The 67,811-nt window shown below is 38.5% G+C and overlaps 1 protein-coding gene across 1 annotated transcript; it reads right to left on the bottom strand.

The window, feature by feature from the left end:
* Positions 1 to 13,331: 13,331 nt before the first annotated feature.
* On the bottom strand, positions 13,332 to 66,268 carry GLCCI1 (glucocorticoid induced transcript 1). Its single transcript, XM_009577386.1, has 8 exons — positions 66,175 to 66,268; positions 48,834 to 48,985; positions 39,879 to 39,965; positions 31,534 to 31,650; positions 28,286 to 28,438; positions 21,144 to 21,354; positions 15,216 to 15,336; positions 13,332 to 14,145 (listed from the first exon to the last, which is right to left on the bottom strand). Exons 1-8 carry the CDS (start codon positions 66,266 to 66,268, stop codon positions 13,797 to 13,799), a joined length of 1,284 nt encoding a protein of 427 aa, XP_009575681.1. The 3' UTR covers positions 13,332 to 13,796.
* Positions 66,269 to 67,811: the final 1,543 nt, after the last annotated feature.

The raw sequence follows: 67,811 nt of genomic DNA, 5'->3' as shown, positions 1-67,811 counted from the left end.
CCCCCCCCCCCCCCCCCCCCCCCCCCCCGGCAATAACAATTAGTTCATATTAGGCATTAATTTCTTGTAATATGTCATTTTTGAAATTAATATTAGCTTTGAATTCTTAGTCTTAAGCCTATGCAACTTTTTCACATTTTCAAATGAAAAAAGGAGCCAGAGGTATTTAAAATATAATTAATTTTGCTTAAAGAAAAGCAATAGAAATCCCTATGTACAATGCATTATTATCACGAACATTTATTGAAGTTGAAAACTAGAGCAAGAAAGCTAACATCCTGCAAATAGGCATTTTTCAGGCAAAAATCTTAATTACAGAGTTACAAACAATACTTCCCTACTACTAATGAAGTGTATGGCATGCACTTCTCGGCAGCCTGGGCTGCAGAGTAACTCCAAGCCCCAGTGCCATTGTGAGAGGATTTTCTGTGATGTGCGTACAGGCTCAGCAGTAGTTGGGATAACAGGGTAGTTCATCATCCTGGTAAAATTACAGACTGATTGTTCTACACACATAACGTTCATCTTGATTTAATATGCTTCATTCCAGTTGCATATTCTGGTTTAGTAGTGGATTGTTTTAAAATAAAAACAGCTGCAGAACCCCTATGGCAGATGAAAACAGTGGTAATTGATTAACTGTCTCTATCGGGAAGTTTATTAAAGTTGATGTAATTGATTTTGGTGAGTCGAGGTTTCTACAAATCTAAGAACAGCTGCTTCAGGGGAATTGGAGTGTGCACCTTGGGAATTGAACAGCTCATGGAGAAAACTAACAAGTAACTTTTTAAAGTAACTTTTCTGGCCTTCAGTGATCAGAATTTACTTCCAAGATAGTAGAATATGACTTACCTTGTTCCCTTCTGCTGTTCCCATGTCCAACATTGCATGGGCGTGACATTGATGTACTTCGAAGCAGGACCATTTGGCCACAAGCAGCCACCTGCCTTCCCCCAACACCCTTTTTTAAATGAGTGCCCTTCAAACGTTAGGGGCTGCACATGTTAGAAAAAATGGGTGACTGTAAGTGGAGAAGCAGCACCAGCAGCAGCTTTGCTCCAGGTGGGAATGGCAGCAGGCCTACAAGCCCTGACCACTCCAGAATCTGATCCTAGAAAGGCTCAGGAGAGAGGAGGTTGACAGGAGGAAACAGCACCCAGGTTTTGTGCGTCATGCTGAGTTTTCCTGGAGTCTCTGCCACTACCATTTACCATCTACCATCACGTCCCACTGCAGGTGGCAGGGGATACTGGATGAGCACCACTGAGGAATGAATGGTGATTGTACTGTCCATGCTTGCTTCTAAGAACATGTGGGGTGAAATAGCCCCAGGGCAAAGGAAGAAGACCTGGAAGGTCCTGTCTTCTCCCAGTGCAGTTCCCAAAGACGATTAACTCAGAGTAGCAGCAAGACATTGGCATGGTAAAGGTGCAGCTGCCAGTGTTGGGTCCCTCCTCGCTTTTTCGAGCTCCCTTCTTCTGCCCACCATGCAGTTGCTGCTTCCTCCCACTCGGTCCAGTACCTGTCTGCTTTCTCCTCCCCAGTAGAGAGGCACTGGGGCAGGCAGCGTAGGGAGGCCCTGCCGTGCTGCGAGCTGGGCAGCCTGCGGCCGCTCTCGCTCACCTCATCAGTGAGGAATAGTTGCAGGAGTTGGACTTCTGCCACAGTAAGCCATGGCCAGCCGGGGACCCAGCATACTTCTAGGTTTTTACCGCTATGGGTGTGTAAGTAACCTGAAGTTGAGCCCTCACTGCAACCTAGGCACACTACCTCATCTAGCATTTACTGTAAATCCCCCTCTGGATAGCCTACTTTTACAATTTCTGCTCTTTGTAAATGTCTTATTTTTAAACAAGCCACCATATGGGAAGGGAGGAAGCAGAGCAACAGCTAGCCTTGCCAACAGCCAAGCAGCAGAGGGTTTGCCTCAGCTGAGAAGCAGAAACGCTGAGACAGTCTAGCACCGCGTTGGCAAACTAGGTACAAACGAGCTGCTTCCCACTGTTGGGGCTGCCGTTCTTGCTCGGCATGTGCTCAGCGTGCAGCCCGGCTGTGATGCCGCATAGCGAGCGGGCCCGATACCGCCCACGCACACACAGAGACTCTCCCGTGACAGTAAACAAGGGTACCACAGCCACACAGGCCCTGCCGGATGGTTTTGCCTTGGGTAACCATCCGGCCTCCAGCTCCAAGGCAGACTGGCTTTGCAGTCAATCAGACCATTACCCAGATGTTCATTAACAGTGCTCTCCTAAGCATAAAATTGACTTTTCCCCTCATTGACTAATTAGAAACCAGTATAATCTTCCCTTTAAGTAACACAAGGCATTTGCCTGCACAGGAGCCCACCATGTCAGACCTGCTGGAGCAGGTCCAGAGGAGGGCCATGAAAATGGTCAGAGGGCTGGAACACCTCTGCTATGAAGAAAGGCTGAAGGCGTTGGGGTTGTTCAGCCTGGAAGAGAGAAGGCTCTGGGGAGACCTTCTTGCAGCCTTTCACTATACAAAGGGGGTGTATAAGAAAGACTGAGAGAGACTTTTTACCAGAGCCTGAGGGTAAGCGGCAACAGTTTTGAACTGAAAGAGGGTAGAGGTTAGATTGGATATAAGGAAGAAATTCTTTACGATGAGGGTGGTGAGACCCTGGAACAGGTTGCCCAGGGAAGTTGCGGATGCCCCATCATTGGAAGTGTTCAAGGTCAGGTTAGATGGGGCTTTGAGCAACCTGATCTAGTGAAAGATGTCCATGGCAGGGAGGTTGGACTAGATGAGACTAATGAGAAACCAGTATAATCTTCCCTTTAAGTAACACAAGGTATTTGCCTGCACAGGAGCCCACCATGTCAGACCTGCTGGAGCAGGTCCAGAGGAGGGCCATGAAAATGGTCAGAGGGCTGGAACACCTCTGCTATGAAGAAAGGCTGAAGGCGTTGGGGTTGTTCAGCCTGGAAGAGAGAAGGCTCTGGGGAGACCTTCTTGCAGCCTTTCACTATACAAAGGGGGTGTATAAGAAAGACTGAGAGAGACTTTTTACCAGAGCCTGAGGGTAAGCGGCAACAGTTTTGAACTGAAAGAGGGTAGAGGTTAGATTGGATATAAGGAAGAAATTCTTTACGATGCGGGTGGTGAGACCCTGGAACAGGGTGCCGAAATTCTTTACGATGAGGGTGGTGAGACCCTGGAACAGGTTGCCCAGGGAAGTTGCGGATGCCCCATCATTGGAAGTGTTCAAGGTCAGGTTAGATGGGGCTTTGAGCAACCTGATCTAGTGAAAGATGTCCATGGCAGGGAGGTTGGACTAGATGATCTTTAAAGGTCCCTTGCGACCCAAACTAGTCTGTGAGTCTATGTTGAAGTGAGGAGGCTGCCGTTCGCCAGGGAGCAGTGTACAACTCCTATCGACTGCATCAATGTTTATTCTACCACAGCAAAAGCTCGATGTGCCCAACCTTGTAATTAATCCATAGTGGAAGGGTGTGAAGTTTGGCTGCTTTCAAAAAAAAAAAAAAAAAAAAAATTAAATTAAAAAGAGAGAAGCATGCTGTAGCTTGGAGGTAAAGGTCTGGCTCATTCTACCTGCCAGTTATTTACACTGATTGCTGTTAGAATCTTTATGGGGTAATGAATACCAAAAAAAAGGAGGAAAAAAAAGGAGATAAGGTATTTTAGAAGTGACTGCAGACCTACCTAAGCTGCTAAAGAAGTTACCACCAGCCTTCTCTTTAAACAAAAGTCTTTCATCTAGCCCACCTACTCTAGGGTGTTTCTTTTATTTTGGACTTCCATAGCTATTATGGCAGTAGGAAAGGCCCCGGGACAGGTGCTGGGAGCCATATACTTCATCAACAGGCTGGAGAGAGGAAAAAAAAATTAAAAGTGCTACACAATGAAATCATCCACCCTGTCTCCACCTAGGTGGGTGGGTAACAGCTGGCTGCAGGAAAGGAGCATGCTGAATGTAACAGGAGCAGGATGTGACAAGGAAAAAAACCAAACCCCTACTATTATTCCAAATGCAATCCTCACAATAAACCCTTGATACATAAAATACAGAAATTAAAATTATGGGCTACTGAAGTAACTGCTTTGCTGTTACAGCTGCATATTTTCCTGGACTGTTCAGGCAGTCCGTGTGGTCTTCCATGATCATCTCTGCCTTGAACTTGAGTACCAGAGCTTCAGAACACCAAAGTCTGACAACAGAGAGCAACCCTCACCGTGGCAGGGCAATAGTTTGATTTGATTTTAGAAGACAACAGAAATTCTAAGAATGAGACACGCCCTGGAGGGATTTTTCAGATCTACCGTTCCGCTGGGTCTTGGGCCGATCTAACCTTTCTGTGAGGTTGTCCCTGAATTTGGTGACAACAGCCAGGGCTGCAAAGGTGCCAGAGGCCCACGAGCGATTCAAGGCTTTTCTCCCAAAATGCCAGCCTATGCTGTTGAGTCACAGAAGCCTGCTCAGGGCTTGGGTCCACGAGCATCCCAAACCCGTCTAAATGTGGGCTACCACCCCATGGTGTCCTAGCAGGCCCTTTCCAGCTGAAAGAAGAGCCTGTAATGGTGCTGATCTGGCTGAAAACTTGGCCAAAAAAAACGAAAGGGAAAAAAAAAGAATGTTTGAGGCAGCGGAGGCCACACAGGCACAAGAGCCTGTGCAGCGGGGAGATGCCGGCAGCGGCAGCGGTGCTACCAGCGCCCTTGGGCAGGGCCTGTGGTCACCTCTACTTCTCACCAAACCGCAGCCAAGCTTACCTGCAAGATCTACGCAGCTGTTACTGTGGAAATAATAATTACAAAAAGCCTTAATCAAACAGAATCTTCCTTTTGTTCACCCTTAACCCTCTCTCCCCCTCCCACACTGAGCACTTTGCAGCTTTTGCTTTCATTTTTAAGGGAAGTGATCCGGGTCTCCTTGGAGGTAGGAGAGCTCTGGGCTTCGCCGGCCTTTGCCACATACATCAGTTATTACTGCTGTGCTTTGAAGGCTGGATGGACCTCAGAGAGCACAGGTCCATCTCACAGCTCGCAGTTTAAGCTGTGGAAACGTTGCCAAATAAAAGTATAATGGGAAACAACATTAAAAAGCAAACGGGCATTCAGGAAGAACGCCTGCACTGACAGTGCTTCAAGCCCCTCCGCTTGCCCCCACCCATTTTAACAGCCCATCCTGTTAGCAAACATTAAATGCAATCGGAAAACACTAAAAATCCATAATGGGTCATTCTCCTACTTGAGATTTGCAGTAGATTGAACTGTCTGTCCTGGGGTGGTTTTTAATGAACAGTACAGCTTGCCTGTAAGTGGTTTGGGTTCCCTCTCCGTTCCCCATAAACACGTGAAGTATCTAATGGAGGGGCTTAATTGAGGTTGAGGTACGTAATGTTGTTTTCTTTGATGGTTGTTATCCAAGTGAAAAAAGGAAAGTGTTTTAACATACAGGAAAATGCTTTTATGGCCCCAAAATAAGTCTTCCTGTTGTGTAGCATCGCCAAATCAAAACATGTTCCTTTCGGCAGGGAGGACGGCCAAAATGAAGCAAGTGCCTCTCTGCAGGGAAGGCTTAATCCAATGTATACACCTTCAGCATTGACAAAATCTCTATCAAGGTGCTTAAGCTTCTGCACCAGGGCATAGGAAAAAAAAAAACGCCTGACCCACGACAGCGTCAAGTAGCTTGGGGCCAGTCTTACCGTGACTCATGGGCTGCTCATGATGGTTCCTGTCCCCAGCTTGCTGCTGGAGCCCGAAACAACACGGTGATGCCTGCTTTAAGTCCCAAAGGCTGCAGGAGACCAGGTCACATCCTCCTGGTTTGCAAGGAAAAGGAGGAAACCTCTCCTGGCCATCAGAGACAGCGGAAAGGAGACTGCCACGCAGGAGGGGCAGGCAGAGCCGGTGCTTATCAGCTTGGGAAATAGAGACTCCCACGATGGCAAAGGCTGGGAGCTGGTGACTTCTGGCAGCAGGAGGACAGCTCCTGCTCCACCTGCAGATCTGCATCTACAGAACAGGGCCAGTGCCCCGGTAGCAGGCAGGGGGCTGGGAGCTGTGTCCCACGAAGCCCCTGCACCTGCCAAGCCTGAGCCGTGCAGCCGTACTAGGAGGCAGCAGCTACTGACAGCAGTGGGCAACTGCCTGCTGCCAACCCGACCTGTCGTCTAGGGAGGTTTGCAGCTTGCTGGGAACTTGGATCTGGACTGCCAAGGCCTCTCCAGCCCACAGACCCATCATCAAGTGACAAAGGTTTGGCAAACAAAGGGTACAGGGTGACGTTGTTAAGATAGACCTCGGAGATCAACAACATAGGGAAAGTGCTGAGACAACAGCACTGTGGGGAGCTCTCCTAGCGCTTCTGGGAGATCAGGGTGGCTCCCTGAAGGGGCTGTAACCTTTTTTACTGTGAGCGTGATCAAACACTGGAACAGGTTGCCCAGGGAGGTCATGGAGTCTCTGTTCCTGGAGATACGCCAAACCTGACTGGACACTGCCTGAGCAACCTGCTCCCCCTGACATTTATGACAACTACAACGTTTTTGATCAAAAGGGTTATATCCACAAATTGACTTTCCACATCCAGAATATTCTTACATCTCTATTCAACAGTCCCTAATCCTGAAGGCACACAAATCTTTAGACATTTAGTTTCCCCCAGTGCATTTCCACAGGCACCACAGGGCACCTACGCAAGGACCAAAGACCCCAGGCTGCTGGGACACCCCACACTGAAGTACCCACAGGATTCCCAAACAATTTTTTTCCCTGAGTGCCTAGTTTGTTGTCCAGTCTAGCAGGTACATTTTCTCACTGGATACAAAACCAAATCATGTTACAGTGCTGCATTCAACAGCCTTTCAGTTAGGATGCCACCAAAGCGACAGATTGCAATCTATCGACGGCCTGATTTGGAGAACGAATGACACTTATCCAGGCTAATGCTCCTCTGGAGTATTAAGGCATCCACTGTCTTCCTAACCCTGAACATCCTGTACATACAAATACGCACGTACAAGGTTACCCTCCAAATCAGATACAGGTGGGGCCCAGGCTGCCTTTGCTTTCCCATGCTTAGAAAGTGAAAGACCTACTACCATCATCTTCATCTCCCCGCCGCCCCCAAGGGTTTAGTATTCCCCTCCAGAAGAGGGTCAGAGCAGAAGGTCCTCCCTAGAGGGAAGCAGGTTTCTTAGGTACTGAATTCAGAAAGCATCTAAACTGTCTCCTTGGCATTCTTCACTAGAACAGAAAACACGTCCACCATTGTACCCAACTTCATGTCATGAGGAAGAGCCCCTGAATGAGGTGGCAATCCTTAAAATACACACACATGCCCCATCCAAAATAAAACCATGCAGTGAAAGCCTGTAGTATGGTACCATCTCTGTACTGTCATAAGATGTAAGGCTACACCTGAAACTTCTTATTTTTTCACCAACTGACACCAAAAGCTGAACATTTTTCAGCATTTCTAGGAGGTACAATGAATTAGAATCCAAAGAAATCACAAAAGCAGTCAAGCATTTTTTTTTCCTATTTCCTAAAAACAATGTTTATTTTCCGTAGGCAACACCCTTACTTTTTTAATTTTTCACAACAACGAGTTCTTCCTTCCCTGTGTAACAAGCCCAAAGATACCACCAATCTCATGGAAAGGGAGGCTGTTACTCCCCGAGAAACTTCTGTATCATAGAGATAGGGCAGGACTAGAAATTCTTATCTGAATAGAAATCAGAAAGGAGTAATTGCATCACCCAGCCTTTTGGCACCAAACCTTAGCAGGGAGTCTAGTTTCTTTTAGCTTTCTCCTCCTTGGAGAAAGAACCTCCTTCCACAAAAATCACAAGAGCTCTTGGATCTCATCTCCTCCTGCAGTAAGCACCCAGAGTTTTTTTCCTGCTATGCCTAGCAGTCTGGATTTAGATAAAGCTATTTACTTACAGTTTGTTTGCAGAAGTAAAAGTAAAAACAAGGGTATAAGAAATAGATTACCATGGGTATTACTAAACATACATTGCCCTGAGCAAATCCTGTTTCTCAACCAACAGCTGTACAAATCACTGAAAAGTTTAACCACACACTTCACCATGCACAATACACAACAAACAAACAAACAAACAAACAAAAAAAAAAAAGGAAAAAGCCCCAGAACTTATTTTTCTACAGGCACAGTTATTAGCCTAATTGTGCTTCGTTAACAAGCTCAGTCTCTAATTCAAGGAGGGAAAAAAAAAGATTACACAACTTCCTCTTCTCCCAGGCTTCCAGCTCTTCTGCATCTGAGCTTCCAGGCTACAGCTCAAGGCAGCCAATTTAACATCTGAACTCGTTACAACCCGAGATAAAGTTTCAAGTCCTTCTTAAAAAAGGGGTTCTCTCTCTATCCAGCTTCATCTGATTGCTATTCTTTCTTGTTGTCAATTGAATGAGCAGTTTAACTTGCATGTTCACTCACTTCCAATGGAGTCCTTACTGAGGAAACGCTCTACCTTCTCAATCAGCGTTTTCCTATCAGCCCCACTTGAGTGACACATTATTTCTGTGACCTCTTGCACTCCAAAAAGACACCGCCTACTCTCCAGTTTCTTTCCATCTCTCCAAAATTACAGTGCTATTGAGGAGGTGACAGAAATCAAAACAACTATAAAGCTAGTCAACCACTTCTGCTTTACTGGAGACTTCACTCATGTGTGACACAAACCAAAAGTTTTCAGAAGCCAAAAGTTATCTTCAAAGAGCTATTCCAGACAGTTTAATCCCCTAGTTAAAAATATTGCAGCATGCTACTTTTTTAGCGAGGCAAGAATGCTTAAGGTAGTTAAAAATACCTCCCTCTTTAAAGTCAACTGAAATGTAAAAAGCCCCAAATAATAATGAATTAGTAAGGCTTATAAAAACATCTTCTTTGAGCACATCCTTTGTAAAATCATCTCATTTCAAACATATCAGTACTTGAAAAAAATCCACCTTTGCAAGTTGGCCCAGTATCTAATTACTCTTAGTGCTAAAATAAATCCACATTTCTAGTGTGAATTCATCTAGCTTCATTTTCTTACTGCTCGAGTTTAGTATTCTATGTCTGTTAAACTGAAGTAGCTCATTACTAAGTATTTCCTATGTAGGTATTTACTAAATGGAATTAAGTCACTCCTGAACTGTTAAGTTAAACATGTTGAGCTCCTACAAAACCTTGCTGTGTGTTTTTTCCAGTACCTCAGTTATTCCTATAGCTCTTCCCTGAGCCTTCTCCAGCCTTTCACAGTTTCTCCTGAACTAGACAGTTTTCCAGGACCGGTTACACTAATGCAAACAGAGACAAGATATACATATTCTAACTGCATGACAATCTTTGATCAAACAACTTCCTTTAGCCAAGCACCAGCTATGAGTGGCTGTACGTGTACATCCCAGTAACGGATGTACTTTCGCAGCCTTCAGTCACTTTTTCCTTGCATTTAGGTTCTGGAAACATTGCAGGAACTACGGTTATTTCCTCCCAGTTGTGTAGCTTCACATTTGTGTTTGCATGGCTATATTTTGCAAAGCAAGCCAGGCTGTTTACAACAGTAATTGATTTATATTTCTACTAGTCATCTGTCATCTTCAAGCTGCTTGGATTTTACCTCAAGTAACAGATGAAGGTATCAATCCACTACCACAGAGTAAGGCCAGGAGCTAGTTTGCTAAGCCTCAGTGGTCTTCGTTTGCAACTGCGATGTCAGCCAACATCTCCAATCCATTCAATTTCTTGTGTTTATTTTGTATTACTCCAGGCTTATGTTTAAATACTGTGAAGATACCAAGGCTCTACCCTTGGGCCAGTATCTGGCCCTTCCCAAGAGCTGTTTTTTCAGGAAGCCATAAATCATTTCCCTGACAGCTTCCTAAAACAAGCAGGTCACTATCTGTTGCCCCGTACCCCCAGCATATGCGGCCAAGGGCTCCCCTTACACAGTCCTTCAGTCTCTGAAGAGTCCATTTCTGGAGCCATGAATTGCTAGGAAATATAACATTCAAGTTGAGGAAGATCTTTTAGTCACAAAGCAGGGACACAAGGCAAAATTATTTCATTAGCTCTCTACTCTCAGCGCTTTTCGGACTGCTTGTCTTGACTTTGAATAGGCAGTGAATTACACAAAGCGCCCAACTTAGAAGTGCGGCTTATGCGGAAGCGGCATGTTACCACAGGCGAGGCGTAGGTTCACAGGGATGGTGAAAAAGTTACCCGTGGTACAAGTTGCATCACATCTTTTGAGGGCAAGCTACATGCTTTTGTCAAAGTAACTCTTGAGAAGAGAATGCCCTCCCACACAAGGACAGCCCGAAACTGCTGAGGACAAGGCAGTCACAAAGCTTTTCCTAGCAAGCCCTACAAGCTGATGACGAAATGGCTGAAACCAAGCCGTTTCTGGCTGAAGGACATCAAGCATTTTCATAGCGGTGTGGTATACTACATCCTTTGAGGGTCCAGATTTTCAGCACTTTCAGTTAACTTTCAGTTAATGTTTTTAACATAGTCACATCAAAACCTTGTAATCTTTAGGATGCTGAAAACTTATATTTCCACTTACTGATAATAAGCATTAAACCATTCTTGCTGGTTATTGCCATAGTGCTCTTCAGTAAACACTAACTTTGGAGGATTTACATGTATTTAAATATTCTTCGTTCTTCCTCCCTCCCCCTCACCCCCCCCCATCTGGAAAGAATTATTCTGCAAGTCAAATGACAATCATTTGACTCATACAAAACAACATGAAACCAAGATTGTCAGTAGATTTATGCCACATCCTTTAGGGGTTTAGTTTAGTTTCACATAGTGAAACATCTAATGGCTTTCATAATTTTCAACAGCTAACTTGAAATGAGCCATACCGCAAACACAGCAGCGGATACACAGTTTCCAATAATGCTTAACTGATTTTTTTCTGTGCTCTGAAGAGAGAAAATCCTCATCATATGCAGAAATAAAATACGCTATTTTTAAAGCATATTTAAGCATTCAGCTATTTTTAGATTTTTTTCCTCCCTAGAAGTGTTATGCAAAAATCAGTAGATAAGAGATTATCTTATTCTTGAAGACATAGCACACTAGTCATAAAGATACATGGTTGCATTATTCTAGATGTAAATTTGGAACAATATTAAATTTTAATCTCATTCTACGGTGTTTCATACACAGTTTCCAAAACAAATAAATGAACCACTGCTTTTGCGTGTCCCCCCCACCACTTTTTTTTTTTAACTATAATTTTTATTTAAATAAGACACAGGAACTTCTATACCAAAAAAATACAAAACAAAAGCCACACATTTCCTTGTGTAAAGCAATATTATGGGATAACTTGAATACTGTTCAGCACAGTGGCTAGAAATAACAGTACAACTATGTACAAAACTTTAAACAATATTTGACAAATTTCTACAGCTGGATGTAGAGTACAATTGAGATAAACAACTGCTGGGAAATTTACATGGCAAAGCATTAGCTTTAACACATTTGGTTCAAAACCTTCAAATCTGCTAAGAACAAATGTGCAATTTAATTAATATTTAGTTTCTCGTGGAAAAAATAAAAAGAACACGTAATGGCATTGCAAATATTGTACAGAGTTCATCACTGATCTAAAAACCACTCATCATATCCCCTGGTAACCTAACACCAATAACTGACACTACGATTTCTTATCTGGACATAACCAGAGCATAAAAAGGTCATCATACTGCAATGTTAATCTAGAAAGAAAAATATTAAAAGGAATCGATACTTACATCACGAGTATTTTCTCCCCTTTATCTTCAGTCTATAAAATATATAGTGTTTTCACCTAGGCCTGAGATTAGTAGGGTTAAAGATGGCTGTTGTGTTTCAAGAAGGTTTTTCACGTGAGAATGGTTAGAGACAGACCTCTCTCTCCTTCTATATTTTCTGCAAGGGGAGCCAAAAAACAGTGACTGTTTTATAGGCTGCAAATTCCATCTTGTAACATAGTATTACCAAAACCTCAGTAATAAAAAGGAAATGATGCTTTATCTCCAAAGAAAGCACATATTTAGTGAGTAGTTATTGGTGGCTCACTCTCACCCCCCTCCAATCTCATCTTCAAAAGAGGAAAAAACCATAATGGAGCGAGTTTAAATGCTCAGTAGCTGCAGGCTACTAATCTCTTCAATTCCTGGAAAAGGTGAACCTTATTCTCTTAGGGGCAGACAGCATAAATGTAGTTCCACTGAGCTGAAAGCAACAGAGCAGGAACATCAAGTTTATTTTGCCTTTGGGGTCCTCTTTGTATCACAGGAAATTATCTCTGAAAGAAATGCTCCTCTTGTTCCAGTACAACAGAAGAGCACCACTAACCCGTTCTTGCCGTGTACTATTTTGAGAAAGTGTCCAGCCTGCAAAACCAGGATTATTTTACAAGGATTTTTTTTTATTATTCACACCTAAGGAGGGGGGAAAACACACTTTTACACACACAACTTAAGTAACTGAAAGTTATGGGAGAAGCTTTGAATAAGTAACATGAACTTAAAACTATTGTTTTCCCCACCCCTCTTAGAACACCCACTTGCTACTTTTGGACTTCAATCCAAACACAATTACTCACTACATAAATAAAATGCTGCTCATCTAACACTGCTTGACAAAATCTGAAAACCTATTTCCAACCAGCAAACGAATGAACATTTCCAAAAGAGAAACTAAACATTAATTTGACTTTTAGACGGTAACAGTAGCATTTCACATCCTTAACTGCCAACAAAAACATGAGAGGAAATCCCCATCACCCCCTGTGAAACCTGAAAGAATTTCTGTCCTTGAACAAAAACATTCTTGTCTTTCAAAATCCTCTCACACACAACATGGAATGTTTCTCATGTACAGCCTAGTACTGAACACTTTATTTGCACCAGTTTAACAGTCATTAACTGAGCAACACCTGAAACCTCTAAATGCCACATCTTTACATATATTGAAATGACAGTAAATGCAACAGTTGTTTTGCTTGTAAGCACATGACAAAGTGATATACATCACAGATTTGCTGGTTCTCCTCATGTTCACCCATGTCCAGGGTCATCGTTCACCTGGATCTGAATGCACTTATTCCAAGAAAGTGGAATGTAATGAGGAAATATTAATGCATAAAATAAGGAAAGGCAAAAGAGTGATGTTCCCTCTTTAGCTTTGTAGCTGTAAAATATTTTATATCCCAATATGATATACATTCCAAGTTACCTGAGTTTACACTTCGAGAGAAGTACCTGAAGCTAGGCCATAGGGTGGGCACTGTGCAACTGTTGTGGCCGTTTTTTTTTTTTTTGTGGGTTTTTTTGTTTTTTTTTTTTGCATTGTGTGTATTACAGAAGTTAGAAACATAACACCTGGATCAATTGTAAACATAATCCTGAAGTACAGTATTTTCCATAGGACACAACACAGCAAGACATTTTCTATTCAGACAGGCAACTTTTTTTTTATATATATATAGAGCTTATTTATACTGTAGAATTTGAAACAGAACACAGGACACAGTACTAATCTGGTCAAACATACTATGAAATGCATAGTCTCCACTTAAAACGCTTAATGATATATGGATTCTGCAGGCATTACTGCTTTCTCACAAAAAATGCTGAATATTAATTCTGTCCCTGCCAAGAACAGCGTTGAGATATTTTTTCGAATGTTGCTAAGTATTCCGTGTTGTTCTGAAAGGTTGCCACCTCATGCAGATGTATCTGAACTATTATCTCCTCAATCCTTGTTTCAGGGCAGAGGCCTGCTCCACCTCGGTCTAGATTAACACATAGCTCTGAGGAGAGGAGTGATCTTCAGTCTGAATTTCTTGCAAAAGCGGCTGCTGCTGTTGGGACGGTTGCTGTACCAGGACCTCTGTAGAGTCCATTGTGCTGGTGTCGTCTGACAGAGATGAGAAGGAGACCCGAGACGAAAGCTGCTCAACAGTCAGGGTGCTCAAAGCTGTGCTTTGACCAGAGTTTGGAGAGTTCTTCAGCGTCAGGTCTGAAGCGGGAAGGAGGGGGCCCAGAAGTTTTACAGGACAGAAAGCTGATCCGGTTGGGATGAAATTAACCTTGTTTTTGTCAGGACATGAAAAGAGAGGGGCTGAGACAGGCTGACGAGACCTACAAGAAGAAAAAGGATTTATATACCTGGCCAACCGAGATGCTTTATGTGTCATGAACTTTGTGGTTCTACACGTTGCTAAAATGTGAATGACAAGGAATGGGATTAATTGGACAGAGGGGCAAACATCTTCCATATTGGTAGTCAGCTAACTGATCCACAGCATTAAAAATAGTACCGTCACAAAAATGACTTGATAATTACTGGATAAACATGCAACTTCCAGCAAGAAAAATCTGCAGTATGTATGCACATGAAAAAATGCCATGATAATTTAGAATGGCACAAATTCTTCTTTAATAAAAACAATGCAGCAACAATACATTTAGTGATATTAAATTCCTTTGTGAACCTCCATGAAATAGACCTCTCCTTTCCCATATTCTGCAATTTGTCTGGAGGCTTCTTCCACAACCCAACATTGCTCCTTCACCATGCAGCAGGCAATGAATGCTGTTAGAGCAAGAAACGTCCCCTCCTTAATTCTTTCATCCACAGGAGCTAAGCATGCAACCTCGACAGCATGTACTCAAATACTGCTGGGTCTAGGGGAAAAAGACATGATGTCCAAGAGTTTAATTTCCAATTTCTTGCTCGGCAAAAATATTGAGCAAAGTCTATGCCATAAGCATACCGCTGTCTACAAACACTTTACATAGGTTTAATTCCATTTTATGTTTTATACGTATCAAAACATAACCTATGTTTGAAACTGATAAAGAATTATGACAAGGAGAGTTTTTGTTTTAAGCCACAAACATTTAAAAAGTTAATTAAAAATATATGGAAAGAGGTTGATAAACGCTTAGGAAATTAAATGTACCTTATCTTTTCTGCTTGGATTTTTGTTGCCTTTTATAAATGCACAAAAAGAGTTCAAGCATAAAAGACTCCATTTGCTCTTCAAACCAACATGAACACTTCAACTTCTCTTCTGTACAAACTCTAAGAATAGTTTGCTCCTGAAAAACTCATCAGCTGGAATAGTTTATTCATCTGCAGTTGAATAGGCTCAGTAAACAGGTTTACTGCTTTGCAGATACCAGCTGATATAAAAGGCATTACTTACGACATTTCCTCAAAGACCTTCACTCGCTCACATCCCTCTGGGGGCTCTCGTTTGAACATGTAGCTGTTGTTTGGTTTGGGAGATGAGGCATACTTGGGCAACGGTGAGCTACTCCCACTGTCTGAAAATTTAAAGCAGTTATATTACTAGAGATTGAGAGTGCTTTTTAATTAAATTTGATTTCCAAACAAGATGCCTTTTTTCACAATTTAGCCACTATGCCGGTTTGCTTCTACCACAATGCTTCCTTTATTGCAGGCTATTTCTAACACCCTTGTATAGCACATTTCTTCTGAATAAAAGCTTCAGTGCAGCAGTAATCTATCATATAACAACACATAACAGGAGGATATTTTTATCCAGAACACTGCAATCAGAACAAAGCAGAGCTGTGATCCTGGAAACAAACATGTTCTTTATTATGTATTTCAAAAACCAGAAATGAACAAGGTAATATGCATAATACATGCAGAAGAATTATGAGTGGTAGTGATAATACACCTTCTCACTGTATAAACACAGTTATTGAAAACGTGTGTATACAGCATGTATCTTATTTTAAAAGATAATTCTTCCCTTGAATATCGACCTCATTAGTCTCATGAATAGTTCAGAAGTTGCAAAGAAACAAAGCATGTTTGTAACACAGGTACTGATACCTCATCATTACAATGTCCCACCTTACTGGCTTCACAATTGTGAAGTTGTTTTAGTATCCAAAATAAAACTTCCACAATTCAATTCTCTCATCGCTACTAACTATATGATATAGGTATGCTTCGTAACTCTAGCTGTCTGTGTATATTTTGCTTGACACACTTAGAACTAAAGGTGTGAAGATCTAGGACACAAGGCAATAGGCAGATTTCTTTGTACTTCTCGGAAAATATCAGAGAGAAGGCTCAACTCTGGTAATGACAGAAGCACAAAAATTTGAAAAATTAAGACTGTGAAAGGGTTCACTTTAAACACTCATCTTGACAACATGATATTCAATGCATTAAGGAAATAAAGTAGGTACAGAAATAATTACAGAAAATTAGCTTTCTGCAGTAGCTTCTACCTTTTCAAAGAGCAACATCTACCTCAGGCTAGTATTAGTGGCTCCCTATTCTCTGCTTGGGCTTACAATTAAAAAAATGAAATTAAACGGCAAGGTTAAAGAGGATCCCTCAGCTTACAAACACACCTTATTTGGAGAGAAATAACTGCTCTTGCTTTAGCTCCATTTGAGTCTTTTCACCAATGTGGGGTACCTTACCACAGATACCTTTGTTTATTCTGCTGTTGTTCATGTGTTCCTTTTCAGAAACAGTGGAAAACCAACCAAAGCTTCAAGCACTATGATCTAGATTCACTGAAGCATACAAGGTTGTCTTTAACAGCTTGCAAACAGTAACTACATAAACTTTTGTATAACCATGACTCAAATACAAAAGCTAATCATTAGAGGGTTTGAAACATCTCTGCTTCCTCTTACAAGACGACACCAATCAACTCAAATGTCACACCTCCCTTTGGAGATTTACTATGAAAGATATGAAAAAAAAAAAACAGTTGAAGTGAACCTCAGTAGTGTATTGATTATTCAGCTCTTTCCTGCTGTAGAGTGAACACAGAACTTCTATTTACAGAATTTTCAGTGTTAACTGTACGAAGGCAGAAAAAGCTTAGAGACAATACAGATATTTGCCAAGCTGGGAGCATGATGGTCCTGTTGGCATCTTTCCACTGTTGGCCCACACAGCTCATTCCAAACACAGAAATCATTAACAGAACCCAGACAGTTTGTTTCCTCCTTCTAATATTTAAAATTGAAGATCCAAGTTTCTATTTAAAAAATTTGTGACATAAAATGTGCTACTGTTCATTACACCAAATCGTGGAAAACTGTGGAAGTACATCCAAGGAAAGAATCAAACTGAATTCAAAGTTAAGTCAGTTCTTGGAAGATTTAGAGTCTTGTCCAGCCAATTCAGTTTTCAATCAAGTTTTTGGTTTATTTAGCCCTGTCTGGCTGAAACTTTCTGTATAAGACAGCTGTTAAACAAGTAAAAAAAAATTATATTGTATAATTTAACCATTCTGTTTCTTTCTTTACCCTCCCTGCTTTTAAAGCTTACTAAGTTGTTAGCTTTTCATTTTGACCAAACACACACCACACTACTATTTGAAAAACACGTGTGGTTATTAGGAGGCTCACATGTACAAGCTTGGTGTTGGTTCTACACGTATAGCAGCGGTGCGAGAACGGAAGGGTACTGGGAAAATAGGCCACGAGTTAAAGTGGTAAGAGGTGGAATTTACAGCTTAAGCCAGTCTCCACTTGTGTATCCTATAAGCTCTTAAGTGCTAAACTGTCACATTATTAATCCTTAATGACACTGCAAATGTGTATTCTCATACAGTGCTATTTACACATTTTTTTTACTGTCTCAGTGGCTGCAGTGCATGAACCCTCATGTCAGAGGACACGCCTGCATCTTCCATGCTTCCACCAGTAGGGTGTGCTCTGCTGGCATATTTCAGCCAACTAATCAAATTTCATGAAGATGACAATGAATGAAGATTATCAGACGTAACCTTTAAAATGAGTTTTTTTTACCATAACCACATAGCAGACAATATGGAGCCTTATTACACAGAATTTCTAAACATAAATATTCAAAATGGATATATTCTGTTACCTAGAAAATGTTTAAGATTGTAATTAAACACTAAAAATGCTATTTTAACCAGAAGACTTAATACCACAAATTTTAGCTTGCATATATTAGAGCAACAAAGGAGGCAAACTAAAAAGAATCTCTAGAACAATTTTTGGAGTGACAAAACTTAAAGGAAACAAGAAACTTTGCCAGTGAGCCTTGGGATTTGTTTTGATAGGTTCAAAAATACCTTTGTTTCTTAAGACTATCCAAAGACTTCACATAAAATTTTCATTTTAAAAACTATGAATCAGATGCCCAGAAGTTGAAAAATATCTTCAGTTCATCTTCATGAACATGTTGCTTGTAATAGCCTGCTAGCAACAGTGGGAATACACAACATTACACAAAAGCACCTAGATCAAAATCCCTGAAAAACAGGTTATACTATCCATTTTTGCACAAAAAACCCAAATTTCATCTGCTTATACCTTAGGATGCCTTTGAACTTTACCACTATTACAGCTGCTAAGTATGCTATGTAGCACTCTGAATTATAGTCTCACGGACCAGAGTATCATAAAACAGATCCAATGAAACTGGTAGTTTTAATGCAGCAAGGCAGTCACTTACCTTGCGATAGGCTGATACTTGAAAACAAAATCATAAAGCCAGGTGCCATTAAAATACCTTGTCTCCCACCCTTCCCTCTCTGCTCCAATCAATACCACTTAGTATCACTGCTCCATTCGGAACGGTATTGGGGGCCTTTTCTGAAATTTAGCTTTCACTTTCTTTTGAAAAATTCAATAGATATAGCAGCTTCTTGCAGAAATGTAAACCAAACAGCTGATACCGTCCAAAGAGCAGCTGTGAGGGCCTCAGGCCAAAGCACAGCTTTGCACAAGAAATAAAAGATGCTTTAGAAATGTAAAGCAGTGCTGTGTCTGTACAGAGTGCTGGCTCCTCTCACTGCTCATGTCTCTCAGTCAACTACTAAACCTCCTTTCCGATTCAGCAACACACTCAGGAGCATACATAAAGCTGATAATTATATTTTTAATGGTAAAACCAAGTTATTCCCATAGAGAGGAAAATAAAACCTCAGCTTGAGAAAGTAACAGAAAAATATCTTGGGTTTAAAATGTCTACATTTGGTTATACAATGCATTTTTTAAAACTTAACAGGCCTCACAGCAAACTCTCAGCAGTTTTATTCTAGCATCATAAAAACCTTTAAAATGAAGGTGCAAAAAACTTTGAGAGTTCTGTTTTATAAAGCAGTTAACATCCACAGCAGATGTTAATAAACTGTCTCTCAAAACTTGCTATTCTCTTATAATTTCTACCTATATCCCTCATTTATTTCTAGTTTAACTGTTTTGAAGATAACATTCTTATTCAGAACAACTGGCCTGTGGGATCTTAATGATCTGAGAGTAAAAGGCGCCTTTCTGACTATACTTTTACAACCTCTGAACAATTACTTTCTCTTGGAAGACGGCTATGCATTTTTCCAGTTTCTATCCTGCCCTTAAAGAATGAAGTTGTGATGAGCAGTTCAAGCTTTTATCTTTCATAAGCACAGTATTAAATACCTTACTTAAACTAAATTAAAAATGCAATTATATTAACCTTACAAAGCTGGCTGTTTATGACCGTCACCTATAGGCTATTGCTAAAGTAGACTTTTGATACAAACCTAGCATTAAAGTCAGTGTTAAAACCAAAATCCACAAATAAGGAGTTACTCATTGTGAAGTTCAGCAATAAATTTTACTCCAATTAGCTGTTAAAAAAAAAATCCAAGACAGCAGATAAAAACCCTTGAAAAGCATTAAGAAGGTTAGATGCACTATTTCAAACTGTCTTCACTTGCTACTGCCAATAAAGTACAACTGAAAATTCCAGTTGCTGTGATAACTGAGTACTAACTGCAAAAGTAATTATTCTTTTCATTTCCTTGCTTTTTAACTTATAATTGTTATCAGGACATATATGAACAAATTTACCTGTCAAGACACTTTCCTACGTGCTAATACTTTAGTGGATGTCTCTATAGTGATTCAGTCTTGACAACACATTACAATTCACATGCATACTGTAAGAAAGAAGTAGGGGGGGGAGCTAACTTGTCTGTAATTTTTGGAGCATGGCCAACTATGGTGTTGAACTAAGACTTTTACTTTGATGTGGTTAACTCACACATGTGCACACACCCACCCCCAATTCAGGATTTGGGCAGGTGGATTTGTTTTCCACTACTTTTTAAATTCAAGATGGGAAAGCAATACTTTTCAGAAACCAAGAAAAGCCAGTATTTCTCCTGCTGCCTTCCCCAATCTTATTCCGAAATCACTTTAAGAATTATTAAACAGAGAATATTTACAGAAAAAGCTTAACCTTACTTAAAACCTCAAAATACTGCTGTCTTTAGCTCATTAGTAAATCTACGGTAAATCTTAAAAGTTTTCATTTCCTCTGTGAAACTTACTACTCTTAGCTTGCATGTTTTACCCAAACCCTGCATCCCTCCAAACTAAAGTCCGTATTTCCAAGCTAGCTGACCAGAATAATTTCATTAGTAAACAGTTGTCCAAAAAAATCAGTCTTTTTACAGTGGTGCCTGTATTTTCATACTACATGTTCTGTCAGTAACTCGTAATTACTGAAACTCCAGTTTATTCCCTCTACAAAACGAAATGGCATTTTACAGACTTTGAAAAAAATGCAGGATATTGACATATAAACACGTAAATTATTCAGAAATTTTGGGTTGTTATGCAACATACACACACAAATAATTGCTCTCCATCAGATTGTTCAAACTCATATCTGAGCTCCTCACCAAATAGCTTCAAGTGGAATGTAAGAGTTCAGAAGCAGAGTACTTTTAAAAGCAGTCCAAAACTTCATCATCACCATTTTGATCAGCAAGTAACTCACCCATGATGAATAGATAGTCTACCACAAACCTCCTTAAAACCTTTTTTAAACATAAACATGTTACAGTCTGAGTTCTTCACATTAGAATCTTCATAAATAGTTAAGACTGTTTGCTGTGCTCCTCTGACGTATTTATGGAAGATGTTTGTGAAGTTTCACAAACAAGAGGGAAAAAGATATGTAAACAAACAAAACCAATTTTAAGATAAATCCTCAATCCCTCCACCACCATCAAACAAAAACAAAAACTGATGTAATGAGTAAAATGAAGGTAGTTGTAAAAGCACGACATCACATGCCTCCCATAGGTAAAGGCGGGCCATTCTACTCTCACCTTTATCACGGTCATAGAGTAAATCTTCTGTTGAGCAAGGACTCCCATCCTGAGATTCAGGAGGGCAAAAGGGAGAGACACATGGTGAATGACTGCTGCAGCTGCTGCTGCGCTCCTGGACAGACGGAGTCTGAGTGTCAATACTTCGTGTACTACTACTCCGATAGTGAGCAGGTAATGGGGCCCTTCGACCATCAGGGATATCCAAAGGCTGCAAGAGAAACAAGCATTCAGGGTACAGAGAAAAGATCAAACTCTGAAGCAACGACAGCCTGTAGCACTCATAACTGAAGTAATGAGGCAAGGCCTTAAGAACAGCAAACAAGCCATTTTTGAAAGAACAACTTTTACACGAGAAAATAACGCAATGTACAATGGACACAACATACATTAATGACACTGAATGCTGGGACAATGTGCAGATTTTCTAAGCCAACTATATCCTCTTAATGCAAAGTTAACACCAGAACGCACTTCAACACATGCTAATGTTATGTTTTTATGATAGTTTAAAAAAGCAAACCTCCCCAACAAATAGATCTCTAATTATACTTAGCAATACAATTTTCAATAAAGGTCACTGTTATTATGAAAGAAAAACAAGTACTCTGACAGAGATCACATCTGGATAAAAGGGAAAGTAGAAAATGTCAACTACAATGGCATACTATTGCCGTAACAACCAACTGAATTACAATTATAAATGAAACCCTCCAAGTTTTGCCGGTAAGTCGTAATTCTCTAGCACACCTCTACATTCCATCCTTCACTTCTGTAGGTGACCTCTGACAAAATGGCAACTACGTAGATGATGCACAGGCTTATACAAGGTTCACAAGCTTTGTCTTCAACCAAAGCTAGTAAGCACTACCTGCTCATATCAGCCTAGTTGGCACTGGCCAGAGTGATCTTGCATCCCATTCTGCAATATACTGCGTAGACATGTTCACAGTAGTAGACTGGCACGCACTACTTACTTGTCCTTCCCAGCGGAAAATTAGTTTTATCATAAAGACAGCGCTGCTTTAAATGTAAGAAATCAAACGAGAATTACAGTTTTACTTAAAAGTGAAGAGGAAAAAGTGCCTGCAAGATTTAAATATCATTTTTATCCTCACTTCAGTGAGGATTGTATACAAGCCATAGAAAATAGCTTAAATGTTCTAGCTACAAGAAATTAATGTCTTTTTCCTTCTCACTTCAAGCTAACATTTTTATTTTATTGCTTTCCTCTTCCCCATACATTCCAAAACTCTAACAGCTTGTTCCAGAGCCTAAAATTCAACCCAACACTTTTGCTAGCGATGAGGACATGAAACTTACTGGCCGAGTATTGCATTCTTCCCTTTTCAGCAATAGCCTATCCAGAAAACCACCGCGTATTATACAAACAGGCAGACATAGCAGAGCTGGAAGATCCTTTTCTTCTTATGAGCCTTCCAGTTAATACCATTTCACATTTCAATTAAGAGCAAAGAAACACACTATAAAGAGAACATTACAATTGCTACATCAAAAGCTGAAAAGTTTGGACACGGTTGTGTGGTCTGTTCCAACAGCTCAGTTCACATTGCATATGCGTTACAACATGACTACATGTTGCTATTCCCATCACCCGAACAGGCCATGACTCATGCAATGCACAAGATAGACCTGAAGCATTTTATCATTTATTACACAGACAGAAAAGAGGTAGAAAACAAGACTGAAGCTGTAGAAAGAAAACAGTCTCATAATTAACATAACCAAAAAAATAACCATGCAGAACAGCATTTTTATTTCCATCTCTGCCACAAAAATTCTTCGAGATGCCAGGAAGTCATCTGAACCAACCTTTTTCTTTTATGTGATCTTTTCTGGATGCCCAGTCTAGATAGGACTGATTTGCAAAAGTCTTCAACATTCACAGATGCAGAAGGAGACTACGGGAGCTACACTTTAAACTCCTAAAATGGCATGCAGCATCCTGAGTTACCTGAAGAATCACATTATAGAAGCCTGATGGATTTGTGTTTCTCCATCCATAAAGTGCAGATAATATCATCTTTCTTCTCACACAGGTGTGATAAAAAGAGAACAGAATTTCAGACACTCTCCTATTATATAGAAGCAAAAACCCAGGAAGACATTCAGATTTCTGACTTCAAAGCAAGGTTTAATAGTGAGCATTAGGACACATATCTAATGAGGAGAAAACAAAAACACCGAACAGCTGCTCATTAAGTACATATGCCATGCTCCACGTAACAGGTAAAGCAAGGATTCCAGGGAGGGTAAAAAAACCAGTAAGTGATCACATAATTAAAGACTTCAGGATAACACAGATGTTCTTCCACACCTGGAGGAACAACATAGTCTTATGTAGTCAGGAAGTATATCCCAAATCACATATTTCAACCTCCACTGAATTGAAATTTGAGGCACAAAAAGTTATCTCTATTTTTAGACATGCCTCTAAATATACACACAAGTAGAAAAAGCTAAATATTTATCACTATTTCCAAGTAAAATAACTTTTAAGGCATAGAAAATGCCAGCAAATATTTCAGATTACTGTGCTTCTGTATTTATTTTTCCCTTAATATTGAATCCAACTTTTGACAACTGCAGAAAACTTCATGAAAATATCAACTAAAAGTATTCCACTTTTTAAAAACTTTTTGTATTAAACCTTATCAATATAAAAAAATACTTTAGAAGTTACTTTCCATGAGTCATGCCTAAACTATTCTAAAAACTGAAGTCCTCACAACCTTCAAACGTAAGAAATAGGGTAACTAATTTGCTAGAGCTGCTATTAGTTTTCGTAACACTCAATGCATGGAGAACAACTAGAAATTACTGCATTCTATATACTGGTGTGGTGTTTTGGTTTTTTTTTTGCAAGAGTGTCCAGTCATGTATTAACCTTATGCCAAATGCATTCTGACAGGACACCTTCCAACCCCTGTGGGACAGTGTGGTCTTGGACATAGTTACAGACCAACCTCATCTCCCTGCAAAGGTATGGAAATGCTCAATTTGACAACAAACAGCATGCATTTCTCAAAACGCTGTCAAAATTCACCACATTGCTTTCAGTATCGATCTTTTCACTGGGAAAAAAACAAGAACACCCTATTTAATAGCATCAGGAATGCTACTATGATATAATACACCAATGGGAGCCTTAAAAATAATCTGTTCTTCACAAGCCTTACATCTATTTGGGAGGCAACTTCTTGAGAGCAAAGCATTCAATGCTTTTGATTTAAAAACTGTTCTCTAGACTGGAACACAAAGGCAGACATAGGAAAGTGCTTCTTCCTTCTAGCATCAATGAAGTCATCAATGCATTAGATAAGGTGCAAGTGCAAAAAAACATAACGTATCCTGGGAAGGAGCACTTGGAAAAAACCACACTTTTCAGGTATGAAAGACATGAAGTAAGGATCCTCTGCATCCGTGCAAATTAGAAAAAGTCCTTTTATTACATGATCAAGTTTTCTGATAGGTACATAAAACCATCTTGCTATCTATTTCCAGAAGCATTAGAAATCAAACAAGAAATACATTAATCATTTTACTTACATTGTGTGATAGTCTGTCAAAATTGCTTCATTTCTAATTACTTCTGTATACTTGAAAGATAGTTCTGGTAATTTTTTTTCCTAATAGGAGACCTATGAATGTGTCCGTGTCCTGCTACACAGCAATTCTCATTATTTTCGCAATGTATTCCCACTCCCTACAATAAGTCCATCATCTTATTGTACCAAAGCCTCCAAGGTTTGTGTCATGGAGTCACAGTGGGACAAAGAACAAAAGCCTGTCACAACTTCACAAAAAGCTGATTCCCTCTTACAAGTTAGGGTGGAAACAGAGACACACCATCACAATTTCCTGGAAAGCTAGTCAACAAGTTATAAAACAGGAAGGAAAATATATCCAGGATCTTTGAACAAATGCATTAGAAAGTGAATTGAAGTTTATTAATAAATCTGAGGAGAAAGAGGTGATTAAGAGGTGACTCAAAAAAGCCAACTTTAACTGAGTTCTATGAAAGAAAAAAAGAGAACACCTTGAGCTAACTAAGGAAGATAAATAATCTGAAAAAATATACACATGCATGGCTAAACTGAAAAGAATGAAATATTTGGAATGTTTTGACCATTTACAACGTAATCCCTCTAAACTTTATGGTCAGTTAGATTATTAAAAGGTAATGACATAATGACATTACTGTATCATCAACTACCTTTGTGAAACACAAACGTAACAAGACTAATGTTTACAATAATTATTTTAACTTTTATAAGTACAATTTCTATTATCATTAAAATATTATTAAAAAAAGCAAAGAAGAGCGTTTCAAAGAACTAACAGAACCAAGTCAGCATGAGAGAAGACAGAAGACATGTTCTAAATCAATTTATACATTTTTTAAGAAGTAGGATTACAAAAACTCAAGTCAGCAAAAGGGAAAACAGAAAGTATGTAACATCATACCCTACAAACCCAAAAAAACAAGACTAAAAAATAAATTAAACTGCTTTGTGTATCTGAAGACTAAGCAAGGAAGTATGAAACTGAGAGGAAAGTTTCACTGGTTATCCATTTTAACTGGGAGCTAAATTTAATAAGTAATTCAAGTAATATCCATAAAATTATCCATAAAACTGCTTTAACCTTATTTTTGTCCTATATATCACCTAGTCCGATTTCAACATATGAACCAAGAAACAGTTTGTTTAAAAAAAAAAGAAATCACAAGTTTTTACTGCAGAGATGAGAGACTAATAGAAAAAAATTCAAGAACACTAGACTAAAATTTTAAAAATCAACAGAACTAAAATGCATTTTATTTTACTTGGGACAGCCCAAACATGGTTATCGAAATGAAATGGGAGCGATCAGAAAGCTACTAATGTAGTACCTAAATTTGAAAAAAAAAATTTTTAAAAAATTAGGTAGTGAGCTGCACCTAAAATAAAGGTAATATTCCTTCTCAGTGTTTTTAGCAGGTTGTATGTTATTTCCCAAATCCTTCCACAAATGAATATGAATATGAATGCAAATGAATACAGATTCACAATAGGGCAAAGTGTTTTATGCAGCTGGATAGATCGATGCATATGAAAATTAAGGTTTGAACATGCACTGTTAAACTGTGAAGTAAACGTGGAAACAGGTTAAAAGAAACCAGCTGAAAACCTAGACACACACCAATCTTACAAGTGAGTCTATGGAATAATTTAACCTTCACACATCACCCAAAGCAACCAACTACCTTTGATTGCTATTTTAAAATACTTTCTAAAAATACAGAATGTTACAGCAAGAAAGAACGGCAGAAAATTGGAAGAAAAAAAAATTGTTTCACTAGCAGTGAAACTAATGAAGTTTGGTTTCCTATGGTTTATCTTTTGTTCAGTAATTCCTAACCTTTAACCTAGCTGCCCCAGCTCTCCTCAGGCTAAAAAGAAGCTAAATTGTTGTATTAGGAGAAAGTTCACCAGCAGTAAGATTGAGTAAATTACTCGTTATGATCTTCTGTAAGTAACCTGTAAAATCTAGTAAGCTCAAAGAAGTGCTAGGAGTCCCACTTTAGGTCCCACTAGACCAGACTTCACAGAAATTAACAGTTACATAGCAGGAAACAACCCTCTGCCCACAAAGATGGACTTGACCTCAAGGGCAATGTCTAATTTATGACTTTCTTTTGTGTCTCAAAACTCTCCCCAGCTAGATGTTTGGAGGAAGGCTTCACTATTGCCTTGGTTGCGTAAACTGCTGAGCACCTCTGGCCCCAATCCAACAATGCACTTAAGTATATGCTTAACTGTTTTGCTGGATCAGAGCCAGTACATTCAGTAACTTAGGAGACTGAGTTCTGCATCCCAAGCAATAAGCTGTTAAAGCCTAAGGACAACATTTACAAAGATGATTTGTCTGATAAATAAATGAAATGTCCTCTAACCATAGGAGATTACAACCCTAGCCATAGCAACATCAATGGCGGCACTATAATACCTACCTTTTTATACTCTTTTTGGAGATGGTGCAACAAGGTTTATTGATTTGGGCTTTCTGTTTCGGTTTGTGTGTTTGGTTTTTTGCTTATTCCCGTTACAACACACACCCCTTCTAAAGGGGTGAGACAGCCTTAGGAAAGCAAACTTAACATAAAAATTCTACAGTATCGCATTCTTAAGACTGCTTTGCCTGCACAACTAAGTCTCTGGAGAAGCCAAGACTATTCCAAAACTTTTTAAGTTTACTGCCGAAATGAAGAACTACAAATATCAGGTTTTGGAATCTTAAACCTCTGATTAAAGTTTTATAGCTTGTCTTGTACATTGAATTGCTATTACATAACCATTCACAAGGAAAGAACCTACATCTTAGAGAAGATTAGAAAAAACTAGAGTAGTTTATTCCACAGCAGAAAATTTTCTATTTAGGAAACAGTGGCTGTAAACCAAGTATTTCACATTTTAAGTGTCATCTAAGCACTCCAGTGCTCCTCAATGACAATTCCAATGCTCCAATTCTCCCACATAAGCAAAGCTGCCACGTTTGTCAGCATTTCCCATATGGAGATCTCCCATACGGAGATCTCCCATGACAGATCACAGTGGTTTCATGGACGTAAAACAGTCCACGTTCAGTTTATGGAAGAAAAGTGTTAAAACCAAAAAGCAGAGCATAGCACAGAAAACTTAAGTCTTGCCTAAGAAAAAGAATGCAAAACGAAGCAAATAAATTAATCTCCCGGTCTCTAATTACTTACTACTATAGCCTGAGGTATCTAAATTTTCAAGCACTTGCATTTCACAGAAAAACTTTCAAGTTCTCTACAGAAAGGGCATTCTAAGCAAAATATGTTTGGCCAGAAGCCCTTTTAAAAAAAAAAGAAACAAACAAACAAAAAAAAAAACCCCAAAACAAAACAAACACAAAAAAAACCCCAAACAAAACAAAACAAAAAACACCAACAAACACCACTCTAAAACACCCAAACAAAATTTTCAAACAAACAGTTCTTTGAAGAAAATTATTTGTAATTTCAGCCACATGGAAGGTTTCTCACGAGGAAGGTTTCCCATGTGTTTATAGATTACAAAGAAAAAACAACCATAACCATGTTAATATAAGCTTACCTTGGATACTTCTTCTTTTCCACTGTTTTCCTTAATGAATACTTTTTCCAGTTCAGGGCTTATTCCTTCTACATTACACGGCACACGTGAAACAGTTGATTTTGGCACTGAAATGTTTGACAGTGGCATAGGGACTGATCTGGAAATAGAAGCCTAGAAGGTAGAGCGCAACATGATTTAAAGTTGGAAAATGGAAAAAAGATAGAAGTCTGAGACCAGTACAAAAAACCCTAAAAAGTAAGAAGCTGTGTATTAGTTTTGCCACCTAGAAGACCATCTTTACTTGGCAAATTTAAATAAAAAGAAACACTTGTGTAAGTCAAAAGCCACTAAAATCACCTCTACTTAACTCAAAGAAGTGTTCCATAATAAAAGCATTCTACTACTTCACTTATCAGTAAGTAGGCAGGTATATGTACTTTCCAGATGTGCAGACTACAGAGTACAGAGTAGGGGGGATGGGGAGCACACAGGGTGCTGATGCTGATGGTTTAACTGGGATCCAAAAGGCATTTCGTAACATTCCTAAAGCTTAACCACTCAACTGAAATATTCACTTAATGCACTTTTATTCTCTTTCGGTTGGCTTTAGTGAATGAAAAACAAAGCGTTCATTCTGAACCTTTAATTTCATTAGCTTATAGCTTTTCAGAACTTTACGTCAAAGATCTTAAAAGAAATAATTTCCAGTTTAAGAATCGAGCATGTAAATAAATACAAGCATGGTTTTCAGAAAAACCTGTTGGAGAGGAGCTCTGTTACCAACAGGAGCCATTCACAAGAGCGCACATGCATCTTGCGCAGTCAACCTCAAAAGCTTTACCTTGGCAGCAGCTACATAGCATAGAGGCACCTATGCTGACAGCCATGAACAGTGTTCACTTCCCAATATATGTTCTCCTCTTGTTCACAGAATCACAGGATGCTTAAGACAAGATGTAAAAATTTTTTTTGAGTTCTTGCCAAATGAATCTTGCACAATGTGCAGCTCCAAAGGTGCATGTCACTTGTGTGGAGGCATTCTCTGACTCTGACAAAACACACTGCCTGCAGGACGGCTTCCCACAATGGTGCCAGAACTGAAAACTTCACCAGCCTCATCAGAGAACACCTTCTTGAGAAATCAAAATGTTGCACCAGCCATGACAAAGTGAGCTCCAAGTACTAAAGAATGTTCCTTCAAAGCATATGTTCTAGGTGGATTTCAGTCTGTGTCAAAGACTGTTTTTACTGTGACTATAAATAGTGGCACAGGTACCTGCAACGGCTTACTTTGAGATGGAAAGCAAAACCCTTTTCTATGCAAAATGTAGTGGGATCCTTTGTTATAGAAGCATAAAAGTTTCAGGAAGAATATCAATTTCCTACATGTCTTCATCACAAGATTAGGTTTTAACCACGAGATTTTATCCAAACAGAAAAAGGATCAGCCACCACAGCTCAACCTCTTCTTTCTAAAACTCTAGCTATTTAAAAGGGCACTCAGGAAATACAATGACAGAACCAACATTTCAGGAGTTCAAATAGTGGCCTGTTAGTAACATGGGGTCCAAGTTAAGGATCCACTGTAGGTGAAATTTAATCAGGACTCAAATGTCTGCACTGCCAAATGAGACATGATTAACTGCTTTCTACAAGTGGCTTAAGGTTCACAAAGTCATTGACTGAACCTTGCCTGAGCTTTAGAACTCGTAATTAGGTTTCAGTTTCACTGGCAGTTTGTAATGGCTAGAACAGACAATGCATGAGGCATCCTCCATTGCACCCTCCTGAGAATCTGGTTCATGGTCAGGTAATTTGGCCATGTGATTTGTCCAAAGCTCTTTTTCATATGTGTCAGCATCTTTATAATAGGAGAAATATAGATGTACTCAGACCACAGGCAAATTTTTGTAACTTTGTGAAACATGGAAATGACCTGAAAACAAAAATTGTCTTAGCCAGGCTAGTGTTAAAATGATCAGCTATACTAAAATTTCTGTAAACTCACACATCACTTTGAAAAATAGGTAAGTAAATAAGACAACAGAAAACAGAAGCTGTCAGACTAGGAGCCTGAGCTTAACCTCATAGAGAGGAGGATATCAAATCCATAGACTGATGGCTGGAGAGAAGTCTTGTCATCACAATGCCTGTTGGTATAGAACATGAGAATGGTCATCAACATAATCAGGACATATTATTCTGCATCCTAAAGATTATGTCTGATTGAGGTTTTACAGTAAGTCACAGTGTCTGGAACAAGAACAGGCTAGTGATTATAGGAATTTTTCCATTTAATGCAATGGAAACTCTCAAAATATACTGTAAGAACTGTACTGTAACATAGTGAGTGCAACGACAAACTCTCATGCTAGAAGACAGGATCCTGTATTGACAATGATTCTGGACTACCGTAACATCCAAGAGGTATGCCCTAGACAAAACCATGAAGAAAAAGACTTTCATCCTGTAGTGTGACAAATCCTCTAGTCACCAGTCACCAGGGATGGGGTACTGTAGCAAGCATCATCTTGATTTCAGTTGAGTTTAAATTCAAGGTGAATTATCACTTTCTTTTTAGAAAGTAAACACCACAATATTGTTTTCCTTGATGTCACATGGAAATTGCCTCTCTGGCCAGGAATTGACCAATAAGCGAAGCATCAGAAACATTCTTAAAATGGGACAAGGAAACGAGATTTTTCCCTCAAATCTCTGGTGATACAGTGTTGCTGTCTTTTACTGATGAATACATGGTAAGGTGAATTACAACGCTGTTTGTAACAAGCCAGTTAGTGTTCTCCTTGCTGATCAATTGTTGGGCTGCCAATCCAGACTGCTTACCCTTGGTACTTTCTTTTTCTTTGTTTTCTATTTTTATTTTTTTTAACCAGCTCAGATGAAATCGGGTTGTGAAACTGATAAGCAAATACCTTCCGGAAGAGCAGAGACTTCTGAAAGCGTACCACAAAAATTAGTCTTGGAAGCAAGTAAGTATTCCTGGAAACACAGTCTTATCTGGCCATGCTCAGAATTTTTACAGCATCTTAATATATTTTAGTTGCTATCCTGTTGCAACCCTTCTTTCTTTTATTATCTGATGACTATCAGATAAGTTTCAGTGAAGATGCAATGGTATCAGGTTGTTAAGCATTCTAGTGTACCACATAAGAAAACAAACAGAAGAAAGATGGGAAGAAAGAGCAGGCTATTCACCCTACCCTCATAAGGTAGGAGGCTGTTAATATAAGCAACTACCTACTTACCTGAGTCTGACTGATTGCTATATGGTTGCCATGGAGAGGTGATTGACGTTCTTTCTCTTTACTGTGACGACTACTCTGCTTACTGCGCTGAAGCTGCTGCCTCAGTTTGGCAATCTGCTGGAAAGAAGTTCAGGTGAAGTGATAATGAGTTATCGAGTGGGTAACTGCTCAAATCTTCACGTATAAAGTGAAGCACGCACATTTCAAGTCCTCTTTGGAGGATTCTACAAGCATATGGGATTGCCTTCCCTTGAAACATGAGCATTAAAGCTTCTTTCTGCTTATTAGATACTTTGTCCAAAGTATCTGCCCTATTCGCCAACCTGCATATGACAGCAGGCTTAGTTTAATTACCAAACTTCCTCATTTACAAACAAGCACTGTAATAACTGATGCAAACAAAAGTAGTCAGAAGACAATTTGAAGCAATTTCTGGCCTATAACTGGTTTAAATTGGGGACTATGAAGCCTACAGTTTAATTTACTTGATCTTAAACCAAACCAAAGTTTTCCAATGATAATCCGTCATAAAAGCAAAGAACCTTCAGAAACAACTGGCAATCAATATGCATTGCTCATCTTGGAGAACTTATTTAATACATTTAATAGCATTTCCCTGCAGGCTAAATTATCACAGATTCCTTCAGGCAGATGGAATTATCTTTTCTGCTGTCTGCTGCAAAGATGTCTAATCAAAAGTTACATATTTCAAAGGTCAAATGCAACTAAAGCCATTATCCATTTGACCTGCTCCTTAACAAGAAACCAAAGAATTTCATTTGGGGATTCTTCCACTTATTTATTCCTCCTGGGTAATTTCTATATGAAAGAGAGTATTTACCTCTGTAAGCATTGTCTCGGAAGTTTAGACTATGTGCAAATTCACACAACAGGTACAGACACTTCCTTAAGACTGGATAATTTTTTCCTTTGGGCTCAAGTCCACTCTTCCTCATGCTCAGCACACTGGCATATAAGGCAAAGCATGCACAATCCCATTTCATTTTTAACTCAGCTAGAGATACAATTTTTAAAACCTGCAGGGCAAGTAAGGAGAAGTGAATGCACATGGAATTCATATTTCAAAGAACTTCATCAGCTGGAAAGTAACCTCTCTTTCTGAGTGACAGCTTACAAGCACATGCACTCCGTGGTTAATTCCAAGTAATTAAATTTATCACTAGTGCTCTTGCAAAGCAACTCTGTGGTAGAGAATCACTTCACATCACTCTTCACAGTGTCAGGGATGACAGTGCTTGGTGAATGGTTTGGATGGAGCTTTGCTCCAGGCTGTGGGACTTTTCTTTGTGATGTTTCTGGTATCACTCACAAAAGAAGGATCCACCTTTAAGGCTTCATATCAAGTCTTGCCACAGCTCGTTACCCCTACTCAGAAATGGCTGAATACTTTGATCTTTCAACAATAGACAAACAGTTCAGACTTCCAAAAGGGTCTAGTGTGTAGAATACATCAAGAAAGACAGAGCCCTAATACGACTGAGTTTCTAACACAGACGAGCTAGATTTAGAGAACTGGGAGACTAATTCCTTGATGAAAGGTGCAACTCAGGCACCATGTTGGAAGAAACTCTGAAGGAGTCTGAAGAGATACTTCATCTCTAAAAAAAAAAAACAACATTGTCCACAACTTCCCCATTCTCCCTGTAGGAGTAATGATAATTAGGAAACCTAGCTCCATAGTGAAATGAAAAAGCAAGCAGGTAACCAGTCTGGTAAGTATACATACATATACAAAGATTTATGTCTTACATCAGAATGTTGGAGAATGGAGAGAATAGGTAAATAATCTTCATCTTCCCCTTTAAAAACTTAAAAACAGAAGAGAAAAAACGATGCCCAGATCAGAAGACAGCTGTGGACTGAGATGGCTGGCTACAAGAATAATCAGAAAGCAGGGAGACTGCTGTATATAAATCTTTCATTTCTTCTGCCTCTCCTTGATGCTGTGTGCTTCCTCCTAGTTAAAAAGTTAAATACGCTATTTTTTTAATTTAAATGAAATCCAGCTTTCTAAGCTTTCCTCAGGAGCACACTATAAAAAAAAGATCTATACAATTCCACCTCAGAGATCTGGCTGACTGATTTCTGTCGCAAAGAGCTTACAAATCTTTGAGAACATAGCCTTTCACTTAAAATTTGGACAGAAAAGCATTAAATGGGAGAGCATTGACAGGCTGGTGTGTCTCTAGGCTGACGAAACCCCTGAAGCTCTGATATCCTAGAAGAAATCATGGACCCCTAGAAGCTGAGGTTCTCTCAGCCACCTCAAGAGTATGTGTATTTTGGCAGTCAGTAGGTTCTTCAGAGTAACAGAAAGAAAAGGCTTCTTGGGTCACTGGGGAGAAAGAGAAAGATGAAAACTTATTGAAGAATCTGACTGTGTACTGGAGCTGGTATGATCACTTAAGCCAAACATGCAATGCAATGAAGAAATAGATATGCCTTCTCAGATCACCTTCTGAATTTGAAGGACCCTAGCTTTCCATGGTGTGATAGTTACCATCAGACAAAAAAATGAGAAAGTAAGGATGGACATATAAAAAGGAATCTGCCATTTCTTATTCATCCTCCAGATAGGGTAGACAGAGGCTTGCCAGCACAGACAACCTGGCTTCAGAGCAGCCACACTACGCAGGCCGTGGCACCGAATACATGGACAGTAGAATCCTCCAAGCTAAATGATTCTCCATCTCTTCCCCACAGGGAATCCACAGTGAATCTACCACTTGCTAAAGCTAATCCTGAAATCCCAATAGCTTTTTTATTCTACAAGACTACCTTTTTATTGCCAATTATTTTCCATCTCAAACTCAAATAAAGCCACTACTACTAACAGGAAGAGGTAGCTGTACTAGCTTCCTAGAGGTTTATCTTCACCTTCTTCCTAAGCAGCAGAGAAGCACAATCAGAGCATCAAACATAACCAAAATGAGCTGCAGATAGGTACGAGGTACACTAATCCTAGGAAAGCAGATATAATTTGTGTAGTGAGGAAAGGGTCTGAAACACCTGCCTTGATGGCACCTGTTTTACCAAGTATCCCAAAGAAGCAGCAGATCCTGTCTCTTGGGCTGATGCAACTAATACGAGCTAGGGAATTTGCTGTGCAAAGAAAACAGTGCCAAGTGATCGGTATCAGGAAAACGTGTACTTGAAGATCCAGCCATTACACTGGTGTAAATACACTCTGACATTGAACTCCATTCAAGGCAGCGATACAGACAGTTCAGAAGATGAGGCAGAAAAGGAATAATGTGCTATGCTGGGGGAAAAGAAAGTTCAGTAACAAAACACTCCATTTTAACAGGGCAGCTGAGAAGAACAAAAAAGGTTTGGGACACCATTTTCTTCACATGCCCAAGTACTGAGCATGAAGGTGACTGGGGCATACACAATCATTTTAAGGAACACATGTGAATCATCACAAAAAGATCTAATGTGTATCCTTTAAAGCATCCAGTTGTTGAAGACATTAAAGCCTTAGCCTTGCACATATATGCACTTAGATCCATAAAATGTGACAGTGATTTTAGTATACCAATTCAAATGCTCTCCCTGTCCACGTAGCTTGAAGATGGGTAGAAAGATCTCATTATACAATACAGGCATTTTCTTAGAGGATACAGCTGAAAATAAAATAAAAAATAAATTTACAAAAAAAAAAAAGGAAGAAAAAAAATCAAGGAATTCCTCAAGGAATAAATGCAATTTGAACCCTACTTCCAATGTTCAGATACAATTATTTAAAATTATTTTGCTACTTTACAAGGTGTAAACATACATGGTAGTGGATTTCAAATTGTATTTTTTAGTTCACATTTGGCAAGTACTCTCATGTGATGGTATGGGGGGGCAGCACAAAGCACACATCTGTGCACATTTCCAAAAAATTAAGAAAGTTTTCAGCCCTTCCTCTTCCAGTGACTGTTCCCTGCAATATTGTTTATGTATCAGAATGACTCTTTTCTTGACGTACTTTACAGTTATTTATAAAAAAAAACACCAACAAAAAAACCCAAGAAAACGCAAAGATCAGTGCATCATAACAGTAATAAACCTACATCAGGTTATTGAGTGGTTCGGCCTTGATAGTTTATTGTCATACAGCCAACTATAAGATGACCATCAAAGATTATTAAACAAACAAGAAGTTAGGAAAAAACCCTAAATTTTTTGCTTGCTGAATATTTTTACAGCTAGGAGTGTACTTGAAATAAATATTAATCTTGTCTATACCACTTGTAATATGCATGCAGTCTAATATAACTAATGGCACAAACCTGAGAAATAAACAAATTAGGTCGTTTCTTTACAACACTGGAATAATCTGAGTATCCTGATAATTTTTCATTTGAAGAGACCTAGATGCAGACTACTAATATGAAGGAACATGTCACGTCTCACGATTCCTCTCCAAATGCTCATTAATATTTACCAGCTAATAGGCTGTATTTCTACAAATCAGGTACACAACATAGTAACTTCCTATTGCTGAACAAGCCACAAACTCCTTATTAATGAGAGCAAGCTCTAACTGATTCATGAACCATTTGTTAATAAACAAGTTAACCAGTAGGTCAAAGAGTAAAACAAGCATTAGAAACTCACCCTGAACCTTTGAATGCAATCTTTCAATTGGTATATGAAAGCATATAAAAAGTTCAAGCTCTCATATTTGATCCTCTTTTATTCCAAAGTCCTTTTTAAGTACTCTGTTAGAGCAAAAGGGGCCTTCCAATGGGTGGTTGCTGGTGTCAGTGCAACAGATGCAGCACACAAAGGTGCTTAAGGGAAGTGAAAAATCAGCTGTCTGAAGTACGCCTTTAAAAAACTACACAAACTGAAAACTGTTCGTTTTAAATCCCGGGTTTTTCCAGTTCTGGGTAAATTCCAGTTCAGGGTAAGCTGTAACTAAAATTGTCCCTATGCAACTTCAACAGAATTTCAAAATAACTATTCAGGTTGAAAGGGGAAAAAATACCAGTGATGCAAACCACAACTTGGTTTGTGTCCAGTACAAAGACTCTGATAGCAATCTTTATCTCCCAGTCAAGACGTGTGTCTATCAAAATAATGTTAAAGCAGTCTGGCATTATCTTACAACAAGTTATATTCAAGACTTCGTAAAAACAAGCAGTAGGTCCCTTCAGAATTAGAAAAAAAGTAAATCTTGTTAGGAGGTGATAAAAAAGGTACACTCTATCATTACAAAGTTCATATTGAGAGCTGGGGAGTTGTAAATTTTTTAATAGACCCACTACAAGAAAGCAAGCATTGCCTCTTTCAGTGCTAGACAGATTCAATCCTGACACCCACCTATTCCAATTCAAGGGCAAAATAATTTTCAACTACCCAAAGTGAAAATTTTTTATGTGGTAATACAGAATTCATTTGCTTGCTTGGGATCTTAAGTCTACACACACATTTTTAGGCTTTTTAAATGTAAATCTTTTAAAAAGAGCTCCCAGTTGTGTTAAATAAATGCATTTAATTGTAATAGCTCTCAAACTAACTAAGGAAAAAACAATTTTTTTAAACTTAAAAGCACATTCAATCTTCTTTTATCAAAACCAATTAAAACTATGCATACAAGTATTTGGCTAGTTTACAGTATCAACATAATAAAAAATACATGCTAGAAATCATTCCATTAATTGTTGGAACAAGAAAACATGAATCCAAACTGATAAGACAAGCCAAGGAAACTGTAAACAGCTCTCTACTTGTTTACTGTCAAATGCTATGGGAAACAATTCAAAATGCTGAGCAAACTAGTGTTACCTATGTTACTCATAACAAATCCAGTTGCCCAGGAGAGGTGATACTTTTATTTCCATTACTTAAGCTCTTGCTTTCAGCTGCCTATAGCTTTGTCAAATTTTCTCTGAAGTCTACCATGCAACATTCAGCTCTTCTATCCCCTTCCCATCAGAAATTTCAGTACAAGTATTAGAGTTGTTTTAAGAATGAGGTTAAAATGAAAGGGGGGTGGAAATCGTATTACCACTTTATGTGCTAAAACACATGCTTTTTACCTGGGAAGCTCTGCTGTCCAAAGCTTTGGAAGAAAAAGCCAAACATCTGTCTGGGGGGTCCTTTACACTGGGAATGTGCCCCTCTATTTCTCTTGGCAAAACCTTTACATTTGGCAAAGCTTTAGCAAAAACTTCACTTTGCACGTGTTCAAGAAAGATGTTTGGAACTGGCAGCTACATTTGCTAGTAATTTGCCAGTCTCTACTGGGCTTTACAGTTTGAAGAGAACTGCTCCAGAGAATCTCTCCTTCCAGAAACTGCCGATTACTGTTGCACAAAGAACCCGAGTGCACAGATACTGTTGGTATTGAACAAACTCTTAACGCTCACCACACAGACCTTAAGTAGCCGGACAGAGAAGCTTGAACCAGGACTTACAGGTGAGAGACAGGAAAAACAAAAGGATAAAATAGAAGCCAAATGATGGAGAGAGAGAACAGACAAGGAGCTGGAAGGTAACTGAGCAAGAGCTCAAGTAAGGGAAGACAGATGAGAATTGGCTGGATAATGCACGCAGAATGACACTGGGACTATGAACCCGGGGAACTGGAAAAGGCAAGAAAACTGGTTTGAGAAGCTGGAGAAAGGAAAACAGAGGAAGCAAAAGAACTATAAGCTGGAGAAGACAAGGGCAAGTTTTGGGGTGAACAACCATTGCAAAATTTGGATAGAAACAATTCCTTCCCACACACCCCATTTTTTCCATTACTATGTTCTATCAGAAAGGAACCATGAAACCTATCAGCCACGTTTCTTATCTTTCTCTTGTGGTCAATCCATAAAGAGGATGGCATCCTAGCACAATGGATCACCATTATCAAATGGCAGAGACTTGCTTACATGCTGAAGGTTTCACTATCACTGACAGTCACAGCCCTGCGGTGAAGAAAAGCTGCTTGTTGCAGAACTTGATAGGGGACCGCCAGAAGATGAAGGATGGTCTCTCAGTAAAAGCAAGCAAGCGTTATCCTGGAAATACAGATGCTATTCCTGCCCCTGCCACAATTCCTTTGTGCTGGTAGGTAATGTTTAAGCCAAAACTTTTCAGACACAAAACTCCTTCTGCAATAATTTCTGGGGACTTAATCTGTGATTCTGAGTGATTCCTCACAGTTGCAGATGAAGTCACCCAGGCAAATGAAGGCCCATGTACTAATAAATCAGCTAAGATGGGTTTCATAGCAGGTACTCAATGAGATGGGAATAGACAACCCTCTTTGGATTGACCGCTCTTTGGCCCAGGTCCTCATCTTTAAAAATGAGGCTATTGCCACCGCTGGAATGCAAGATTATTCCGTATTTGTCAAATCTGATTTTGAAATTCAAGTAATTAAACTTACATCACTCCTTTTGACAACTATTATTCCTATCAATGGCTGTCCAGAAGAGGACTATATATTGCCAGCAATATCATCTCCTCAGACAATCTATACATTTCTTCTCATTTTTGAATGTCTTATTAAACAGGGAGCCAGGAGAGAAGATGCAAAAAGCCCAGAGTATCACGGAAAACTCCCACCCCATGAGAAGATACTGCAAGATTAATTTCTTAAAAAGAAAGGTGTAGCTCTTGAAGAGAGACTGCACCCTTCCTGACAGCTGCATGAGGCTGACTGCAGGCCAGTTATTAGGTACTGGACAGAGCTAGAGCTACATGAACTCTGGACAGAATGGAGTTTACTGGGACAGAAACTGAAATAATGTCATTTCAGCTAAGCTGGGGATCATTTTACTGTATCTACTTTCTCATGATGCAAATCCACTTCACTTTTGGTGGGTTCTTTCTAGTTGCTATTGTAGTCTACAGCAAAATACATATGATTAAAGAGCATTTGAAGTAATCATACCATTACTGTATCAATACTTACCCTCCTTTTTTATTTGTGAAAGTGATGTCCTCTCTATCTCCACCCTTAAACTTGAATGAAATTTCTAAACAAGAATATGCTAACATACAGAGTTATACTTTGCCTCTTTCAGGAGAGCAGCATTAAAGAACAGAAAGCTAAGGTAACTGAACAGAAAAATTAGTAAGCAACAACAAGCTGGTTTCTCAGCACTCACTCTGCCCACTCCTTCACAGCCAACACTGTGTAGTAGGAAGGGAGGAAATCCAACAGGCATAAAATAACAACCACTCTTGAAACAACTCTTACGTTGGAGGTAAAACCTGTTTCAAAAGCAACAGAGGGGAGGGAAAGGGTGCAGTTTCCTGGACTCCAGATAGGGATTAAAAAATGTCTTGGGCATATCAAAACTTGAAAGGCTCCACTGTGCAAAACTTCTCACCTCTTTCAGTTGATCAGCACTTCCCCATGATGCTGAGCGCTGATGTGATCTCTTTTCTGCTCCTTCTTCAGCCCAACAGCTAGGTGTCTAGAGGGAAAAAAAAGAAAATATACTGTACTGAATTCTCCAGGTAAGAAAAACTTTTGGCACAAATTATTGCTTTACTCTTTCTGCAGTGTCAGAGTTCAGGTATTACGCATGAAGAATAAATTTCAGAATCTGATATGCAGCAGTAATAATCTCAATACATAAAAAACAATGTAGAAAACTAAGGCTTTGTAAACTTGCATTTAGAAAGGATGAGGACAATGAACACTACTGAAGAAGGCATCAGAAGCCTGACAATCACAAAAAACCCTTACCTGGCTACTCCCATCTGTGCTTTGGCATCCATTTCTACTTTTCACTCAGTGGACAGTTTAGAAAACCACAAGATTAAAAAAAAAATACAAACAAACTCAGAGACCAAAAGCCAGGATTCACTTCTCCCACCTGTCTTCCTTAATCAGTGGGCCACATAATCGATTCCTTCTTGATAACTCTGACTTGATACAGAGTTTGATACACCTGTTATTATTTTTGGCACCCACCTCCATGAGCAGAACAGTGAAGAGCAGGCCTTTTCCAGCCTTGTCTGCAAGCCCAGAAGTTTGGGGATTGTCCTTGGATGTAGGAGCTATAAAGTTAAACCCCAAAGATTGAGAAGGGTCTGGAAGCTAGATCTCTCAACTCCTGTGCTTACTCACTACAAGACTATTATGAAAATTGAGGGTATTCACCAGCATTTCTGAACACGACAGTCAACAGTTGCCAGGAGAGCAATGGGGACATCTAAAACCCAGGGAGAGTTTGGGGTATGAACCATATTAAACTCAGGGCTACAGGCAAAAATATAAATTTGTGAAAAGAAAAAAAATATTTTTTTTTCAACAATTCCTACTAGTATTAGCTGAATCTTTCACAGTAAGGCTGCAAGAAATAAAACTATACCACTGAAAACGATGAGAATTTGGCAGCGAGGTTTTTCAGGGAGGGGACCACTGCTAATACTTCTCCAAGGGAGACAGGACCCCAGCCCAGCAGGACAAGTAGGATCTGGGATCCACCTCCCTGCGGGACTTCCTTCTCGTGCATGGAAACCCTGTTCCTCCACAGCTTTCCTTACTCTTGCTTCCTCTCTATGGTCTAGAAACTTCTGTAGTACCCACACACGTAGCAGACACTGTTCTGCTCAGGAAGGAGGCCGAGCATTGCCTTGCAGAACACCACAAAACCAATGCCTGCAGCTCCTCGCCCTCGCTGCCCTGGGAAGGGAGGTGGAAGCAGCCCTCCGGGGCCAGGCCACTCAAGCCAAACACGCCAGGCCAGGCCTGGTACCATTAAGCACTGAACTGTAGTTTCATAGCACAGGCTATACCTTTATAGTCACTGCACTGCCATAGTATTATATGGCCTACAGCTCAGCATCTAACTCTTAAGTGCTAATATTTAATGTGCTATGTCACTTTGTGTGCACAGGCCTACGTATCCCACTTGTGTTTTCTGCCAGCACTGCACCTTCCATGTTTTTGGTGGGGTTTTTTCTCCATTATTTTTACACCACCAGGAATACTTCCACCAAAGGCCCAGCAAGCTGTGTGGGAGATTAGAAAGCAAAATGGAAAAAAATCAGTAATGAAGTTTTTGCTGCATGTTCCCAGGAAAGAAAAAACAAGTCTTTATAAAAGTTAGGGTTCTGTGTATTTATTGTATGACTCTCTTTGAGTGGGTCTGGGGAAGAAGACAGAAGATAATCTGGTTATGAAAAAAAAATTAACAAGAATGAAGAATTAAAACAGCTATTTAAAACTATGAGGGAAACATGGGAGTCCCTCAGCCAGGCGACCCATGACTCTTGTCACCCAAAGCAGAGCCTCTGCCACACGCGCGCTACCTGTGTGGATTCGCTCACTCTGCAATTTAGCAGAGCCATGTTCTAAATAATTACTTGTTCTTGCAGACTGGGTACTTACCACCTCCCTGAAATTTGTGTGAAAGACATTGTGTAGCTTTCAAGTTTTTTTTAAACACTGAAGTGGCCTGCAGATTTCTAAAGAACTAGAGAAAACGGGGGGGAAATTTGCTCCTTTTTCAAAATCATGGGCTTTCACAATCTATTACAATTTACTTTCCAATTTAAATTACTCTTTTCTTAAAGTATTTTACTATATCGCAAGTACAGCTGGAACCACACCCTCATACAAAACCAGAAAAACATCAATGCAAAGGGAATTCTTTGAAAAATTTATCTCCCAAAGAGTGTATTCTGAATACAACACTGCTCCATAGTTTGGGGAACAACTCCAGGACAAAGCAGAAACAGGCATTTCAGGTGCTTAAATGTTTTCCTGTAGTGCAGGAGGGTGTTACAAGCTCATAGTCTTTCAACTACAGCTTAATAAACAGAACAGAAAAGACATCAAGTATCTAAAAAGCCAAAGTGAGTTTCTCAACAAAGAAGTAAACTGTTAAAAAAACAAAAAAAAACATGTAGAAAGCAAGAGCTTGCCTGTATTTTTTAATAAGCACAGATATTGATCCAGATAGCAAGAATAAAAACTAATAGCAACACTCTGAAGGACTCCTTCAACAACACTGGTGACTGTTAGTAGGGAGGTGGGAATCCTTATATTGCAGTTGATTTAATCAGAAATAAAAAATAACAAATATAAAACATCCATTCACTTAATACCAAATTTTGTACTTTCTCAAATATGCTTTGACAACTCTCTTCCATTCAAATACTATCTCCCTTGAGACAAGGATTACACCATTGCTTTCAATCTCTGGTAAATTGAGTCAAGTCACAACCTTTCAAAATATACATACAAGTATCAGTATACAGGGGGCAGACTATTTGTGTCCTTCAATTTTATTTGCAGTATTAGACTACAAACACTATATGATATTCCTAGCACAGTACTGAAGTCAGGCAATGTTATATTAATGTGCTATTTATATTCAGATAGCAAAAAGAAAAAAAGGTTAAAGTAACACAACATAAGCAGTTACTAAAATATTATAGCAAGCCAGACTTCTTCAAACCCTAGAAATTGCTGCTTAAAATGTATTGTAACCCACATTATATGAAGATAAGTTTTGGGTTTGTAAACCAAAATCCTCATATTCAAGCAAAAACTTTTTTAAAAAAAAATAAAGAACCCCATGCTTGTTACATTCAAACAGAAATTCTGCTTTTCTAAGTTTAGCTCATGTATGAGCACCTCATATCTCACTTGAATGTTGTAATTCACACCACAAATAAGATGGGGGTGTACAGCACCCTTGATATGCCACATTTCATGAAAATTGGTTTCCCATCTTTATTTACAACTTCTACAAAACAGGCTCATTCATGGAAGCCTTCATTTGAAGCTGCAAGTGTACTTCCCATGTGTTAAACATATTAACATTTTTTTTAATATTCCCATATTAAAAAAAATAATGAACGTAAAAAAGTAACTCAAAACTGCATTTGAAGAAAAATTTCTGAATTACAATAAACGAAACCAAAGTTGCTGCACCTCAAGTCAGAAACACAGTAAGAGAGGTCACAGGCACTACCTGTGAAACTGGTAATATTTCAGAGTTGAAACAAATTTACAGCATCACTTAAGTATGAACTGAACTTCATGAAACTGAAGGATTATTCCTGCAAGCCTATATGCAGAAACTAAGATTTAAAACATTTGAGGAGGAGAACCTTGAAAACATTAAGTAACGCATGCTGCAGCTTCAAGAGGAGGATCGTTTATTTCGAAATGTGAAGGTCCGTGGTCCCAGTTTCAGCTGATACAATGCTTAAAGCATGCGCATGGGATAGGACGTGCTGAGAACACCACATCTGGTTGCTCTCTTCAGTCTTAATGTAAATCACAATTACCATTGTTCTAACTCACCCAACCTTGTAGAGATTAGCATTTCTTCCAACACATTCGGTAATTCTGCCTCGCTTTTCCACCCATGTCAGGGGTATACACCTACATTCTTTCCACTTCATTTAGATCAGAATGACTGCATGGAGTACCAACCTACCTAAACCTAAAATAAGACTGAATTACTCTAAATATCTCACATTTTATTGCCAGCCTTTCGCCCTAATTACTGTATCTAGCGTGCATGCCAGATTAACTACATTGGGGGATGGGTGGAAAGATTAAGAACACAAGTCTAGGTTTTACAGGGGAAGCAATAATGTTTTTGAAGAACTTCCACATTCAAAAGAAACGCAACAACAGCACTAGAAGATAAAGTCTGATGAGTCTAGATGTTTCTAAAGCATTCAAAGGCCCTCTAGAAATTTTAGAGAAAGAAACGGCCTGAAGAGTTAGAAATGAATTTGACTATAGGTGATGACTCCTCTTAAACATCAGACAGGTTAAGGAAATCAGAATGATAAATTCATAGTTATATGACATATCTCTTCCTCCTCGTCCCCCCCCCCAAAGTACGCCATTAAAATATCCCATGAAAGCAATGATAATACACCAATAAAAAAGCTTCATGTAATTAAGCCTCCTGGTTTATGATGTTAATTTTTAAGCAACAAAATTTCTACCCAAAAGAAAACAAAACATTACTCAGGTGAATAATGAGAGGTAACTACATTAAAGCCTTGACCACACAAAAGAAGAACAAAAACATATTTTAGCCATGCATTCCATTTTAGTATCTCCGCATTATTCTTTAGATTAGAGAGAAGTAAAAATTCTGAAAGGCATTTTGCAAACTTTCTTCATTTCTGTTTGTGTAATATGTAATTGCCATATACAATGAAAAAGGCATATCCAGGCATATTGGAATCCAGTTTAAGAAGTCAGTTGGGGGGGGTGCAGGAAATCACTGAATCATGTTCCACTTGGTCATTTATTCTTTTCTTTGTATTATTTAGATCAAGAAAGATTACATAGACAAACTTTAACTGGCAATATCTTTGTTATGACATCAACATCACATATTTATCACTAATCTCTCCTTCTTTTTAATTTTATAGAAGTTTTTTAAATGATTTAGCTAGTGCCAAATAATTATATTAATAAACTATGACAATCATCCAAATGTTTCTGAAGATTCTGAGGTTAGGCATAACCATTTCAACACTGAATTATTCCTTACACTAGGAAGAGGGAAATACTTACATGTATAGCATGAAGGAGAAGTATACAAAATTGCTCCATCAGTGCTCCCAACAGAGATGGAAAAAATGGGGAAGGAAGCTATACTGAGTTTTAAATGGCCATAATGAAAAGTTCAAATTTTACTGAAAAGGAGAGTGAAGTAGGACAGTGGAGGAACTTGGAAAGGGGATCACAAAGTATATCAACACGTATAATAACTTCCTATAATACTAAGTGTCCCTGCATTTCTGAAATACTTAAAACACTACTAAACAAAATGGCGTACCTCTGATTAGCCGAAACTTGCTGCTCCTTAAAGATCAGCTAGTTGTATGCATATGGACACAGACACACACGAGTATAAACGCATGGAGAATTCTTAGAAATCTGGAATTGTGTAAATGTCACAATGCATAGTGTCATAGTATATTTTTCCAAAAGCAAACATAACCACCTCACTTCTCTTCAGTGTTTTCAGTCAAAACACTTGAGGTGGTAAGAAATATGAACTACAGTACTATTCTCCAAGATGCAACAGAAACTAAAACAAACAAACAAAATTCAGTTTCCTCTATTTAAATAATAAGATATTATTGAATTCTTTTTTAAAAATCCTTGTTTAATTTTAGAGAAAGAAGAAACATTTTATTCATAAGCACTATACAGCTTCAAAGAACTTAAGTGGGAAACAAGGACTTGGAATTAAAGGTTCATCTGATCACGGTGAAGACCAGAATCTGACTCTTTTTTTTTTTTAAATACAAGAATTCTAAGACACTTGGAACAGCCATAATCACCACCTTCACGAAACTGCGCAAAATTTGGATTTTAAATTAATGTTTAATTAGGGACAAAACGTACCCTTGAAAGAGAAATAATTATTCCACCTACGTGTAAGTTATACTGACAGTATTGTTCATGAGTTTAGAAGTAAAACAAGAGATAATTTATTCTCCAATGAAACATGCTCATACAAAAAAACTGGTTTATCGATTTTCATTATCTTGGTTTTATTTATTTTGTTTGTACCATCTTTCACTCTGCTAAACTACCAAGTGTTATTATTTTTAGCTACTGTAAACTACATGAACTCCCATGAGCTAAACTGTTATTTAGCCAACAAATATGAAGTAGTGGAAGTACTTGTGCTGGTACTCAGGCAAAGAACAAGGTTTTAATTTAATTTAACTTAATTTGCCATGCATGTATCCTATCAACGACCTGGAACTCATCCTTAGTTTTTGAAATTAGATATACTACAAACTACACAGAGCTCAAAAAAAAAAAAAACCACCACACAATCAAAACATAACTCAAGTCAATATTTTATGATGAAGTTCATCTACAAGCCTCCCTAGTGAACATTTTATTTAAAAAAACCTGGAATTCGCTGTGCCAATCACAACTCTTGTTACATTTTACATATTCATATAGTCACGAGACACGTTTTTCAATCTCAACTTAAACACTGCTAAATGCTTGATTTTTGCGTATTTTGAATAAAAAGACAGCTAATATAATTCCTTGTTAGAAGATATCCACACAAATCCAAACCATGAAACTTCCCTGCCCTTATCCCTTTAAAATACTACTTCACCTTGTAATGACAACAGTACTGCCTTTCCTCTCTGCTACATTTAATTATGCTGAAAAGGTAAAACTTCTTTTTTTTTTTTCTCCTCCCTGAGCTTTGTTTCTGAATGAGGCAAAGGGTGCAGCCAACACGTCAAATAACCTAAACACTTACTTGAGCTCACTAGGAAAGCCATTTTACTGCCAAATGCTTGGAGCTCAAATATTTATAGAACAAGTTGGTTTCTCTTTTCTGTAACTAGTGAAGAGGTTTGTTTGTGAATATTTAAATACTCCGAATTTTCTATTCATAAGGGCATTTGCAAAGTTTGATATGGATGTGTGTTTTATGAGAGAGGGGTTAAGAAATACACTAACTACAAAGCATGCTACTGAAGATCTCCTGAATGGAAATTATGGTTTCAAAACAGAAAGACTTTCAAGGCACAGTATTGTGAAAGGAAGGCACCTTGGAAGCAAATCCAGGATTAAGCTTTTTAGGTAGATCCTGCATGACAGTAAAGATGACTTCTTTTTTGCTAAAACTGGCTGGCTGGTTTCAAAATGAATGAGTAGGACATGAAGACAGCATTTTCGTAAAGGGTCCCATAAAGGGTCCCACCACAGTTTCTAAAAGTTTCCTTGAACAATTCTAATCAGCAGATTCCCAAATTCATTAAATAGGATTTCTGGATCATACAGACACATCTTTTTTCTTTTCTAAGCATTCTATGCTTATCCTTCCCCTATCAGAGGGCTTCCTGCGTTGCATTACAATAGATTTTAAAGAGATGTGGAAAATTATTTATACATTCTAACTTGTGCTGAGAAATTCAGTATTACACAAAAGACTAAAACCTAGAATCAATTTAAAGAGCTGCTGTGTTTGCTCTAAGCAATGGTGGCAGAATGGGTGACAAGCAGGTTGCAAGTCAGTGGAAACTAACCAAAACCTACAAGTGAAGTTATGACAGAAAAATCCTTGATATTTTAGAGGTATCATATGCATTGTGACAACATAAGCTTCCATTAAAAACAAGTCTTAATGGCACAAGAGAGTTATAAGCAAAAGGTAGGATGACGGAAGTATCATTTTTCTTTGCAGGACACCCATGATAACAATGGGCCAGAATCAGGGCCCAAGAGACAGAAAACTGATTTAACAACCATCCCTACATGGCCTGTAAATTGAAAATATAACCAAAGATAGATATTTTTTTCTAGTTTCCAATTTAGTTTAGAACACAAACTCAGATGACTTACACCATACCCTAATAACACTACTGAAAAACCAAGAATGCAACTCCTTTGCTAATAATTTTGGTTTTTTTTGAATTACCTGTTTTTCACCTGTTTGATAGTAATCATCTTTGTGGGCAAGAAGCTCCAGCATGAGAAGGAATCAGGCAAGAAACAATGTTCAGCTTTCTAGCCAAAGAGCACTAGAGCACTATGAATGCCACAGCAGCCTACCTGCCAGAGGTTCCTGCTAAGGACAGAGCCCTGAGGAGGATCCAAGGGTATGTCGCCATAAATAATCTCAGTAGCCTTCCCTTTGTAGCTGGTGGTAAAGCTCTCATTCTGTCTGGCTTCAAGATGCAACTGTTCCACAGCGCATTTTTGTTTGTCTTTCTTGCTACTAAGCAGCAGAAGGAACATTTCAAGGCCGCATTACATGCTCACTCCCAGCTTCCTCTTCTTGATTTCCCCTCTAGTGACGAACTGATCAATTTGTCTTAACAGTAACCTCTATCTATCCTTCTCCTCCCCCGCACACACACAAATACACTTTTTGAGACCCACAAATTTATTACCACAATTTAGTAAAATCTTTAGTTTGTCAGCCACTACTATTATGGAATCTTTTTTTTTAAATAACACTCAGCACAATTTTGCATATAGCAGCTTCAAAATAAACCAGATTCAAGGCTAAGATTGAAATCTGCTTATTTAGCCTCAACAGATCTGCCCACATACAGAAAATTATTTTTAACAACTGTTTTCTAAAAGCATAAAAATATTATCTGTTGCATACCATGTTACTGAATTGACACTGATTAAAAAACATTACCCTATTTTTAGGGCTTTATATTTATAATAAAATGAAGTGAACCCACATTTCTTCAGAATTAAGTTGAGCTAAGATTCCAGATCAGGTGATAAAAGTATTATCAGGAAGACATCCATTATATGAAACATCTCTGTGTCTTGTTTTACAGCTGTTTACCTGAGTAGATTTATCTTTCATACATGAAGGGTAGTGTACGTGGGGATCACGTGGCCACTGTCCTGTGAGGTAAGGTCCTGTTATTGTGTCCAAAGAAGAAGTTCGCCTTATGGTACCAGAAGCTCTGATTTGCTGGGATTTTGGCCTGTCCACTGTAGAAAACCAGAACAAAATCAACAAAAAAGTCAGGCTAAATTTGATATTAAATGTTAAAAGCTAGCTATGATACACAATGGCAAGAACACATCAGAAATCTTTGTCTAAATGCCAAGCTGAAAAGAATGCCATCACATCAAAGCAAGTAACATCACAGACAAAGGAGAAAAAATACAAAAGGGAAAACTTAACAGTTACAAAAAACAACAACGCTTAAAGTGTTCATATCTGCAAAGAACCAGGCTACTTATGTGATATATTTTCATCAACAAAAAACGTCAAGCAAATTTAAATACAGTGATGATGCAACTCAGGAAAGCCAGACATATAGAAAGAGAAAATATAACATAGTACCAGTATTGGGTTACTTTTTTTTTTTTTAAGTCAACTTGCCTAGCTTTCTAAATACTAAAACACAAATCGTGACAAAAATTACGATTCTTACGAAGATGCATATCCGATTTCTTGCTCTCATGTACGTCATTACATATTATTTACAAGATCCCAATACAGGCCTTGGCAAGCTGAAAGCGTGTGACTCTGTATTTCCTTCTGACACAGCTCAGGTCAAGGCAGCTACCATGTCTGTCTTCACTCATCACAGCGCCTGCAATCTTTGACTCCTCCCTGTACTTCTCTCCCCATACACCTAGATCATGGAACACTTTTTCCTGCATTTCATTTGGAAAGCAGAGGGTAGGGTGATTCATGAGATTGTTCCTTCCCACATCAGAGTTTTATAGCACACTCTGTGGATCATCTTGCTTTGTCCTTTAGGCAAAATTACTTCATATACGCATTTTCTAGACTTTACATAAGACAACCTAAGCCCTACATTACAGCTACTGTCTATCTTGCTCACCGCTACTAAAAGAAGTTTGCAAGTGAGATTACTTTCAAGGTAGTCACATGCTATGCACTGATCCGACTGACCAAAACCCTACTCGCTGCTCAGAACTTGAGAGCAGACCTGCCAGCACACTTCTGAAACCAAACATGGGCACGGACCTCCACATGCATTTTCTCCTTGTATATCATCTAGAATTGCTGGATCTCAAAAGGCAGACTCCACCATCAGTGTTTTATACAGCATTGAGGACAATGATTAAGGTACAGCTTGCACGAATACAGCATGCTTATAGTATGATATATGAACATAATAATGTTAAACCAGACCATTTTAGAGACATGTAGAGCTGATGAAACACTTCATTAACAACTAATTTTAGGTGAAGAGTTCTAAATAATGCTGTGAATTGGAAGCATCATAGTGTATCATACTGCCTTTGTATAATATAATTGTTTTGATTGCAATGTTATCTATAAACCAAATCCCTACAATTTCAAACAGATTTATCCTCATAGGATTCAAATTGTGACAAATTTGCATTTTAAGAAAGATTTTTTAACTATTAAAAGTAAGAAAGCCTGAAATCCAAAATAAAGGTGACAAATTTTAAACACGAAACCAGCATCTACATTTGCGCTTAAACACAAAAGTACCTAAAGGGTGGATACCTACAAAGCATCCTTCCAACCTTCACTGCCACGCTATGGCACTACACTGCCTTCCCACATAGCCTGAGTTTTGAAAATTTCTCCAAAAGCTCTGTTCATTAGAAACACATTACATGTGAAAAATCTATCAGGAAGTTGTTAAATACGTAAGTAGTTAAGTATGTTCTAAAAAAACCTTTTAAAACAAGTTAGAGACCATGCACAGACAAACTGGCAAGACAATGTCTGAAGATGGGGAAATAAGGACTAAGCAAAGTTTACCTTTGCAAACTTTACATTTAAAAAGTCTTGCCGCCAAAAAAAAAAAAAAATTATCCACAAGAAAAAACAAGTCCAAAACACACAAAATATATACAACCAGAGAATGATCTAAGGTCTGTGTCTTGTTCTACACCCAGAGGAAAGGCAACAGCAATCCCAGCATTAATAACTCACATAATTGCACTACAACGGCAACAGCCACAAACACCACCAAAAGTAACTACATTTGTATTTTTCCATGGTAATCTTGGAAGCAGACTGCAGAACACTGTCAAACCCTGAAGCTAGGAGAAGGAAAGTTCAAGACACGGTCTCCTAAGTCTCTACTACTCTTTACTATTTTTTTGAATCACAGGAAACAAACCAAGGACACCACTTCTCAACTGCATAAACCAGTCCAAGTTAGCACTAATGTAATGCCAACCCTATTCTGTTCCCATCTGCGCTCCTTCCATCTACTTTGAGATGGCATGCGCAGATATATGAACCCACCTAGTAAGGTGATTCACTGAGTTAAACATAAAGAAAACTAAAACCTATGCGAAAAAAGCCATAAACACACGGTTTTCCCCATTACAGGCAGGTTGGTATAATATAAGGGGCAGAAACAATCACAGGAGAGCCAGGAGGAACAACAGGGCTGCACCAGTGCTGAGGTCTGTCCAGTAACAGTTTTGGCTCTTACCCTTTTATGATATATATCCTTAGACCATAAAAAAATAAAGAAGGGATCTGCAAGCATGAAATTTGAAGGTACTTCTACAAATTAGCATTTGACAAACTGCCTTGTACAGTAATGAACTTGAAGATGACTGGATACCATGGAGAACAGCGTTGAACTGGACCACAACAGTGGTGACTCAGATCAGCTTAAATTGTTTTCTAAATATTAAAACTGCTCTCAGGATTTATTTCTTAATTTTGCTTTTCTCACCTCATTATAAGTCTGGCTTCTTGCTACTCTAGGAGCTACTACAGAACTTTCACTTCTCCCCAAACTGTCATTACCAATGGGATTTTGATGCTCCTATCATGCATATCCTTCTCCAGTCCCAATCACTTTGTCCGGATGGAAACCTCATGCTCCAGTTTTCTCACAGAAGCAAAAAAGAAGTGCAGCAAGTGCCATCCGGTATCTGAAGCACTTCAACAGCTCATGAAGTTAGCCAACAGACTTCAACACTCAGAAAGGCCTCATCAATGTTCAGAAATTTCTAAAATTACAGAATGATTTTACCCAAGTTTCAGACTATACCACATCTGACAGTATTTGAGTGTATGAGTGGATTTTACTGCAGTGGTAAGTGGGAACAATTCTGTTTTCTTTCTCAGTGATGTGTAACCTATCTCACAAGGAGCTCAGCTCTACCTCCAGAGCAAGTAAACTTTGGAACACAGTACTTAAGGAGCATAACATTACCTGAAAAAATTAGCTAGAAATTACAAAAGCAAGATGTATGCTCATAGGAAAGCAAAATACCTCATGTGTTACTTAAAATATGCCACAAGTTTTAATGGTATGTATTTAGGGGCTACTGCTACACATTTCTAGTTGTAGATGATTTTATGTAAAATGGCACAAGGGTCCACCTGAATACTACAGCTGGTGAAATTCTGCATTAGCAGGAATCAACTAAAATAAACTGCATGAAATCATGAAATTATGGTTCTGCATGCTGCATTGAGAGCCAAAAGAATTCTAGTTATACCACCTAGACTGACTGAAAAAAAGGTTTCCATTTCTCTGCCAGCAAAATGTAATTTAGTAAGAGACTAACACATGACAGCTCTTTTGGAAAGGACATAGGGCTCAAATAAAACCATCTGGTACAGCTCTAAAATGAAGAGATTGCCTTCCCATCCAACATAGAGGCAACTAACCTGCACATAATCTCAAAACCATGTTCGCAGTCCATTTTAGCTTAAATAATGCTTTCTGCCATGCATGCAATGAGGAAAATCACCTGCAGCAGAAAAGCAAGATTGACAGCTAGCATTGGTACCATTATAAAAACTGCTTCAGCTAAATCCACCGCAGCTCATCTGTCAGCATCTTCCCATCTCTTTCAGCAGTTAGCAGATGCAGTTCAAATTTGGCCAAAACTTTTCCACTCACATCCTTGCATGGATATATCCAGCTTAAAAAGACTAAAATTATCCTAAGAACTTCTCAGATGACACAGATTCCTCTCAAGTTGAGTGAAAAACATGAAATAAAAATAAAATTAATTCTTCCCTAAAGCTAGGGAGTATGAATATTGTCATTTCATTATCGATGTCAGCTAACTGTGACGCTTTCCTGCCAAAAGGCTAGACAACATTATTGCAGTAATATCTTGATTTTTTCCTGAAGGTTAAACTATAAACTAATTTAAACTATTTACCCAAGACAGCCAAGTCATGACACCAGTACTAAATTCCACAATAAAGTTTCATAAGATGTTGTTTCTCTTCAGTTCAGTTGCTAACACTCTGCAGAACCTTCTGGTTCACCTTCAGAGCTACGAGTGAAATGAGTCCTAAGCGTAGGTCTCATCCATTCCTAAAGAATTTCAGATTGTACCTAGGAAATGAATACTAACTTCAAAAGAATTTCCTCCAAAAATACTAAAGACTCTTGGAAGGACTCACTTTGATGGATATCCTAGTCTGCTTAAGACTCTTTTCAAGAGCCCCAAAGTCAGAGTTCAAGTAGTCTGGCTCGAAGGAGATGCAGAGACTAAATATCACATTACAAAGGAGTATCAGATATTTCTAGGACATTCCTACTAGAGGTAACAACAAATTTACAACAATCTACAAAACCAATGATTCAGAAGTGCCTGTGTGAATGCCTCTTGAATAACGAAGTACGTGGGAACGCAGCATGGGATATCATAAACTAGAAATGGAAACTGAATATTAAGGAATGCTGACCCACAGCCACTGCTAAGAATGACAGCCCAACACTTAGGTCATGGTTACCACAGCAGTGGCTGCTGCTGACTGCCCCACAGATGCCTAGTCAGAAGTCCCCTCTTCTGTTACACCTTCTACAAGCATGAAAAGGGATACCTCTGCTCTTGCTTGCTTTGGACAAGCATTCCTTGAGCACTACAAAAGTAGACGTTCAGATACAAGAGGAGGAACATTCTCTTAAGAGTCTGGTCAAGGGTTTTTTTGCCTTTTTGTTTGGTTTTTAAGCGAGTATATAGTGATACTGTACTGATTCCTGAATGTATATTTGATTGGTCTTTCCTGCTCCAATTATGTAGGTAGATGGACAAACCGGTGCATTATTTGCAGAATTTGTCTCTGTGACATTGCGAGGAAAAAGGTTGAATAATGGGGATTTAGAGGCCACTTCAAAAAAATATTTCAATCTCCATTCTCAAGAAGGCTTTTCTCTTGTAACTGGAGCTAGAATCTCTCAAGAAAAGGATTAACGAGGGATTTGGGGTCCCTAGAAGTTTTACTCCACAGGATAGATCTATCAGCTCAAAAGACATTTCCCAGTTGCCAGTGACTGACAGACTTGTTTCTGACCCAATCTGCAAACCAGCTGAATGACTCCATTAACGGTTCAGAGTGGTGCAGAACAACAAAGAGCATACTGTTTGCCACGTACCGTTCATACAAAATAACAAAAAATAGGATTTTAAATAGCAACTTAAAAAACACAACACCCTAACATGTAATTGAAAATTAAACTGAAAAATTCTCAATTAAATTGAAAAAATATGAAGTTATAATATAGTCTTCCTTCTATAATTTCAAATTAAACAGCTTAATCTCTTTAATAGCTTAAAACAAAGCAAAATACTAGCTTTTTCAAGCATTTAAAATGCAGTACAGTGTTTTGCTACCAAAAGGATATTTCTAAGAGGACGTAACAAGAGATGGTCATTTAAAGTTACCTCCTGATACATCTCTAAAAATACTGTACATTCAGCTCTGTAAAACATCTGTCTTCATTATGTGCACCACATCGGTTTTGATTCAGTTATATCAACTTCAGAAATTATTCCCAAGTTTCTATTTTTAGAAACTGAGACAGAGGATGACTAAAAATGAAGGTGGATGACATTCTGAAGTAACTGCTCTGAACAGACTGGTGTAATCCACTCTAATTTCTTCTCATTATCCATAACATTCAACCAACCAAAAAAAAGGCACAGAACAGCACCATAAGCTAACCAAGGCTCCAAGAACCAAACTGAACAAGCAGAAAGCAGTCCACATCATGAGATCTGAGATCTTTTCAGAGATCCAAGCCCATGAATGATGTGCTTTCTACATCCAAGATTCTTCAGTGAAGAAATTAAAAAAAAAAAAAAAAGAGGGGAACCAGTCTTCCACATACGCCGTTTTACATTTTGGTGGTAAGAGCAAATTCAGTTTTCTACCTGACGAGGCTTATGAGAATTCAAAATAAAACATAAAACATATTGCATAAAACAGCAAGTTTATCAATACAAGAGGTAGCCTATACTGGGAAAACAAAGCCAAACCAGTTTGCTCTTTCAAAGAAAAATTGTAGACAAAGACCCACAGTAAGGTTTTTGGGAATCAACCATACTGAGTTATCTGTTATAGCCATGACTAAGCCACCTAGAAAGGGAAGAGGTCTTCTGATTAGTCACTGAATCCAACATGTCGATCAAGGCATTTCCTTCCATCAAGGAGGTTTTATGCATGACTCTTCAAGGACATACAGCTCTACTCACCTAACTGCACAGGAAGGCACACTGCTCAGAGCTAGGCTATAGATACCCAGAGGAAGAGGGACAAATGGATCAATCTGTAGGCATACGAATTTTATTGGACCTACAGCTGACTCTCAAAATCTTGGTTGCCTGTGCATATATGTTGCAACATGGTCTCTGCCTCACGTCCCTGTTCCACCTGACTACAGGTCAAGTAAAATGTGACTACGCGTATCTTTCAGAAGTCAGATTTTGTTCACGGCAAAACTCCCCTGTTTAAAATCAACATTACCCTTAGAGATCAAGCATAGAAGGAACGCGCTAATCTCAGTAAGATAAGTAAACAAACTAGAAGGAAGAAAGTTTCAGCCCTCTAAAGCTAAGTTATTCTTCTAACAAAGATTACTGCTGGCATGTGTAGGACCTGTATACAAAAGATTAAGCATTAATATCACAAAAGCCTGCTTTGTTCAACATATGTAACCTACACAGTCGCACTCTAACAGGACACCAGGTAGGTAAAACACTAATTTCAAATCTTTCAGATTTTTATGTATTTCACATTTTTAGAATATATTTTTCTTTGTCAGGTTATCACTTCAAACTTAAACACTATGCAAATACCTAAACTTAGTATCATTTAATAAAGTATCTCAAAAATGTTCCTACTTTAAGAAGTTAAAACAAAATTGATTGGAGCAGCAAGTACTTGGGAAAAAGAGCACACTGAAACACACAACCAACCATTAACTGTTGTGCACTTCTGCAGGTACAGAGAATTTTCTTCATTTTAGTTCATTAATTTAGATCTGTTGAATGATAAATTGATCCAATATTGAGAAATGAACTGGGAACCAAAAAAAAGCACCAAAACTGTTTTTTTTTTCCCCCCAGTGTATTAATAATTAAAATCTTGAAGGAAATTATAAACACATGCAATTAATTCAGTAACTAAAGATAATACCACCTTTGTTGAATAAACTTGACGACTCTGAAGGGATTTTTTTGTTGTTGTTATAATGATAATACTTACAATTTAACAAAATGTTGTAGAAAAGTGAGGGGTTTGTACACCTTTAATCTAATTCCACTTCCCATCAAAATGCAGCTGGACATAATTGTGAATAAAAAAAACTTAAAAAATCAGAAGGCATGATTCACCACTTTCACAATCAAAATACACAAAGAACTGTAATCAATGCACAGTAGGCTATACAATGCCATCGTAATGATCACCAACGATTAGAGATAGAAAGCATTCTCCTAGCTAGAGCTAATTATACTAAACAAGAATAATATTTTTTTCTGAAAAAATACTGAAAAATAGAAACATAAAACCAGATTAAAACTGATTGCTTAAATCAGGCTGTCCAACTTTGCTGATTAAATAAATTATCTTTTCATTATCAGTTAAGTCATAGAAACAAAGGACTAGAAACAACGTCCTAAATCAGGAGCCCGGTTCTCAACTATCACTGACAAAACACATATAATCACTTACAAACAGATTACAAACTCAGTCTTACAGCACCTTGGCATTTTGCCCCCATGATTCCTACTGGAAAAATGTTCCAGAAAGAATTTTTTTCCCTGATGGTTTCAGGCCTTCTTATAGTTTTCCACATAAACATTCACATTGTCAAACCAATTCACCCATTCATGTCCCAGCACTAACTTACAGTTCTTCCTTCCCACCTCTCCATCCCCTTCACCGCTCACTTGGATTCAGAGAAAGCAACTGTATTTTTATTCAGAGTAGATTTTTTTTACCATTGCGTGGTTAAACTCCTAACCTAGTAGTCCTTCTCTGAGTCTATTCCAGTTTGATTTTAACTTAAATTGCGGAGCACCAAAACGGTGTGCAGTATCCCAGACGATGTCTCAGCAGGCCCCTATGCAGCAGGTTGCTCATTTCTGCAAGACCTGACCTGTGCCCAGTACTTTTTCAGTCACTTCATGTTGGCAGTTCAGAGATCCTACCATCACCCAACTCCACCCTCCAGCATTTTCAAAATTACATGTTCCCACTTAAAGATATTCTGCTCAAGTACAACCTCACATATGTAAACCTCCAATTTTTACTTTTAAATCTCACTTTCAAAAATCATTATTTCAATTCCCAAGGTCCTTCAACTCTTGTTGCATAATCTTCCTGCATACTAATTAAACCTCTCAAAATTCATCAACGGTTTCATCACCCTAATTTTAAAATTTGCCTAAGCAGATAAGATCTACTTCCCGTCTAGAAAATCCATTCTCTTATCAAAACCACCAGGTTAGCATGACACAATTTGGAAAGCTCATTTTGCACTTTAACATTTCTCGCTGCTTTCCACCATCCCTTAGAATTTCTTCTGAGGTTTCACCTATAGCTGAATTTAGACCAACAGGTTTCTACATTTAGAACTGGACTCAAATTTTTCACATTTTAAAAACATCAGCATCATCTCTGCTATACTTGGGTATCTATTCTCTAATGGTGTCACCTCCTATTCAGAAGATTGCCTCAGAAAGTTGAAGGTAAGCGTGAACTTCTGAGTGGGCTTTTCTAGGATCCTGCAATGGAGATCACTGAATTGACTTTATTAAAACCTGCAATCTGTATTTATCATAGTCTTGGTAATTCCCAATTCCAAATTACCCTCTCCCTTAAAATTTCTTTTTTTTTTGTATCTTCCTGGGTTAAAAATCACTGTCGTTATTGAAAGTTGATTACTTATACTTTGTCCTGGTAAGCACAAAGCATTGAATAAATATCTGTGCTATTTCCTCTGAGATTTTTACTACTATTCCTTGGAGTTGATTCTGAAACCATATATTCCAGCAAATCAATCTCAGATCATCCTTAATCTCTTTTTTCTTGGTACCGAATGGCTGCAACTCCTTTTTCCTTATTTTTCTATTTGCATGTTTCTATTGTCTGTCTTAAAGCATGTAAAGTCCAAGTCCGTTCGGGTTTTTAACAATTCTCAGCCAAGATTAACTTTTTGATTGATAATGTGACATCCTTTTCTCAGTTCTTCCTGCTGTTTCTTGCAGGCTCTCTGCCTATTCCTAGCAGCCTTTTTGAGATAAGTGTCCATGCAATCAGATCACATCCTTGAGTTTTTCTGATGTCTGAAAGATTCCAATAGTGTTAACATTTTTATTAAAACAGATTATCTCCGTATTCAAGTCAGAGCAACCCTGTTTAGCCAAATTTTCAAACTATTTCTTTCTGAAATCTGAAACTTTACACCAGATTTATGAATTTTAGAATATACCCCTATGTCGGATTTTTCGTTTTGCTGTATATGCATGTAAATTTGCATGATTAAAAAAGGCCTAGCTGTAGAAAACATCTAACATTTGTTGTGTACACAGTGTCAGCACACCGATTTCTTCTGCTTCTCCCAGATTTTGAGTTGTCAGACCTGGTAATTCCTATCTTCAATGCAGCCAAACTGAGTTTCTACTATAATTCTTGCAATCAAAAGATCTCCCTGCATCCTCTCCAACTTTGTATTAAAGATTACACACACCACTAAATAAAATCATGAGACCCCAATAATCTTAATAGGCTAGTTTCTTCTTTGGAAGAAATTAAGGTAGATGTAGACAACAGTTTCACAAAATTAGTATTTTAAACAATATATGGACTGCACACTTCAATACACAACTTGGTTTGAAAGCATGAGTGTCTCTGTTTCTACAGTAATGCCCAAAGGTTATTTGGATCTTCAGTGTGGACAATTTCCTAAGTTGAGTATGTGTCTCCAGTCATTTCCTTGTGGACGTTTCTCAAATACACATTACTTTTGAACACACACGAGTTAATTACATCTTTGCCCATAAGAAATTTTTCTTTACCAGATTAGGACTTTTTCTTGTTCCCCTTGAAAAGAACATCAAGTATTTCAAATGTATTTTATGGTTCCTTTGTGGGGGAAGAAAACACTGCGAAGATGATTATTCAGGGCAGGGTATCAGATACAACAGAGGAGCCACTGAAGGTGAAATACCAGAGAAATCAGAGTATGAGAGAAAGGATGTGTAAGGGTATTTCACTACCAATTGTCACAACTAAGTAAACACAGCTATCAGTTAAGAATGAAAATTTGAAGACCTTAAGTGAAATTTACTTCTGTGAAGACAGCTTCTCCTTTAACCTGGCAGCTTCCCAACTACTGTGTAAACCTAAGTCTTACTCTGCATTCTTCAGCAGTTAGCTGATATTTTTAGAGTCACACTGTTCAAAATCTGTTCCAGGACACTCAGCATAAATCTGCGTTTAATTTTTAGTGAGCAAGTCAACTCTCCATTACTTTGAATAACAGAAAGTTAAGGTATCATGTAGAACAGAAAGATTTTGAATTATATATGACATACTAGTTACAGAGGTATAACACCTAACTGCACAGAGTCAACACTGCAAAGCCACTTGGGTTTTGCAAAGTACTTTCCAGCGCTCCAGACTCCAGTAAGATTGATTAGCTGACGTGCGGTGCTGAATTTAAGCTGACTCCGTGTGGGAGAACTGCACTCATGAAACCCTTCCAGAGCACAGACCGCACCACACTGATACCTGCTATAATCATGAGCACCTTCTAGTCCTACTGGCTGAATGAGCTCTGCCGTGGTGTGCAGAAGCAGCGGTAGTGAGACCATGTTAAATACCTACAGAGACCCACAGGTCCTGTAGAGCCGCTCACTGGCTCGTCCGTGCTGTGTGTCAGTGGACTGAGTTTTGGGAACATGGTGCAAAATTTTCAAGGTTTATCCAGCAACATTTCTGATCCAGCATGGATACAGCGCTTCATCTAATGAAAGCAACTCTACTGTTATCCTTGGAAGCCATACGTTCACAAGCCTAGGAATTTATATCTGCACTTAGGTAATCTGCTCCCAAATAGCCAATGGCTGACTGCAAGTCATACTTTGAAGAAGCGGGCTTTGTATTTACGGGCTAATTTCTGCAGACTAGGATAACTAGAATTAGCTAGTGATCGAGTACTGAATAACCAGAATTTGTTTTCTGGTAAGAACATATTATTTCCAAATCACAGTTTGGTTTCCAAATGCTGACAGATGTCAACAAATTATTAGAGTTTTAATTTTCTTTTTTTAGTACGGCAACGTAGGCACCTCTATTAAAATGTTTAGTTTTTTCTAACCATGAAGCCTTTTTAAAAAATGTAGATATACAGGTAATCCAGCTAGCCAACCTTCACAAAGTATTTCTATCAGAACTCCAAAGTAGGCACTGTACACCAAAACACCAGAGATTAAGAGGCACATGGTATAACATTACCTATTTTGCCATACATTTAATCGGTTCACAACCGAGTGGTTACTGTTACAGAAAAGACATTTCCAAAAGACAGATTTATACTTACTAAAACAATATTAAAATCCATATAGCTACAGAAATGAGTTTCAAGCTTGTAGTATGAACGCCAGTGATCCTGCAATGACCAGTCAAGCCAGTTAGATACGAGTGTTAATTCCTGAAATTCGGAAGTGTGTCTACAACTAATCTCCTTGCTTAATGCCTGGTGGTGAGGGTGTAGGAAAGGAGGATGAAGCTAACCTTGTTCAAACAGGTGACTTGCACTGTTCAAGGAATGGGACACTTAAATTATTATTCCAGTTCAGACTATCTCAAGGCAGAGTGAGAAGAAAATATTCTACAGTGGATTTTAGATTATTCAAAAACCATGACGGAACTGCTATCGTACCGTTCTTAGTCACCACTCTTATAAGCAAAATATGAGACACATCCTTCCTAAAGAGGAAACAAAACATGTAGTTTGGGTAAAACTAGTTTCAGGTTGTGCAAAACAAGTGGAATATTAACACTCATTTGTATTTGATTGAGAGAATAATATCCATTGCAAATAGCTACTCCTCCATTTAACACTAGCAGCAGTGAAAGTTAAATCCTTATAAACACCAACATCTGCATCATTGTTTATTGTTAGGGCACATACAACATTAAATAAGAAGGTCTAACCAATACAGTATCTTGCATTAAGGTTTCAAAACCAAAGCTTATTTGGGAAGTATATATTGTCTCCAAAGCAGCAATATCTAATATGGAAAGCTAATTAAGAGATCTACTACTATGAAAAATGAAAACTTTCCATCAAAACCATCTTCCATTGACCCAACACCAAGTGGTTAGGTTAATCCCTATTTACAAATTGTTTGTGCAGAAAACAGTTATTGCTTGAGTGTAGACACCCACACCTTCTGGGTTTTTCCAGCCTGCCGACAGAGAAATCTAATCCATTTTTCACAGGGTGATAGTCAATAGTTTGGTAGGAGACGGCACCAGCAGCTATTAAAAAGTGGTGCAGATACCAAAGAAGGAGGAAAGGTGCAGAAGAGAAACGAACAGGACCAGGGCAGAGGCAGTGTTACAAGGCCAGAGACAGCAGGCTGAGGGCACTCCCCAGCATGGCCCCACTTGCCCTGGCTGGGTTTCCTTCCCCAAGCTAAGCTTCCAGTAGCTACATGCCCTCTTCTGTCTTACTAGCAGCAGAAGATGTAGTCTGAGCAGAGTCATCACCAGACAGTCCAAGGGGACCACATAAGGGAACAGCTCTGGTCCTAAGTCCATATTCACAGAGCTGGGAAAGCAGGAAAGGGTTCCCAGGAGAGCATGTGCTTCAGTTTCAACCATGGGTGAGTGTTTCCAGGGATGAGATCCTAGCTTCGGAAAAATAACAGTTGGAGAGACTGACTCGCCATTCAAAAGGATTGATATTACACACTGTATCATGATACTCTGTGTGGTATCCATACTGCAGAAGTCTCAAATTGTGATCCCTTTCAGTACCCATCAGCTATTTTCAAGCTTTTGGATTTAATTTCTGATTCAGAAAGAGTCATAATACAAATTAGTGGTGGTGAACTTCAGAGTCAAATCAGGAGGGGAAAAATTAAAGCATAACTGAAGAACAATCTAAGTTTTGGGAAGAAGTAAATACACACTCAAAATGTAAGAATTAGATTATTAAGTACAAACACGCATTTTCCTTCACTCTAATCTCCAATTCTCTTCATTTTGCAACTGCCCACACCTTAAAAATGGTGACACGAAGGAAAAGGGGGTAATCTCAGGCTGACAAGTTGCTGTGGATGTATCCCTTCCAACGACGAGATGTAAGTATTATTTTACTTGCCTGAAAATGCCTTAAGCCGTTGTTTAGGCACTACAGGTTTACATGGGAGGCTGCATTGAAAGAGAGAGAATTCAATGCATTTAAATATTAACATTAAAGCAAGATGATGATCATTAACGCAGTTAACTATCTCAAGTCTCGAGCAAAATTTTCCAATTATGCATCTTTACTACAGGGTCCTTTTTTTTTCCCCATCAATAAATGATACTTTTCAAAAAAATGTTAGCTGATGTTTAAACCCTACTATATTAACAATTTTTCTTGAACACATGCATGGAGAACTAATCATTGTGTCAAGTGTTGGCAACACTTTTCTCTACTGAAGATATTGCCAACCGATTTGGAAGGAACTTTCATTTTTCACTGTGGAAGAAAAACTATTGCCTTCTTCAGATGAAGATAATTACTTCAACTGATGAAGTCCCATAAAAAAAAGTATTTCAAATATTCACTTAAACTTAAATTGAGGAGCATATACTTTATTTCCAATAGGTTTTGCATTGTTACAACTACTAATTTCAAGTCCAGGTTGAACTGAAATTTCAGAATTACTCCAACAGTTATCTTTTTTTTTTCATGATGATATCTAGAGCAGTAGCATAAACCCCATTTTGAAAATAAGTAGCCTTCCACCGTGAATTTTAGCAATATAGCAAAGCTCAACAACTCATTATGTGCCAGTCTATACTTGGCAAACACTGACTTTTTTGTAAGATTCTGAGATACAGTCCCTTGATCTACCCTCCCTGCATTTTAAGACACATTTTAAGAACCTCCATTCACCTCGCCACCATGGGAAAGAAAAGGACAAAAAACAGGAACCATGACTTTCAGAAAACAAATTTCAGTATTAGCCACTGTTTTACTATGCATGGATGTTGGCAAATAACTTCAGTTTGGCCATATATAACACGCTAATACTTGCTTACATCCAAAGGATAAGAATTAAAGGTCAGGTAGTAATTTAAAATAGATATATACATATAACTTTATAAGTTATTTTTTCCATGGGGCAGGGGGGTGCTTTCTGAATAGCTATGCCTCGCTACAATATAATTCAAGTTCAACAGAGAAAATACCTTTCTATTTCTCTTTCCTGCAGTTGTTTTAACACCTAAAAGAAGTTCAATTAATTTGTTTTATGAAACATATGTATTAAGGACATCTAATCCACTATTCTCATTTAAAGTTATGTTAAAACATGTAACTAAAAAGCCTTCTGAGTTCAAGACAACTGGTTCAAATTTAGCCAGTGTCTTTTATTTCACCATATTATATTCCAATGAAAGCTATTTTGGGAAGAGAGAGGGACAAAGCTGGAGCAAAACTGTTTTGGCCATACAATTAAGGGAATACTGCTATTATTCAGGCATCAGGAAATAGGAAGCGTCACAAAAATTACTTCCTTACCTACATTTGTTAGAAATAAAGGAAAGATCTTCTTGATCTCTGGTATAAATGCTTATGATGCCAAAATATTGGATGGCTTGAATCCAGGATATTAAAATAGTTCTGCCTTTTGAAGTCTGAATTTTGTTTTTTTAAACACTGATATCCCTTACAAGTCTAGAGATCAGCAACATTGTCTGTCTTACTCCACTCCTCACTCCACTAGCCTTTTATCTACTAGCATAACAGACATACATACTTATTACTCAGAACGGGGTTATGCAGATATTTTGCACTTTATTAATTCCTTTCTCTTACTAATGTTGGCAACGCTTCAGGAGTTATTTTGGGAAGCAAAAGATATTGGGAACCCTAACAGCCAAACTGATTACAGTATTTCTCAGATGTCCTTAAAACTAGCCTTTGCCTCCAAAATTTGATATTGAAAAAAGTTTATACTATAAACTATGTAAGTGAAAGTTAGAAAAATATGAAGCATAATATTACAGCACCACCAGAGTTAACACTAAACAAATCAAAGCATTTGATGAAAGCAGTATTGAGCTTGAATCACACAGAAGTCACTTACACCCTTCTTGTATACAAAACATCACATACCATGTGAAAAAACAAACTAAACAGGAAACCCACTCTCATATTTATACGAGCTACTTTACATAATAACAGAAACCACTGATTTTATCCAGGTAAGGCAAGAAAGAAAACAACTTGCTTTTTTTCTGTAAAACAGAAGTGTTCACAAGCAAGTAATACATTTTGACCTGTCCAAGGGGGTTTTTTGCATTATTATTGGAATGTCCTTTGTCATGAACCACGCAGCTTCGCATTCTGTTGACGTTACACTTATGCAATCAGAGATGTATCAGATATATTCCCTCTAAGAAAACCATGTGTTGTTACATTCAACCAGACACTTTTTACATTGCCAACTCTCCAGAACATGAATACAGGCTATAAAAATGTATCTACTAGTAAGGAATAAACATTTTTTAAAAAAGAGGAAAGGAATAGACTCACACATTGCAGGTTTATCCTACGATACCGTAAGTTTTTTCCCCTCTTTTTTCTTTTTTTAGCACCTTGAAATTAGTATATAGCATTCATGATTTCTCACCCATTCAGTATCAATATTAACCAAATACAAATACTGGCATCGATGGTTTCCTAACAACTACAAATCCCCAAATTTGCCTAAAGAAAAGATCATCAAATTCTTAAAAGTTTCAGTTCTAAACACACAGGGTTTTGCTGCAGAACAAAAACATTTACAGCATCCTAGAAAGAAGAGGGAGAAAAATGATGATGGGAGAAGAATCAGAGCATGCTGCTTTCATTCATGTAGTAGTGATGTCAACGCCTGCAATGCTAGTTGCTCTGACCTGTAGAGGCTCAAAGCTGGAGTGTTTTCACAGAAATCTCCTTTATAAAAGGAACCTCTGGCAAATCACTAAAATATCCACAACAAAATAGCTTAGTAGGATAGTCAATTCAAGGAATCTATATTGGAAAAGGCTGAAAGGAGGTGGGGAAGGGGCAAGTGTCTTAAGAAGAGAAAAACATCTATCCATCAGAATCATAAGCAGTCTCCAGCATGAGCATACTGTGAAACAATCCAAGTCAGACTGCAGAGCCAAAGACAAACAGATCTCCTGCACTGGTGAGGAAAACAACAGGATTATACATAGAGCCTAAGCTCACATTTTACAGCAGTGGGAAATGGTTTTGAAAAACTAACAAAAAAAAAACTTAAGTTGCTTCCCCAAGACTTGCATACTGATAACAACTATAAAGAGCTGGAGTAGTACATTGTTTAACAAGCTGCAGCAAGATGGTCCCTGTTTGAAAACAGAACATTTCCCGCCCGCCCCCCCCCAAATCCTCCATTATTACTGCAGCAGTCCTCCGGTCCAGCAATCAATTTTCTATATACTACTATCACCATATAGACTACAAACATCGTTTTTAGTATCCATACATCATGTACTAAAAAGCTGAGAACAAGCAGGGAAACAAAGACAAAATCCTGCCCCATGGCGTGCAACTATATTCCAAATTGTGTAAAAACAGCTCTAGGTTTCGGGGTTTTTTTTGGTAACCTTTTTTTATTTGCAAGACTGAAGAAATAGGGTATCTTATTACCCTCGCCTGCTAGAAAATGGTGCCTGTATTTCAGTAAAATAAAGCTGTTGACGTGTGCAATTGTGGTCATTATTAGGGCGATCACGTTGTTTTCATTCATTCATTCAGGATTTGCTAGAGGATGTCAGCTTCTGCAGCAGCAGCTGGCTTGACCTGGAGGAGGGGGAACAAACTCCTTGCAGCGCATACAGATTACAGGGCGCACTTCTTGATGGACCATTTATGATTTTATACATTGCACTCATTAAACCGAATCAAGCCGTGTATGCTGCTAATGCGGTTCACTGTGAGGCAAGCTCAAACAAGTTTAATGACGGAAAAGTCATTCGGTACTAATTTATCGTCTGATTTATTAAGGCTAAAATAGCCCACAGATGAAGACGACTAAAACCACTTTCTAAAATTAAAATTTCCCCTCCAACAAAAAATTCAAATGTAATAATGAAATACTTCACAGCTTTGCAGTATTTTTCCTTGCTTGCAGGTAACTACCCACATTCCTCCCTCTTCAATACACCTTAAGCGTAGACCTTTATACACTGCACCACTACAATGTTTTCCTCTGGGTTCCCATAATTAAATAATTTACAGTATTCATCATCAGCACCATCACTATTCATATGCACCAATTTTTTTTTTTTTTGCCTAGCTTCCCATTAGCATTTTCCAAAGGTTAAAGAAGGAGGAAAAAATGAAATCTACGTTTAGTATTTCATACGGTGGGCAAAAATATGATCTTTAAAATTTTAAATAGAGCTTGAATGAAGCAAAACCACTGAAGCCCAGTTCCATTTTCAAGCATGCAAAAACTTCTACATAAATAGATGATCTTTTTGAGAAGTAAGTTATGAAGTATCTCTGTTCAAATTATAATACAACAAATTTGGTCATCTGCATAAGCACAAATACTGTATAAGGTAAATTAACTTCATGCGTAACTGGCAGTGACGTTTTGCTCATTTGCAAAATGCTGTCCATGTCCTAGGACCATTCTGATGACAGAGATTTCCCGAAGTTACAAATACTACAGATTGTAAGGTTTTACTACACGTTAAAACTGAAAGGGGGGGTAGGGAGAAGGCAACAGATTCCACTGCTACAAAACACATTGGCAACCAACACAGACCACAATTTGCCACAGAAATGAAACACAGTAAGACTTAAGGAAGGGACAGAACAAGCGAGGGGTATCGAACCACATAAAACGTTCCCAGAAAGAGATGATGTGTGATACCCGATAGCTACAGCAGGATAACATAAAAAGTGCATTTAGTCTGATTCATTCAGCTGCTAAAGTGATGGGGGAAGGGGGGAGGGAGGGGGGAGGTAAGATGGCCACTGCCACTTTAATACATTCAATAATTCAACAGACAACCTGACGCAGGTTAAGTTGGACTTGCTGGGCATCAGTTTTACATTTCAAACTTTACAGGCCTATTTTGGCTACGTTGGGGTTGTTTTGTGTTTGCTTTTTTTTTTTTTAACAGTCTCAAGGATTCAGTATTAAATATCACAAGGAAGCAGACTGTGTTATTTGTTTTTAAGCATCTCAGCATGGGAATTTCCTTTCTGTTTTGGAGTCTGTGCTTGAAAACACTACATATTTCAACCCATGATGTTACAAAAATGCAAGCCTTTAAGAA

Source organism: Fulmarus glacialis, unplaced genomic scaffold (assembly GCF_000690835.1).
Source record: "Fulmarus glacialis isolate BGI_N327 unplaced genomic scaffold, ASM69083v1 scaffold7355, whole genome shotgun sequence".
Lineage (NCBI taxonomy): Eukaryota > Metazoa > Chordata > Aves > Procellariiformes > Procellariidae > Fulmarus > Fulmarus glacialis.
The sequence above is the reverse complement of the archived record's forward strand: the minus strand, read 5'-3'. Positions and strand labels throughout refer to the sequence as shown.

What these genes read in the sequence shown, in the direction of transcription:
- GLCCI1 (XM_009577386.1), bottom strand. Translation starts at nt 66,268, where the DNA reads ATGAATGAAAACAACGTGATCGCCCTAATAATGACCACAATTGCACAC. An exon ending in CAGGCACCATTTTCTAGCAG is followed by an intron (nt 48,986 to 66,174) that starts GCGAGGGTAATA and finishes GGTTTTCTACAG; the next exon opens with TGGACAGGCCAAAATCCCAG. An exon ending in ACTCTATGACCGTGATAAAG is followed by an intron (nt 15,337 to 21,143) that starts GTGAGAGTAGAA and finishes TTAAATTTTCAG; the next exon opens with ACAGTGGGAGTAGCTCACCG.